The 65,257-nt window shown below is 39.8% G+C and overlaps 1 protein-coding gene across 6 annotated transcripts; it reads left to right on the top strand.

Moving 5' to 3' along the window:
* Positions 1-10,294: 10,294 nt before the first annotated feature.
* Positions 10,295-21,700, top strand: DUT (deoxyuridine triphosphatase). 6 transcript variants are annotated; one of them, XM_061180343.1, is made up of 8 exons: positions 10,295-10,491; positions 11,438-11,576; positions 12,090-12,149; positions 13,509-13,600; positions 15,262-15,306; positions 20,360-20,434; positions 20,598-20,668; positions 21,590-21,700. In XM_061180343.1, the coding sequence occupies exons 1-8, from the start codon at positions 10,413-10,415 to the stop codon at positions 21,644-21,646; spliced, it is 618 nt and encodes a 205-aa protein (XP_061036326.1). In that variant the 5' UTR covers positions 10,295-10,412; the 3' UTR covers positions 21,647-21,700. The 6 variants fall into 6 exon arrangements, with proteins under 6 accessions (XP_061036326.1, XP_061036327.1, XP_061036325.1 ...); XM_061180342.1 differs by lacking the exon at positions 10,295-10,491 and adding an exon at positions 10,502-10,948; XM_061180341.1 differs by lacking the exon at positions 10,295-10,491 and adding an exon at positions 10,502-10,963.
* The last annotated feature ends 43,557 nt before the right edge of the window (positions 21,701-65,257 follow it).

The following is a 65,257-nucleotide window of genomic DNA, read 5'->3' as shown; positions in this document are numbered from 1 at the left end:
GATCTTTGTGTTCTTCCCAAGATCATGGTAGGAACATTCTTGTGGGTTTCACAAGCTATATGCTAGTTTAGTGTTTTAAAATTGGGCTATAGATACTCCTGGGGGAAAAAGAGACATCCTAGGAGGTATCTTGATGGCATTCTGGACCAAACAATTTTAAAAGAATGAACTTCTAGATAGTGATACATATGTACTTTTTACTGAAATTGATCTGCCTATATACTAGTTCTTTCCCATCTCCTTTATTATAATTGCCCTTTTACAAAAGCTAGGCATATGACTCACCAACTTCAGGCTAACTGGTGCTTTTCCTTGGTGTAAAAAACTCTGGGCTTGAAACAAAGGAGAACTTCTAAATTTTTGGTACCAGAACCCAAAGTATGGCTTCTGTCATTTTTGGGTATGCACATATTTCTAGCCAAGATCAAGTGTGGCATGATAAATGATCTATTTTTGCCCATGTTGGGATGTTCTAAATTCAGCTACAGGATTGTGCAGTTATGGGGAATTATGATATTTTCCCATTAATATTCTCACTGCTTCCATTCCTGAATGATTGTCAAAGAATGAACTACCCCTGAAGAAGAGTTCAAGAGTTTTGTTTAAACCAGCGGTCCCCAACCTTTTAGGCAAAAGGGACTGGTTTCGTGGAAGACAATTTTTCCACAGACTGGGATGGGGGGAGGGATTGTTTTGGGATGATTCAAGTGCATTACATTTATTGTGCACTTTATGTGTATTATTAGTACATTGTAATATATAATGAAATAATTATACAACTCACCATAATGCAGAATCAGTGGGAGCCCTGAACTTGTTTTCACTTGCCACTCACTGATAGGGTTTTGCTGTGAGTCTGCAAGCAATTGATTTATTATGGTCTCTGTGCAGTCAAACCTCTCTGCTAATGATAATCTGTATTTGCAGCTGCTCCCCAGAGCTAGCATCACCACCTCAGCGCCACCTCAGATCATCAGGCATTAGACTCTCATAAGGAGCGTGCAACCTAGATCCCTTGCATGCATAGTTCACAGTAGGGTTCATGCTCCTATGAGAATCTAATGCCACCGCTGATCTGACAGGACGCAGAGCTCAGGCGGTAATGCAAGCAATGGGGAGCGGCTGTAAATACAGATGAAGCTTCGCTCAATCGTCCAACGCTCACCTCCTGCTGTGTGGCCCAGTTCCTAACAGGACACAGACAGATAACGGTCTGTGGTCTGGGGGTTGGGGACCCCTGGTTTAAACTGACAAAAACTGAGAAAGTTCACCTACTGGAGAACCTCTCCATAGGAAGGCTGAGCAAAAGGACAGTAATCTGAGATGGAGGTTTGAGGTGCAGAAAGAAAAACAAAGAAAATGATAAAAGTCTGGGTAAACATTTTTTTAAATGACTGTAAAAATCAGTAATAATAATGCTTATTGGGATTCAAGAAAAGATATGTTTAAAATACCAGGAGGAGGAACCAAGATGGCAGAGTAGAAGGACGTGCTCTCACTCCCTCTCACAAGAACACCAGAATCACAACTAGCTGCTGGACAATCATCGACAGGAAGACACTGGAAATCACCAAAAAAGATACCCCACATCCAAAGACAAAGGAGAAGCCACAATGAGACGGTAGGAGGGGCACAATCACAGTAAAATCAAATCCCATAACTGGTGGGTGGGTGACTCACAGACTGGCGAACACTTATACCACAGAAGTCCACACACTGGAGTGAAGGTTCTGAGCCCCATGTCAGGCTTCCCAACCTGGGTTCCGGCAATGGGAGGAGGAATTCCTAGAGAATCAGACTTTGAAGCCTAGTGGGAATTGACTGCAGGACTTCGACAGGACTGGGGGAAACAGAGACTCCACTCTTGGAGGGCACACACAAAGTAGTGTGTGCATCGGGACCCAGGAGAAGGAGCAGTGACCGCGGGGGAGACTGAACCAGACCTACCTGCTAGTTTTGGAGGGTCTCCTGCAGAGGCAGGGGGTGGCTCTGTTTCACTGTGGGGACAAGGACACTGGCAGCAGAAGTTCTGGGAAGTACTCCTTGGCGTGACCCCTCCCAGAGTCTGTCATTAGCCCCACCAAAGAGCCCAGGTAGGCTTCAGTGTTGGGTTGCCTCAGGCCAAACAACCAACAGGGAGGGAACCCAGCCCCACCCATCAACAGTCAAGTGGATTAAACTTTTACTGAGCTCTGCACACCACAGCAACAGTCAGCTCTACCCACCACCAGTCCCTCCCATCAAGCCTCTTAGATAGCCTCATCCACCAGAGGGCAGACAGCAGAAGCAAGAAGAACTACAATCCTGCAGCCTGTGGAACAAAAACCACATTCACAGAAAGATAGACAAGATGGAAAGGCAGAGGGCTATATACCAGATGAAGGAACAAGATAAAACCCCAGAAAAACAACTAAATGAAGTGGACATAGGCAACTTTCCAGAAAAAGAATTCAGAATAATGATAGTGAAGATGATCCAGGACCTCGGAAAAAGAATGACGGCAAAGATCGAGAAGATGCAAGAAATGTTTAACAAAGACCTAGAAGAATTAAAGAACAAACAAACAGAGATGAACAATACAATAACTGAAATGAAAACTACACTAGAAGGAATCAAGAGCAGAATAACTGAGGCAGAAGAACGGATAAGTGACCTGGAAGACAGAATGGTGGAATTCACTGCTGCGGAACAGACTAAAGAAAAAAGAATGAAAAGAAATGAAGACAGCCTAAGAGACCTCTGGGACAACATTAAACGCAACAACATTCGCATTATAGGGGTCCCAGAAGGAGAAGAGAGAGACAAAGCACCTGAGAAAATATTTGAAGAGATCATAGTCGAAAACTTCCCTAACATGGGAAAGGAAATAGCAACCCAAGTCTAGGAAGCGCAGCGAATCCCATACAGGATAAACCCAAGGAGAAACATGCCAAGACACATAGTAATCAAATTGGGAAAAATTAAAGACCAAGAAAAATTATTGAAAGCAGCAAGGGAAAAACGACAAATAACATACAAGGGAACTCCCATAAGGTTAACAGCTGATTTCTCAGCAGAAACTCTACAAGCCAGAAGGGAGTGGCATGATATACTTAAAGTGATGAAAGGGAAGAACCTACAACCAAGATTACTCTACCCAGCAAGGATCTCATTCAGATTCGATGGAGAAATCAAAAGCTTTACAGACAAGCAAAAGCTAAGAGAATTCAGCACCACCAAACCAGCTCTACAACAAATGCTAAAGGAACTTCTCTAAGTGGGAAACACAAGAGAAGAAAAGGACCTACAAAAACAAACCCAAAACAATTAAGAAAATGGTCATAGGAACATACATATCGATAATTCCCTTAAACGTGAACGGATTAAATGCTCCAACTAAAAGACACAGGCTTGCTGAATGGATATAAAAACAAGACCCATATATATGCTGTCTACAAGAGACCCACTTCAGACCTAGGGACACATACAGACTGAAAGTGAGGGGATGGAAAAAGATATTCCATGCAAATGGAAATCAAAAGAAAGCTGGAGTAGCTATACTCATATCAGATAAAATAGACTTTAAAATAAAGAATATTACAAGAGACAAGGAAGGACACTACATAATGATCAAGGGATCAATCCAAGAAGAAGATATAACAATTTTAAATATATATGCACCCAACATAGGAGCACCTTAATACATAAGGCAACTGCTAACAGCTATAAAAGAGGAAATCAACAGTAACACAATAATAGTGGGGGACTTTAACACCTCACTTACACCAATGGACAGATCATCCAAAATGAAAATAAATAAGGAAACAGAAGCTTTAAATGACACAATAAACCAGATAGATTTAATTGATATTTATAGGACATTCCATCCAAAAACAGCAGATTACACTTTCTTCTCAAGTGCGCATGGAACATTCTCCAGGATAGATCACATCATGGGTCACAAATCAAGCTTCAGTAAATTTAAGAAAACTGAAATTATATCAAACATCTTTTCTGACCACAACGCTATGAGATTAGAAATGAATTACAAGGAAAAAAACGTAAAAAACACAAACACATGGAGGCTAAACAATACGTTACTAAATAACCAAGAGCTCACTGAAGAAATCAAAGAGGAAATAAAAAAATACCTAGAAACAAATGACAATGAAAACAAGACGACCCAAAACCTATGGGATGCAGCAAAAGTAGTTCTAAGAGGGAAGTTTATAGCTATACAAGCCTACCTCAAGAAACAAGAAAAATCTCAAGTAAACAATCTAACCTTACACCTAAAGGAACTAGAGAAAGAAGAACAAAAAACCCCCAGAGTTAGCAGAAGGAAAGAAATCATAACGATCAGAGCAAAAATAAATGAAATAGAAACAAAGAAAACAATAGCAAAGATCAATAAAACTAAAAGCTGGTTCTTGGAGAAGATAAACAAAATTGATAAGCCATTAGCCAGACTCATCAAGAAAAAGAGGGAGAGGACTCAAATCAATAAAATTAGAAGTGAAAGAGGAGAAGTTACAACAGACACCGCAGAAATACAAAGCATCCTAAGAGACTACTAAAAGCAACTTTATGCCAATAAAATGGACAACCTGGAAGAAATGGACAAATTCTTAGAAAGGTATAACCTTCCACGACTGAACCAGGAAGAAATAGAAAATATGAACAGACCAATCACAAGTAATGAAATTGAAATTGTGATTAAAAATCTTCCAATAAACAAAATTCCTGGACCAGATGGCTTCACAGGTGAATTCTATCAAACATTTAGAGAAGAGCTAACACCCATCCTTCTCAAACTCTTCCAAAAAATTGCAGAGCAAGGAAGTCATTCTATGAGGCCCAAAACTCATTCTAAACTCATTCTATGAGGCCACCATCACCCTGATACCAAAACAAGACAAAGACACTACAAAAAAAGAAAATTACAGACCTATATCACTGATGAATATAGATGCAAAAATCTTCAACAAAATACTAGCAAACAGAATCCAACAACACATTAAAAGGATCATACACCACGATCAAGTGGGATTTATCCCAGGGATGCAAGGATTCTTCAATATATGCAAATCAATCAATGTGATACACCATATTAACAAATAAAGAATAAAAGCCATATGATCATCTCAACAGATGCAGAAAAAGCTTTTGACAAAATTCAATACCCATTATGATAAAAACTCTCCAGAAAGTGGGCATAGAGGGAACCTACCTCAACATAATAAAGGCCATATACGACAAACCCACAGCAAACATCATTCTCAATGGTGAAAAACTGAAAGCATTTTCTCTAAGATCAGGAATGAGACAAGGATGTCCACTCTCACCACTATTATTCAACATAGTTTGGAAGTCCTAGCCACGGCAATCAGAGAAGAAAAAGAAATAAAAGGAATACAAATTGGAAAAGAAGAAGTAAAACTGTCACTGTTTGCAGATGACATGATACTATACATAGAGAATCCTAAAAATGCCACCAGAAAACTGCTAGAGCTAATCAATGAATTTGGTAAAGTTGCAGGATACAAAATTAATGCACAGAAATCTCCTGCATTCCTATACACTAATGATGAAAAATCTGAAGGAGAAATTATGGAAACACTCCCATTTACCATTGCAAGAAAAAGAATAAAATACCTAGGAATAAACCTACCTAGGGAGACAAAAGACCTGTATGCAGAAAACTATAAGACACTGATGGAAGAAATTAAAGATGATACCAACAGATGGAGAGATATACCATGTTCTTGGATTGGAAGAATCAATATTGTGAAAATGACTATACTACCCAAAGCAATCTACAGATTCAATGCAATCCCTATCAAATTACCAATGGCATGTTTTATGGAACTAGAACAAATCAATCTTAAAATTTGTATGCAGACACAAAAGACCCCAAATAGCCAAAGCGGTCTTGAGGGAAAAAAACGGAGCTGGAGGAATCAGACTCCCTGACTTCAGACTATACTACAAAGCTACAGTAATCAAGACAATATGGTACTGGCACAAAAACAGAAATATAGATCAATGGAACAGGATAGAAAGCCCAGAGATAAACCCACGCACCTATGGTCAACTAATCTATGACAAAGGAGGCAAAGATATACAATGGAGAAAAGACAGTCTCTTCAATAAGTGGTCCTGGGAAAACTGGACAGCTACATGTAAAAGAATGAAAATAGAACACTCCCTAACACCATACACAAAAATAAACTCAAAATGGATTGGAGACCTAAATGTAAGACTGGACACTATAAAACTCTTAGAGGAAAACATAGGAAGAACACTCTTTGACATAAATCACAGCAAGATCTTTTTTGATCCACCTCCTAGAGTAATAGAAATAAAAACAAAAATAAACAAATGGGACCTAATGAAACTTCAAAGCTTTTGCACAGCAAAGGAAACCATAAACAAGACGAAAAGACAACCCTCAGAATGGGAGAAAATATTTGCAAACGAATCAACGGACAAAGGATTAATCTCCAAAATATACAAACAGCTCATGCAGCTCAATATTAAAGAAACAAACAACCCAATCCAAAAATGGGCAGAACACCTAAATAGACATTTCTCCAAAGAAGACATACAGATGGCAAAGAAGCACATGAAAAGCTGCTCAACATCACTAATTATTAGAGAAATGCAAATCAAAACCACAATGAGGTATCACCTCACACCAGTTAGAATGGGCATCATCAGAAAATCTACAAACAACAAATGCTGGAGAGGGTGCGGAGAAAAGGGAACCCTCTTGCACTGTTGGTGGGAATGTAAATTGATACAGCCACTATGGAGAACAGTATGGAGGCTCCTTAAAAAACTAAAAATAGAACTACCATACAACCCAGCAATCCCACTACTGGGCATATACCCAGAGAAAACCATATTTCAAAAAGATACATGCACCCCAATGTTCATTGCAGCACTATTTACAATAGCTAGGTCAATGGAAGCAACCTAAATGCCCATCGAGAGACGAATGGATAAAGAAGTTGAGGTACACATATACAATGGAATATTACTCAACCATAAAAAAGGAACGAAATTTAGTCATTTGTTGAGACGTGGATGGATCTAGAGACTGTCATACAGCGTGAAGTAAGTCAGAAAGAGAAAAACAAATATCGTATATTAACGCATGTATGTGGAACTAGAAAAACGGTACAGATGAACTGGTTTGCAGGGCAGAAGTTGAGACACAGATGTAGAGAACAAACGTATGGACACCAAGGGGGGAAAACCGCGGTGGGGTGGGGATGGTGGTGGGCTGAATTGGGCGATTGGGATTGACATGTATACACTGATGTGTATAAAATTGATGACTGATAAGAACCTGCAGTATAAAACAAACAAACAAACAAAAAAAACAACTAATACTAAACTTTCTTTGGGTTATTTGTACGGAAATATGTTAATATAAATGTTTCAGACATTACATGAAATTTCTAAAAATCTTATATGTTCTGGTATAATGTTATAAGTCATAATTCTAGTTATTACTTTAAAATGTGTATCTCAGAAATAACTTAAAAAAAAAAAAGATATGTTTAAAATACCAGACAGTAATAGTATATATGCCAAAAGAAAAATTAATGGAGTTAAAGCATTCTAAGGTCCTTATGTTATCTAGGAGAAAGATAATAATTTAGTATTAGATCTTTGAAACTCATGAATTAAGCATGCATGTTTTAATTTATCTGAAACAACAGAATCAGAGAGTAAAACTTCTAAATAGAGGGAAAAGTGAAACAATAAAATAATTAATTTAAATAAAATTAATAATAAAATAATAAAATTTAAAAGAAGGCAAAAGGGGTAAAAAGAAACAGAGAACATCTGAAAGGAGCCCAAATTAGGATAGATTTAAATCCATTATGGAGTTTACATGCTAGTGGAAGAAACATACAAGTGAAATGAATAAATATGTACATAATTTCATGTAGTATTGTGCTATGAAGAAAAATCAAATAGGGTAAAGCATTAGGTGGTGCTTAGAAGAAGACTATTTTTAGATAAGGGAAGATCTGAGAGAAAAGGGGAGGAAGCAAGATTCTAAGGCTTTTTATCTTGAGCAAGAGAAAAGGTTGAAAAGAGAAGAGGAGACAGAAAAGAGACTGAGAAGAGACAGCAGGTGAAGTGGGAGGAAAACCAGAGTGTGGCCCGGTGAAGAAATGTTTCAACAAGGAGGGCACGGTCAACTGTGAAACGAAGAATGTCTGATTAATTTTCTACACACGTCTTTCCCAGACCTGGAGAACAAGGGCCAGGCTCAGTATTAAGAAGAGTTGTCATAGTCTCATTAGGCATATATAAACCCAGAGAGTGGCTAAGTGCAAGGACTCTGAAGCCAGACTACCTGAAGTTGAATCTTGGCTCCATCTCTTTCTGGTTGTGAGCTGTGTGGTCTTAGGCAAATTATTTGACCTCTCTGTGCTTTGGTTTCCCCATCTGTATAATGGGGATAGTAATAGCACTTGTTTTCTCTGTTTGTTGTGATTAAATGAGTTAATATTTATAAAGCACTTAGAATATACCTGGAATATAAAGTAATCACCATGTATGTCCTTGTTAAAAAGAGAAAAGTCCCTAAAATGGCAAAGATAGGAAGGACAACTTTGCTTGTAAAGTACAGACTTGCATTCTCAGTAGGTTCACACTGGCACAAGATTTAAGTAATTAAATTATCAGCATGACTGATAGGATAATTATATTCTGATCAATATACAGCACGAAATAAACATGTCTGGTTCTTCTTTACTGTAGTATCTTGAATTTAAGGTGTATTTTCATATAAAATTATATTTCAGTGTCATAAGGAATATTCTTTAAACGCTTAGTGGTTCAGACCCCTAAGCTGTTACTCTTTTCCAGCTGGATTATTCCCTTTTCTCTTTTCAATCTAAAATAAACTCAGATGAAAAGTGACAACAATATAATTTTCAGTCTCCACATTAATAGAAGAAATAGCTTAATACTTTCTTGGTGTTAGCTATTATAAGGAGCCAAACAAAACATTTCCAGTGTAAAATACTGAAGTAGGTGCTTTGAAGCATTCATAAAAGTTTATGACTCTTACTAATGTGAAAGATAAATGCATGTACTTGAGATGATTACACCACGGGAGTATATAGCTAATGAATGATATGGTAAGTGTTATAAAAGATAAGGCAGATCTCACTACTGGTTCTAAGGAAGTTTCACGAATGAAGTGAGATTTTTGTGTGGGTCTGGGTAAAGGAAGTCATTACAGTCACTACATTTTAGGATATGCAAGGACTCTATCTTTAATGCAAACTTCCTTAGGAAATTACTAGAGAAAGCACTTCAGCAAAATGAGGAAGTAAACTAAAAGGAAGATACTAGAGCCATAAAACCAGGGCTCCAACATAAGATAGGGGCAAAGGGAAGTCCCAGGATAACAGTTATTCAGCAGGACTAGAGGATCACTTGCACAGACCAGAGCAAAAGAATAGAGAAGTGAGGGAGGGAAAATCTGAACTGATAGGGGATTTAAGTTTCAGTGTTTCATTTGATGTGATAGATGTTTAAAGTATAGGATCCCTGGAACATTTGGAAAAAACAAGCAATGGGTGAATCAAAAACACCATCACCAACAAAGACAAATAGGAAAATAAGGCAGTTATAAACTTGAGGGGGACAGCAACAGGGGTGAGCCAGAAGGCTCTAGAGAAGGTTGAAGAAGAGGGCCCAGATCACCTTGCTATAGGTATAAATTTGGGGAGTCCTCAGAGTACAGATATTTAAAGCCATGGGTGAAGAGTATAAATAGAGCATTCCTCGCCCAGAGGAATTCCAGCATTTAAGAGGAAGAGCCAGTGAAGAAGACCGAAAATGTGGGGTCTGTAAGGAAAGGCACAGCCAGGAAGTCTGAAAACTTCCCCAACAATTCCCTAACATTTTTGTTTGTCATTTTCCTAACACTGCCCTATAGTTTGTATTTCTTTTGACAAAATGCATTACCATTTAGTTTTGAGATTTTAGCGTCAGTTCCAGAGGTAAGTGGAGATACTTGTATCCTAGAAAAATCAATTTACAATTACCTGAAAAGTTATTTACTCATCCCCACTGTAAATTATACCAGTGTGGCCCGGAAGCTTTGTTCGAATCACAGCCACAGGGGTCCTCCTCTGTGCTCTTGTGGGGTCATCCGAAAGAGTGCTAGGATTTCAAGCGAGATGTCCCCGTGGTTATCCTCAAGACTGTGTCCCCCGCCCCCTCTGAGAATAAACAACACTCCACAACACTCCAGCTTGCACTCTTCAGTGTTGGAAGGAAACCGAACTCGCTGCCTTGCCCACCGCCTAGGGCGCAGCACTGAGCGGTGACCGTCACGGGCATCGTGATGCGGTCCCGTCGCTTTTGGGGCCCCTGAGATTAGAAGCCAGCGAGTCATGGCCGCGGGCTGCACCGCCCCAGGTAAATCGGCAGAGCGCTGGGCCCGGACCTCGGAAAACGAGCGCCAGATTAAAGGTTAGAGTCGACAGAGGGAGGCAGAGGCAGCCGGAGGCAGCAGCGAGATTCAGGACGCCGAGTGCACAGCTTTCCGGGAGGACCCGGGCCTACGCCCGCCCGAGGGCTGTTGATGCGCCGCCTCCGTGCGCCCCTCGTCAGACGCCGGCGGTTACTGCTTCCGAGGTCATCTGACTGGGACGCGTCTTTCGGTGCAGACTTGGCGCGCGCCTGCAGGAGGGGCGCCAACGTGCGCTCAAACCCGGGCAAATGATTTCCCTCTGCCCTCGCCCAGTGCTCGGCTACCATTTCCTTCCGTCTTTGCTCCGCTCTGTGTTTAACGGCGCGCGCCAGGCAAGACCGGGGACGGAGGCCGCAGGGCTCTCCTGGCCAGGCTCGCCCCTGGATCCCACCCCGCGGGGGGCCGTGCAGCTCCCGGCGCTCCGGCCGCTGACCAGCGCCCGCAGTCTGAGCCGAGGTTGCCGCAGCGCCAGTAATGTCGGGGCCCAGGCTGGAAGAACACGGCGTGGGGAGGCTGGGAGCCAGCAGGCCAACAGTCAGGACCCGAAGAAGCCCTTGGGCTTTGGGCGTTGGGGGGGGGAGTGGGAGGGACCGCAGCCCCAGCAGCGCGGGAGCGAGTTCATTCGCGTCTCCTCATGGGGAAGGGGAATGGTTTTCTATTTTGGGGTGAGGGCAAGGCCAGAGAAACTGCCACTAACTTTGGATCCATGCATTGAGTTTGGAAAGCTTTAAAAGGCTCAGTACTTTCTGTTCCCAGATCTCTTCCGAGGAGGATTTCCAGCCCCAAATTTCAGACCCATCTCCCCTCTCAGCCAGAACCGTGGGCTCGTCCGAGGGGGTGGGGGCGGGGCGGGGAGTTGTTGGCGGGAAGTTTAGAACCGGTGCGCTGCGCTCATCCTGCTCTCTCTTGTGCTCACGTTCTGCCCTGCCATGCCCTGCTCTCAAGAGGCACAAGTCATCTCCCCCAGCAAACGGGCCCGGCCTGCGGGGGAGGGCGGCATGCGGCTCCGCTTTGTCCGGCTTTCGGAGCACGCCACCGCTCCGACCAGGGGGTCCGAGCGCGCCGCGGGCTATGACCTATACAGGTGAGTGGGCGCCCTGTCCGCCCGCGTCCCCGAGGAAGGCCGGCCCGGGCGAAGAGGCTGAGAGGGCCGCCTTCTGTCCCGTCGTCCTTACCTCTCGCGGAGAAGTCCCAGTTCCCGAGGTATAGCGCTCTCAGCTTAGCTTACATTCCAGCCCGCTGCTGCCAAAGCTTGAAACAGCCGCTTAAAAGTACAGAAACAAACGCATTTTGCATTATATAGGGTTTCTGCCTTTTTTTAATGTTGAAAATTTTAGCTTTCCTCTTTAGCATAAATTAAATACGGATTTGGGCAGAGTGTGGAGTGGTAAATACCAATGAATGTAAGTGGAAAGTAGAGATGAAGAAGGCCCGCTTTGGCCTTCAAGGAGTGGCCTGAGAGTGATGCTGTGCTCAGTAGAAAGAAAAGCCACGGTAGGAGCCTAGGTTCTTAGGTAATAAGGTAGCTAAGAAAGATTAATGAAAGTTGCTTCTGCCTTTAAGGGTTAGTAACATTTCTCTATATGTCCATATTTAGGTTCATTCCAAGGACTGGAAATTTCCAAAAGGGTCCAAATATGAAAAAGCAGGGATGTTGGTAATACTACCATCTTCTCTCTTGTACAGCACTTTTTACCTGTACTAAAAACTGGCACATGTGCTATTGTATTTAATACTCAACAACAATCCTGAAGTAGATGAGTGGTACTTTTTACAGATGTGGGAGTTTGTGAAGAGATGAATTGATTGCCCAAGGGCTTGAATATAATAGAATTTTTGACCCTGAATTCAGTGTTTTTTTTCCCACTTGACTACTGTCCCCAGTTCTTAGAACCATTAAGGTAGGTGAAAAGTGATATTGGGGAGGAGGGGGTGTTGATTACATGACTAAATCCCAAGCCTTAGGATTTATTTTAAAGCATCCCAGATAATTCTAATGTGAGAACCACTGGTCTAAGTCATAAGTACCGCAGAAGGGAAGAAAGGAGTATGTGATGATAGTGGGAGAAAAGAAGGAAAAAGAAAAGTGAGGTATAGACTATTGTAGCTGAAATGGATATAGTTCAGCCCCTTATTTTCATGAATAAAAGTAGAGTGATGTACATTGACTACACCATATCTGGGCGCTGTTGTCTTAGGAGAGACTTCGATTTAAGATACTTTGTAAGCATCCTCCTAACACAGGTGACTTTCTGTATACTGAAATAGACATGGAAATATCTCTTCGATAAATTAGAGTTTTAACTATTTCAAGAGAGGAAATTCCAATGAAAGAAGTAAAAATATAGCACCACTTTACCAGTCTTAATTAAGGGCTCAAAAGTAACTTCCAGTTCTGCTTATTGTAAAATCTCTTAAATTTCTATCAAGGAGAGGGCTACAGTAATAACAAAGTAGCAGTATTTGGTGGGTGGACCTTAGAGAATCAGTTCCTCAGTAGTGTCCATCTCCAGGGCCTGTTCACAGTGGTCAGCTCTCTCCCTCAGCCAGTGAAGTTCATGGCCACTGCTTGGTAAGCTTGGTATACTACCAAGACCAGAACAGATGCAACACAGCTGAACCTACCCCCCCGCCCACCACCACCATTTATGTTGGCCATCTATTTTCTCCTACATGTTTTCCCTAACGATTAGAGGATTGTTGTGAGAATAAAATGAGTTATACAAAGCAATTAGAACTGTGCCTGGCACACAGTAAGGGCTTAATAAATGTTAGCTATTATTTGCTATTATCTATCCTTCTTTCTTGGTTCTTTATTTTCCTCTTTTCATACCATGTTAGTGAAGCATATACCTTTTAAAGTCTGCCTTTCAGCCCCCTCCTGCTAAATAATTACCTCAATTTGCCAACAAAATTTTGTTCAGGGGAGAATACATTTACATGTCACCTCTTTCACCAAAAAATGCACAGAGAATTACTATATCTAAATACCAGTTATCTTTCATTATTTTCCTAGTGCCTATGATTACACAGTACCACCTATGGAGAAAGCCCTTGTGAAAACAGACATTCAGATAGCTCTTCCTTCTGGGTGCTATGGGAGAGTAGGTAAGTGATTTGAGACACAGGTAACTCCTTGTCAGGCTCTTCCTTTGTGATATATTCTTTCATCTTAGTTTCATTTGGGGTATAAATGAGGGAAGGGGTATTGCTCGGCCTGTGTCCTAAAATAAAGACGTGCCACCTGTGATGGCAATTGCAGTCATTTGAAAACTTTCCTTTACATATCTACTTTTGCCTCTATCGCTTTGCTTTTTTTTTTTATTCTTTCAATTCCTTTACTTAAGCTTTTAGGACACTCACATTGGCCCAGGAGGTTGTTTTCACAACTACTCACTGTGAGAAAAACTGAAAGTATAGGTGATTTTTAACTGGTGCTTTTTCCAATCTTACCACCAACTACCCCTTCAAGGATCAGATTGCATATGAAGTCAGATTTCTTTGTGAAGGTGGTATTTGTTTTATAAGAAAAAAGAGGCAGGCTCAGGATAATGGCACATGGCATCTTATGAGAGTAAAGTTTCTAACCCCTGAAAACATCAGGCCCCTTAGCCTTTCCCCCTTTGGGTATCCTCTCATGGGGTGTGCTAGGTAAGGGATGCGCTTCAGTGCACTAGAGGGAAATGCCTCACAGTGGGAGGAGAGAGGACAAAATGCAGGGCAAGTCAACAGGTTTGACTTTTCTGCCCCGAGTCAGTTGTCACTATAGAAAGAGTTTAAAACTTCTTTTCAAGAGCATAATTACTTGCTAACTTCAGAGTAAACATAAAGGAGCAAATGGAACTGTGATCCCCGGGGGAATCTTGTTAGCCATGAGTCAGAGAACTGCTAATACTTCAGCCTTTAAAAGAAAAATGAGATGAGCTCTCTCTTCATCTCTTTTTGGCAGCACTGACTGCATTTTTAGTGTATTTTTGGGGGGGGCAGTTAGGAGATGGGGTGAAATAACAGTGAAGGCAGGAAGGTGTGGCATTTATTGACAAAGTGCCTGATTTAGGTTATTCTGGAATAAAATACTACAAGTTAGGGTAATTAATGGTAGGTCTGATGCTCAAGTCAGCAAGAATAAGGTGTAAACTTAGCTTCTTAACTCTGGTTCATTTGTTTCATACAAACATGTCTTTTGGCATCTGAATTATGAGTAGAAGTTCCAAGTTCTAGGCTAAGCTCTGCTACTCTGTGGTTGCGTTTATGCCTCTCTCTCTCTCTCTCTCTCTGCCTTCTTCCCAGTATGATGTTCCCATCCTGCATGTTCCCATGTATGTCTGTTCCCATACTGCAACATGCTCTGATTTCCTACCTTAAAATAAAAGTCCTCTTCCTTTGCCCCATGTCCCTGCCAGCTACCATCCTCCCTTTGTGACCAGACGTCTGGACAGAGTTGTCTACAGTTTTCCCCACTTGTTCACCTCCCAGTTCATTCCAGCAGTCCACAGCTTCACCACCATAGATCCTCAGTTGCCTAAAGACATGCTGGCGTGGTTTAACTTGGTTTTGAATTAAACCTTGTCAGCATTTTTTAAACTGTTGTTTTCTACTTTGGTAATACAATGTGATAAATACATTTTTAATTCAGAGCCATCTGCTACGGTTAAGATTAAGATACGGATGTTATAGGAGATGAGAGTGACATGCTTAAATTGTGTCAATTATATTCAGTATTGCCCTTCCCTCTTAAGACAGTCAATTTCTCCTTTTTTGTTTTGTAGCTCCACGTTCTGGCTTGGCTGCAAAACACTTCATAGATGTAGGAGGTAATATATTTACATTTTTATTCTGTAAATAATTTGCAAGTGCTTACTTTGTCTTTGCTTAAGAGGCAGTAATCAAATGACAAATTTTATTTTTATCATCAAGAAAAGAAAATGATTTTTGTTGTGTCTTGCCTTTTAGAAATTTCTATCTCTGAAGTTACAACTATGATATAGTTTTAAATGCTATTTGAGTATGTCTAATTTTTTAATGACCATTATATGAAATGCATGTTATTTTCCTAATAAGCTAGACACTATCTGACAGATAGGATTTTGCCTTGGTTTAGTGATAATCTGCATTTAGTCCAAAAATGACTCTATTCATAGAAGGAAGTTTGTTATTATAAGGAAAGGAAAAGCTTTTATATCATTATTTAAGCAACTGTAGTGAGTGCTTCTCTAACAAGACATCCTGGCCTTCGGATAAGTGCATATGCTAAATTCTCCACCTCTTGCCGTTTTTACAAAGCTACTTTTTAACAGACCAGGAAACTGGCTCAGAAATGAGCCCAAGTTGGGACTTCCCTGGTGGCACAGTGGTTAAGAATCCGCCTGCCAATGCAGGAGATATGGGTTCGAGCCCTGGTCCGGGAAGATCCCACATGCCGTGAGCAACTAAGCCCGTGCGCCACAACTACTGAGCCTGCACTCTAGAGCCCGCGAGCCACAACTACTGAGCCCACACGCCACAACTACTGAAGCCCATGCGCTCTAAGGCCCATGCTCTGCAACGAGAAGCCACCACAATGAGAAGCCCGCACACCGCAATGAAGAGTAACCCCCACTCACCGCAACTAGAGAAAAGCCTACACGCACCAACGATGACCCATCACAGCCAAAAATAAATAAATGAATAAATTTATTTAAAAAAAAAAGAAATGAGCCCAAGTTGACACGTTAAAAACTGGAATCCATCCATATTATTCCAATCCCCTTGTTCTTTCCACTGCAGTTAAATACTGTGAATCACCCTGCCCCTTCCCTCCACCAGCGGAGCCCTGCCCTGAATTAGCTCACTGTTACCTGCACTTCAGGGGTTAACATGTGGCTGAGGCCTGTCCCTGGGCTGTCTCCCCATGGTGTCACTAGATGGTGCTGTGGGGCAAGTCGGGAGCCTAAAAGTAGGTCTTAGGGACTGAAGAGGAGCAGAGTTTGACTGAGATGGACAGACCTCGGGGGCTGAGGATTGCCTGGGTTCAGTTATGCTTAACTTTCAAAAATACTTTTACAAGGTCAGTATGGTCACTTAGGCCTATAACTTAAGGATGTAAAAGACTGTATATATTTTTAAATAAATTTCAAAGGGTTGTGAAAGGAACATGAGCTTTGGAATAACAACAGGATTTGGGCCCCAGCTTTGTCACTAACAAGCTAGTTATTACTTAACTTTTCTGAGCCTCAGTTTCCTCATCTGTAACAATGAAAATTAGTGTGCTTGTCCCTGAAGGATGGGAAGATTGAATGATAATGTATCTAATATTTCCTGTCCCTTAGGGACTTACCAGATCTTTTTTTTTTTTTAAATGGAAACTTTTTTTCCGACTTTGTTACTAATTTTTGCTCTGTTTAAAACAATCCTCTGAAAAAAATTCATGTAAAAGCAGTGGAAAGTTAGTTTGCCTGGTGGTTGGTGTGGTATTATTCACACAATCACATTGTGGTGTGTTCTTGGATGCATAGTATCTTAGAAATGTCTCTTAGGCACAAGTTTATCATAGTTGGCCACAGTTTTTATTTCAGAAGAGGGATGTTGTTAGAAATCCCAGGCTGTAAATAAGGGTCAAAGGGAAAAGTTGAGTATGCAGGATTCTGTTCAGAATTCACATCTGGTAGGTGTGGATAGTTTTCACTAAAGAGGGTTTCCAACAAATGACATGCCAAAGTCTTGACACAGTAAAACTTTTGCCTGAAGTCAGTTAATCACTCTGCCAGTTCCAATGCATGATTTTTCCAGTGATAACTTCAAAATACTTTCTGCTTTCTCATGAAGAGAAATATCCCTGATGTTTATGTCCCTTATGTAGAAAAGGAATAAGTCTTGTGTTTTTGTTGAAGGTCAGTTTGCCTTTGAGTAATAAGTAATAAATGAACTTAGAACTATTAGATTTTTTTTTTTATACTATTGGCATTCATACTTAAAAAAAAAGAAGGGCCTTTTTTTTGTTATACATTTTAATTGACTTCAAATGACTTCATTTCTTTTAGTTAAGGACTTTTCAAACTTCTGTGTGCCAAGCATAAAACCTAGGTAGATAATCTGGCTTCGCAGAATTCAAGACACCCAAACATATAAGTGTGATAGGACTACTTTACAGATACATAGCAAAGGCCTTTACAAAAAGGAGTGTTTTTGTATTGTAGAAGATACCATAAAGTAAACAAATAAATACTTGCAAGTCATATGAAAAAGAGTTAAATACCCAAACAGATAAGAAAAAAACAAAACTGATCATAAAATGTACAAGAGGACGAGCAAATGTGCAATGACCATAAGGAGGAAAAAAGCCGAGCCTCACTAGTCATCAGGGAAATGTAAACAAAGCCATGAGATACCATTTTTTACTCATCAGGTTGGCCAGAATTTAAAAGATTGCTACTATCTGGTACTGTCAGGGAGTTTGGAAATGGGCATTCTTAAATGTCACTGATAGAAATTTGAATTGCTGTACCTTTTTTGCAAAGTTATCTAGCGATATCCATTAAAATTTTAAATATACACACCCTTCAACCCAGGAAAGTGCTTTTTTGAAACTATTTGATGAGAATAAAAAACACTAATACTCAAGAACGTATGTAAAGGACTGCCTTGATTATTATGAGAAAAATGTGAAAACGACCTGAATGTCTGATGTTACATAAGAGAATAGTTACATAGAAATAACGGTGCTGTATTTCCATATCTTGGATCTAAAAGAATGACTTTTAGATATATTACTCCCCAAGGATATCAATAATATTTTAGGTGGAAAAAAATGTGTAAAATATATTATTGTAACATTGGCTACCTGAGGGAGGGTCGGGGAACATTATTGGCCTTTACTTCATATGTATTTGTACTATTTGGGTAATGAAACAAGAGTTCAGAAGTCAGCCCACATTGCCTTCATCTAATGCATTCTAGGTGAATGAGTGCTAGCCTGTACTTCAGCACTCCCACATGGAGATGCCAAGGCCTCGTGTGGTCATTTGTTCTGGCATGGGAGGCATGGAATGACCTGCTGCTTAGGGGTTCCTTCATTAACTCTGATCTAAACTGTTCCTGCAGCTGAAACTTTCTACATCTAGATAATATAGAAAACAGCTGGTCTCATTTTTATATCCATTCTTTCAATAAATATCAAGGACTAATTTAATGATCAACTGGCAGTGGGGAAAGATGCCAGGCTTCAGTATTTTTTGAATTGGTCAAAGTTTTATTGCTGTAGAACCAGAAAAGAATACTGTTTCCTTCAGTCTAGACATGATATGAACCACTTTCAGCCACTTTTATACTCCCCTTCTCACTGTTAAAAATGTGTTTATCTTTAATTCAAACTCTTAAAAGTGTTGTATCAGGAACCTTTTAAGAAGTGCTTAAGTTCAGTTTCACTTATCCCTAGTAATTCATGCGTAAACCACAGGGGTTCATTTAAACTTCTACTCTAATCCACTGGAAAAATCTAAAATGTTGGTTTTCTGAATATTTTTCCCCATGGTGGAACTTTTTTAAACTTTGCTTTCTTTTTTTACCCCTACATGAGAAAATTGAAAGGGGATGCTTACCCTTGTTCTAAAAAAGAAAAAAAAATTTTTTTTCAGTTGACCTTCAAATAATTATGAGTCTGACCAACCAGCATTAGTACCCATTGAGCTAAATTCCTGATTCTTTTTATTTTCTCTTCTCTTCTTTGATAAGAGTTTTGTTTTGTTTTGTTTTTTAAAGAAGTGAGGTGTTAGTAAGAAGCTGTAAGATGTGACATGGAGCTACGTTTAATTAATTCACATGAATCCTATCCAGCATTTTACAAACTGGGGGGAAAGAATTAACATGTATAAAAGGAGACAGGCACTGAGGGGGATGAAGGGGGTAGGAGAGTGACTGCTAACAGTAGGGGGTTTCTTTTTGCGGTAATAAAAATGTTCTAAAATTGACTGTGGTCGTGTTTGCACAACTTTGATTATGCTAAGAACCGTTGAATTGTGAATTATGTCTCAATATTAAAAAAGGAAGTGAGAAGGCCTGGTGCACCTATATTATCTGTGCTTGTGTTTATGGAAATGTTTTGGATTCTTGGACCAAAGATAAATGCTAGCAAGTCTGGTAAGTGTACTTCTCTGGGCCAAGGCAGGGCCCTGGCTCAAGTTTCTCTCCTGCAAAGATTTGCTGCCTTTGTGTTTATAATCTCAAACAGGTACTAATTACACACGGTTCTGTGTAAAAGTGTACTCATTATTAAGCTTATGTGCTAATGTCTTCTGAGAGATCATGCTCTGAGAAAGGCTGGTAGCTTAAAAGGAGAAGAAGAATGTGAACTGAATGATTCAGCTCCATTTTCATTATAAAAATGGAATGTTCTGATATTTGCTAGACTGCTGCTTAACATTGACTTACTCTACTGCAGATCTTTAGGCTTTTTGACATTTTTATTTATGACTCAATCATATTTCAATCTGGATGTTAGTGGGAAGTTGCTACCAGGAGAAGCCTTTAAAACCCAAATCATAATTTTCTCCTAGTCTTTTGGGCAGGTGTGCCACAAATGGACAGTAGGATTGGAGAGAGCAATTCAGGATGACTTGTCTGAGATGCTAAGTGCCTACTCCCAATTTAGAGTAGGTAGTGGTCACCATTTGTAAGGATGACAGGTTGGAAAATTAGGACCACTTTCTTAATTCTTATTTGCATTTTAGTAATTTCTTAGTTTTGAGGCTTTACATAGTACCAGAGCAAGATTCACATATTCGTTGTAAGGATAAAACTCTCAGAGCTACTTAGGAATGATTTTGAGGTAATCATATACCCTTAGTCTTTCGGTACCATAAACCAAGCTAATATTATTTTTCTTTTTTCTAGCTGGTGTCATAGATGAAGATTATAGAGGAAATGTTGGTGTTGTACTGTTTAATTTTGGCAAAGAAAAGTTCGAAGGTATGTCAAATACATGCATTCACATAAGTGCAGTGAGTTTTCCAAGTTATGTATGTCTAAGTAACACATACTAACTCCTCTAATTCTCATTGTACTGTACAAGGCAGGATACAGAGAATGCATCAATATCAGTAATAAATTGTTTTGTTTTTTTCCTTTGAAGTCAAAAAGGGTGATCGAATTGCACAGCTCATTTGTGAACGGATATTTTACCCAGAAATAGAGGAAGTTCAAGTAAGTATCATAAAAGCTGAATAGGGAATAAATGATGTAACATCTTCAGTGAAGGAAAAATAAAATTTTGAGGATTTAATATGCTATTTGTAACTAAATACAGCTCTTCCTCGACTTAACAATGGGATTACATCCCAATAAATCCATCGTAAGTTGAAAATATCTTAAGTTGAAAATGCACTTAATACACCTAACCTACCGAACACCATAGCTTAGCCTAGCCTAACTTAAACGTGCTCAGAATGCTTACATTAACCTACAGTTGGACAAAAGCATCTAACACAAAGCCTGTTTTATAAGAAAGTGTTGAATCTCTCATGTAATTTATTGACTACCATGCTGAAAGTGAAAAATAGAATGGTTGTATGAGTAAAGAACAGCTGTGTTATCAGTGGTTCACCCTTGTGATGGCATGGCTGACTGGTGGCTGTAGCTTGCTGCCATTGCCCAGCATCACAAGAGTATCACACCGTATATCACTAGTCCAGGAAAAGGTCAGAATTCAATATTTGGGGCACAGTTTTTACCGAATGCAAATCACTTTCGCACCATCATAAAGTCAAAAAATCATAAGTCAAACCATCCTAAGTTGGGGACCATCTGTAGTAGAATATGTGACTAGTCCTATTTTAGGCAAAATTAAAATCTTAGAATTTCTTGAAATGTTTTCCATAGCTATTATACAGCATTACTTTGGATAATAAACCACTTAAATAGCCTGTGAAATTCTACTGTTCCCTTAGCTTTTTTGGAACTTATTCAATATTTTAATTCCTGAAACTTAAAATATTTAATTTTCTGTAATCTCCTTTTTGAAACAATGGTATAGCAAGAATAAAAGTCTTACAAATTTGGAGCTGGAGAGAACTGAAAGAGGATCTGAAATTAACTACATGGCTTACTACCTTTATGTCTTTTCAGGTTTTAGATGACACTGAAAGGGGTTCAGGAGGTTTTGGTTCCACTGGAAATAATTAAAATTTATGCCAAGAACAGAAAATGAGAAAATATACTTTTTCCTTGAAAATAAAGACTTTGCTTAAAGTGTTTTGGTGTTTTGCACTTCTGTAAACTTAATAGTTTTAGCTTCTAGAAATACTTGGTTCTGTTATGATCAAAGAAAGGATACCTCTGTTGGGATCACATAGAAACTTACTTTCTTGTGTTTTTCTGCATTTGACTGTTATATAAATCTGTGTGGTGACCTCATGCAGTTTCTTTTAAATTAAATGCACATCAGTTACCCCAAAACCTGTATTATTTAATTCGCTATATATTACCCCTTCAGTAACTTATTTTTTAATTGCTTTATATATCATAAGCAATGCCTTTCATTCAATAAATTTGAATTCTTTCACAGATATAAATTACTGTATAAACTGAACTGAAGGACAATAAAAAGAAGTTAAAATTATTCCTAATTCTTCCCTTCTCTTCAGTGATCTAAAAAATGTCTTTTTAAACTTAAGATTCTTTGTGAGGGTGGGAAGAAGAGAATCCTCAGTTTATTATTTTTATTTTTAGGTTTTTCCTTTCTTTTTAACCTCCCTTTTTTGTAGACCCCAGGTTAACTGGGTAGAGGTGTGTTTGTGAAAGGAAATGTAGCTTGGGAATTTCCAGTTGGTTGGTTCTTCTGAATTTCATTCTATCAAGTAAACTGTAGTTATGTGAGTTTCCCTCACTGAAGTAGCAGTAATAGGCTGCATCCAAGAAAATATACAATTTAATAGGGATAAATAGATGTAAAAGAGGTATGCTTAGGCCACTGGGTTTGTCCAAACCAAGCACCTTTGAGTAAGTCTCGGCAGCATGAATTAGCTTGAGTAACATCTATTGCAGCCTTCTTCTTGGTGTGCTTTCCTTTTCTGCATTTCCCAAACCCCTTTACACCAGGACTTTTTCAATCAGATGCACTAGTGTGAGACTCAAAAGGCATCATTTTGCAGGTGTGGGTCATACAGATGGAATGCTTCTGGAGCTGGCAGCTCTTGGCCACCCAGTTCCTGGAAACACAGGTTAAGAGTTTTTTTTCTGTCCTAGTGATTCTCTAGGCCATTTAATACCCTGCAGTGTAGTGTTTTCCATTACTTTGGAAATGTAACTATGGGTCACGATTCATTAGTGAGTCATGAAATCAACTCAGTGGGTCATAACTAGCATTAAAAAAAAAAAAATTGAATAGGAAAACAGCAGAGGACAACATGTCAGATGGTAAATATTGTGAGGATTATTTGAATTATATATTTATGTGTGCATGTGTGTACTGGGTCATGGTATAAATTATTTCTGAAGTCAGTAAAATTTAAATAAATTCTTTTCTGCTATATTAGCCAGTCAGGTTCTCTGAACCCTGACCAATACATAGTAACAGTTGAGTAAGAAAAAAGAGGATGATGTGACTACCAAGAGATATGGTCTTAGCTTACACTGTTAACATTAAGTCCACTATATTAAGCACTTACGAACTGCTCATTTCTTTCTCATAACATGCCTGTGGGAGAACAGATAAAACACTTTTTTTATAGATAACAAAAATCGGCTCAGAGACATTTCAGCCAATGATGACCACTATTAAAATTCAGGTCCTATGGCTTCAAAGCTCATGTTCTTTGCAGTATCTTCAGTCTTTCAAGTGGTAAAGAGAACACAGAATGGAAGAGATGGTTAATGAAAATATTCCTCTAGTTTTTTCATACCTGGAATATGTTTCCATCTTGGTACCATACTTAAAGGAAGATGCTCAGATCTGAAGCTACTCTAAAGTTAGAGACCAGAATGGTATCCACGGGGGATAGATGAGAGACCTGGTGTGGAGTTTTTTTTTGTCTTAAGTTTTGGTTTTTGTCTGGAGAAGTGTATTTGTTGGGATGGGAGGAATGGGGTGGGGGGTGGCAGAAGGTCCCAGGGATATAATAGATGTTCTTATAGTCTAAAGACTCAGGGAATTAGGCTTGTCATATGTGACCTGAGAGACTGAAGCTAGGATCAGTGAATTTAATCTATAGAAGAGAGTGGCTGTGAGATAATAGAAAATAGATATTGGTCTCTGACCCCCTGGTGATAAGACCACTGGGAGCATCTCTTGTTCTGTATTGGTCTTTGACCTCTGTTCCTGACACGGATGGCTCCTGAATGAGGGCTGGTCACTGGAAAGATGGACCGAGACATGATCAGAAGCTTAGAATTTTCAGTGCCCACCCCGTGCCCCCCCCCGCCCCATTCTCTTGTGAAGGGAGAAGGGCTGAAATTGGAAGTAATCATGGATCGTTCCTACATGATGAAGCCTCCATAAAATCCCCAAAAGAATAGGGCTCAGAGAGCCCACAGGTTGCGCTGGGAGAGTGGTGCGCCTGGACAGGTTATGGAAGCTCCGTGCACCTTCCCACGTATCTTGCCCTCTGCACCTCTCCCATCTGTATTTTCACCTGTATCTTTTATCATATCCTTTTATAATAAACTAGTAAACATAAGTGTTTTCCTGAGTTCTGTGAACTGCTCTAGCAAATTAATCGACCCCAAGGAGAGGAGGTCTTTGGAACTTCTGTAGTTGGTCAGAAGCACAGGTGAAAACCTGAGCTTGCAGCTGGTGTCTGAAGTGGTGGTGGGAGGGATGGCTGGGGGAGAGTGGTCAGTCTTATGGGACTGAGCCCTTAACCTGCGGTATCTGAGGCTATCTCCAAGTACACAGTGTCAGAATTGAGAAATTGTAGAACACGTAGCTGGTGTCACAGAGAATTGCTTGGTGTGGGAAAAAGCTTGCACACGTTTGGTGCCCAGAAGTGAAGTGTTTTCTGTGAGTAGTAAAGGAGACTCACAGGGAGGAAAGACATGTTAGGAAAGAACTAGGTTTTTCCCTACACAGGAAGGAAAAAAGCTGTTTTTCCTTAACAGTGGCATAGGGCAGACTCATGGAACTTGCCTAAAGCAGTGAAAAAAGCAAAGAAAGTGCAAATGCCATATGGAAAAAGAAAAGGAAATGCCATGTGAAAGAGTACAATACAGTCTGTTGGGTTGGGATTATTGGAGACATCTTCTCTGTTATGTATGTAAAATTCAAATATTTTATAATATTTTTACTTTGTTTTATTTATGAAGTACAACGTTTAGAAAAGAGTATGAAACAAAAGTGGATGGAATAGTGAATAACTGCAGAATAGGAACACCTAAATAGTGGTCTGGGCCAGTTTTCTAGGAAGTGAAACCCTACGTTAATAAGGCTTGGTTCCTGAGCTCATTTCAGCTTTGCCTTATTTCAATCAGCTAGATTCAGTTGGTAGCAAAGGAAAACCAGGAAGCAGCACTTTATTAGGGCAAGTCTTCCTTTCTGCTACAAAGGAAACCAGTTTTTTACTGATGACCAAAGAGAAGCATCATTTTCACATGTAGGGCTGCACTTTGATTATCAATTAACTACAAATTGAATAGCAATTACCATTCAGTTTCTTCCCAGGCAGAAACTAGGCAGTTTTCCTGTCCCTTGACAGTTCTGCCTCACTCACTAATGATGCCCACTATCCACTCCTGTCCTTGGTGCTGTATACATCAGAAGAGAAATAATCAGGCAGACTCCTACAAATTAATCTGATGCTCCTTCAGTTAATTTCCCTTGGTGGCTATCTGTAGAGGAAGCTACATACTAGTATTTAAACAGGCAGCCTAAATGAATGGGGGGATGGAGGTGGGGGAAGGCCCAAGATTTGGATTTCAGAGCACCTTCCCTACACAGTACAGTAAGTCCCCTACGTACGAACCTTCAAGTTGCAAGCTTTCAAAGATGTGAACATGCATTTGCATGTCCAGTCATGTAAGTTAGTTCATGTGTCTGGCGTACATTGTCACGTATGTGCATCCTCTACAAGTGGTTTGCTTTTGTGTACTTTACAGTACTGTATAGAGTACAGTAGTACAGTATCTTTATTTCAAGCCCAGGATGTCCGGAAGCAAGCATAAAAGCAGCGGTGATGTAGCTGGTACTGCTAAGAAGTGCCAGGTATTGGAGGCCCAGAGAAAGGATGAAGAGAGACAAGAGGAAGAAGAAGTAACTGAAGAACCGAAGAGATTCATGACGCAGGAAATGGCAAGGGGATTTTCTTTATTTGAGGAGGCACTGTTAGTTTTTGAGGCACAGGACCTGAACACAGAACGGTACACAAAGGTTGCAGCAGCCATTCAGAATGCAATCCAGTGCTACTGTGTCATCTACGATGAGAAAAAAAGAGCTACTACCCAGACACCACTGGATCGTTTTTTCAAGAGGGTAGATAGAATTGAATCCAGCAAGGAACCAGAACCTGTGCCATCAACGTCAGGCGTGAGTGAAATTGCATCTTGCCCTCCGTCTCCTATTGCTGACGATCCTTCAGCTCTACCATCTCCCACCTCCTCTCCCTCCTCCAATCAGTAACTCTTCTTGCCTGTTCACTCGATGCCAGCCCCTGTATGCCAGCTGTTGTGCTATACTACTGTATTTTTCAAGGTACTGTACTGTAAGATTAAAAATGTTTTATTTTTTGTGTTTGTTTTTTATGTATTATTTGTGTGAAAAGTATTATAAACCTATTACAATCCTCTGCTGTATAGCTGATTGTTAGTTAGTTAGTTGGGTATCTAGGCTAACTTTGTTGGACGTAGGAACAAATTGGACTTATGAACGCGCTCTCAGAACGGAACTCGTGCGTATGTAGGGAACGTACTGTATTTCTTGCCACGTGACCATCTCCATCCCACCTGGCAGGAGACGTCAAATGATTATTTCCTCAAATTCATTTTCCATCTTATTAGTGAAAGAATGGTAGAAGACTAGAGGGCTGAGATATGTAGGTACTTGGAGTTTTGTGTTTGGAGATGTCAAATGATTATTTCCTCAAATTCATTTTCCATCTTATCAGTGAAAGAATGGTAGAAGACTAGAGGGCTGAGATATGTAGGTACTTGGAGTTTTGTGTTTGGGGTTAATGGACCTTGGACATATTAACATAATTACATGAGTACTGAGTCCAAGTTGTCATACAGACCATTCTCAGCAGGGCTCCTACCTACCCCGATCCTCTTGCTTTGACCATCCCCAAATCACACTTGATCCAACTTCTCATTTGCTCTTCTTTCCCCACTTCAACTCCAGCAGTGGTCCTTGTTAGGAGAGCACCAACACACCAACACACACACCCCCCGACCCCCACCCCTCACAACTTTCTTTTCCTACTGCTAACCTCTACTGCATATACCCTTAAGGTAATGGTGATAGATTGACAGTTACAAGAATTGATGATTACAGAGAACAGAAATCATCTGGGCCAAAATTCAACGATAATTTTTGTAGTAATATTTATAGATTCAGAGAGCATCCTGGATGTAGAGAAAGCTTTACATGCAAAATCCATGCTAAGAGGCATGTAATCACTCAAGTAAAGGTAATACTGTGATCTTTGATTAGGCATTTGGAGCCATTTTATCTTCTGCTCATTAGTGTAAAATATACTATTTTTGTAAATGACCTGATCCTTTTAGCTGAGAAATACCCTCTAGTATTGTATCATCATCCTGAGAAGAGAGGTGAGGTGGGGAGGAACAATTTCTCAAAAGTGAAAGTAAAATGCCTTTTGCTGAAAAGACATCTCCATTTGGATGGATTGTGTACACAGTGTTTTGACATTGCTCTTTTTTTTAAAACATTTATTTATGTTTGGCTGTGTTGGGTCTTCATTGCTGCACACAGGGTTTCCCTAGTTGCGGTGAGCAGGGGCTACTCTTTGTTGCGGTGCACGGGCTTCTCATTGCAGTGGCTTCACTTTTTGCGGGGCACTGGCTCTAAGCATGTGGGCTTCAGTAGTTGCAGCACACGGGCTCATAGTTGTGGCTCACAGGCTCTAGAGCACAGGCTCAGTAGTTGTAGCACACGGGGCTTAGTTGCTCAGCGGCATGTGGGATCTTCCCAGACCAGGGAGGAAACCCGTGTCCCCTGCATTTGCAGGAGGATTCTCAACTACTGCACCACCAGGGAAGCCCTGACATTGCTCTTTTACTTACTGAAAAGAGAATGAGAAAAGGGAAAAATATAAATGAAACTGAAATTTTCACTGAGGGAATCTTCTCAGGAAGTATATGAAGAAAAATATATTAAAAATGGTCGGACCTTCAAGATGGTGGAAGAGTAAGACGTGGAGACCACCTTGCTCCCCACAAATACATCAAAAATACATCTACATGTGGAACAACTACAGAACACCTACTGAACGCTGGCAGAAGACCTGACTTCCCAAAAGGCAAGAAACTCCCCACATACCTAGGTAGGGCAAAAGAAAAAAGAAAAAAAAAAGACAAAATAATAGGGACAGGACCTGCACCTCTGGGAGGGAGCTGTGAAGGAGGAAAAGTTTCCACACACTAGGAAGCCCCTTCACTGGAGGAGACAGTGGGTAGCGGGGGGAAGCTTCGGAGCCATGGAGGAGAGCACGGCAACAGGGGTGCAGAGGGCAAAGCAGAGAGACTCACACACAGAGGATTGGTGCTGACCAGCACTCACCAGCCCGAGAGGCTTATCTGCTCACCCACCGGCTGAGATGGGTGGGGGCTGGGAGCTGAGGCTCGGGCTTCGAAGGTCAGTTCCCAGGGAGAGGACTGGGGTTGGCTGCGTGAACACAGCCTGAAGGGGGCTAGTGCGCCACAGCTAGCTGGGAGGGAATCTGGGAAAAACTCTGGAACTGCCTAAGAGGCAAGAGACCACTGTTTTGGGGTGGGCGAGGAGAGGGAATTCAGAGCACTGCCTAAACGAGCTCCAGAGACGAGTGCGAGCCATGGCTATCAGTGCGGACACCAGAGACGGGCATGAAACGTTAAGGCTGCTGCTGCAGCCACCAAGAAGCCTGTGTGCAAGCACAGGTCACTATCCACACCTCCCGTCCCGGGAGCCTGTGCAGCCTGCCACTGCCAGGGTCCCGTGATCCAGGGACAACTTCCCTGGGAGAACACACGGCACGCCTCAGGCTGCTGCAACGTCATAATGGCCTCTGCCGCCGCAGGCTCACCCCGCATTCCATGCCCCTCACTCCCCGCGGCCTGAGTGAGCCAGAGCCCCCTAATCAGCTGCTACTTTAACCCCATCCTGTCTGGGTGAAGAACAGGTGCCCGCAGGTGACCTATATGCAGAGGCGGGGCCAAATCCAAAGCTGAACCCCGGGAGCTATGCAAACAAAGAAGAGAAAGGGAAATCTCTCCCAGCAGCCTCAGGAGCAGCAGATTAAATCTCCACAATCAACTTGATGTACCTGCATCTGTGGAATACCTGAGTAGACAACGAACCATCCCAAAATTGAGGTGGTGGACTTGGGGAGCAATGATATATATATATTTTTCCTTTTTCTCTTTTTGTGAGTGTTCTTACAACACGATAAATGAAATTAAAAATTCTCTACAAGGAATCAATAGCAAAATGACTGAGGCAGAAGAACGGATAAGTGACCTGGAAGAAAAAATACTGGAAATAACTACTGCAGAGCAGAATAAGGAAAAAGAATGGAAGAGTTGAGGACAGTCTCAGAGACCTCTGGGACAACATTAAACACACCAACATTTGAATTATAGGGGTCCCAGAAGAAGAAGAGGAAAAGAAAGGGACTGAGAAAATATTTGAAGAGATTATAGTTGAAAACTTCCCTAATGTGGGAAAGGAGATGGTTAATCAAGTCCAGGAAGCACAGAAAGTCCCATACAGGATAATTCCAAAGAGAAACACACAAAGACACATATTAACCAAACTATCAAAAATTAAATACAAAGAAAAAATATTAAAAGCAGAAAGGGAAAAACAACAAATAACATACAAGGGAATCCCCATAAGGTTAACAGCTGATCTTTCAGCAGAAACTCTGCAAGCCAGAAGGGAGTGGCAGGACATATTTAAAGTGATGAAAGGGAAAATCCTACAACCAAGATTACTCGACCCAGCAAGGATCTCATTCAGATTCAACAGAGAAATTAAAATCTTTACAGACAAGCAAAAGCTAAGAGAATTCAGCACCACCAAACCAGCTTTACAACAAATGCTAAAGGAACTTCTCTAGGGAGGACACACAAGAGAAGGAAAAGACCTACAATAACAAACCCAAAACAATTAAGAAAATGGTAATAGGAACATACATATCGATAACTACCTTAAATGTAAACGGATTAAATGCTCCCACCAAAAGACATAAACTGGCTGAATGGATAAAAAAAAAGACCCATATATATGCTGTCTACAAGGGACACACTTCAGACCTAGGGACACATACAGACTGAAAGTGAGGGGATGGAAAAAGATACTCCATGCAAATGGAAATCAAAACAAAGCTGGAGTAGCAATTCTCATATCAGACAAAATGGACTTTAAAATAAAGACTATTACAAGAGACAAAGAAAGACACTACATAATGATCAAGGGATCAATCCAAGAAGATATAACAATTGTAAATAAGTATGCACCCAACATAGGAGCACCTCAATACATACAGCAAATGCTAACAGCCATAAAAGGGGAAATCGACAGTAACACAATCATAGTAGGGGACTTTAACACCCCACTTTCACCAATGGACAGATCATCCAAAATAAAAATAAGTAAGGAAACACAAGCTTTAAATGATACATTAAACAAGATGGACTTAATTGATATTTAGAGGACATTCCATCCAAAAACAACAGAATATACTTTCTTCTCAAGTGCTCATGGAATATTCTCCAGGATAGATCATATCTTGGGTCACAAATCAAGCCTTGGTAAATTTAAGAAAATTGAAATCATATCAAGTATCTTTTCCAACCACAATGCTATGAGACTAGATATCAATTATAAGAAAAAGTCTGTAAAAAATACAAATACATGGAGGCTAAACAATACATTACTTAATAACCAAGAGATCACTGAAGAAATCAAAGAGGAAATCAAAAAATACCTAGAAACAAATGACAAAGAAAACACGACGACCCAAAACCGATGGGATGCAGCAAAAGCAGTTCTAAGAGGGAGGTTTATAGCAATAAAATCCTACCTCAAGAAACAAGAAACATCTCAAATAAACAACCTAACCTTACACCTAAAGCAATTAGAGAAAGGAGAACAAAAAAACCCCCAAAGTTAGCAGAAGGAAAGAAATCATAAAGATCAGATCAGAAATAAATGAAAAAGAAATGAAGGAAACGATAGCAAAGATCAATAAAATGAAAAGCTGGTTCTTTAGGAAGGTAAACAAAATTGATAAACCATTAGCCAGACTCATCAAGAGAAAAAGGGAGAAGACTCAAATCAATAGAATTAGAAATGAAAAAGAAGTAACAACTGACACTGAAGAAATACAAAGGATCATGAGAGATTACTAGAAGCAACTATATGCCAGTAAAATGGACAACCTGGAAGAAATGGACAAATTCTTAGAAAAGCACAACCTTCCAAGACTGAACCAAGAAGAAATAGAAAATATAAACAGACCAATCACAAGCACTGAAATTGAAACTGTGATTAAAAATCTTCCAACAAACAAAGCCCAGGACCAGACGGCTTCACAGGCGAATTCTATCAAACGTTCAGAGAAGAGCTAACACCTATCCTCCTTAAAATCTTCCAAAATATAGCACAGGGAGGAACACTCCCAAACTCATCCTACGAGGCCACCATCACCCTGGTACCAAAACCAGACAAAGATGTCACAAAGAAAGAAAACTACAGGCCAATATCACTGATGAACATAGATGCAAAACTCCTCAACAAAATACTAGCAAACAGAACCCAAAAGCACATTAAAAGGATCATACACCATGATCAAGTGGGGTTTATCCCAGGAATGCAAGGATTCTTCAATATATGGAAATCAATCAATGTGATACACCATATTAACAAATTGAAGGATAAAAACCATATGATCATGTCAATAGATGCAGAAAAGCTTTCAACATAATAAAGGCCATATATGACAAACCCACCGCCAACATCGTTCTCAATGGTGAAAAACTGAAACCATTTCCTCAAAGATCAGGAACAAGACAAGGTTGTCCACTCTCACTACTATTATTCAACATAGTTTTGGAAGTTTTAGCCACAGCAATCTGAGAAGAAAAAGAAATAAAAGGAATCCAAATCGGAAAAGAAGAAATAAAGCTGTCACTGTTTGCAGATGACAGGATACTATACATAGAGGATCCTAAAGATGTTACCAGAAAACTACTAGAGCTAATCAATGAATTTGGTAAAGTAGCAGGACACAAAATTAATGCACAGAAATCCCTTGCATTTCTATACACTAATGATGAAAAATCTGAAAGAGAAATTAAGGAAACACTCCCATTTACCATTGCAACAAAAAGAATAAAATACCTAGGAATAAACCTACCTAAGGAGACAAAAGACCTGTATGCAGAAAACTATAAGACACTGATGAAAGAAATTAAAGATGATACAAACAGATGGAGAGATATACCATGTTCTTGGGTTGGAAGAATCAATATTGTGAAAATGACTATACTACCCAAAGCAATCTACAGATTCAATGCAATCCCTATCAAACTACCAATGGCATTCTTCACAGAACTAGATCAAAAAATTTCACAATTTGTCTGGAAACACAAAAGACCCCGAATAGCCAAAGCAGTCTTGAGAAAGAAAAACGGACCTGGAGGAATCAGGCTCCCTGACTTCAGACAATACTACAAAGCTACAGTAATCAAGACAATATGGTACTGGCACAAAAACAGAAATATATTTAAATGGAACAAGATAGAAAGCCTTGAGATAAACCCACACACATATGGTCACCTAATCTTTGATAAAGGAGGCAGGAATACACAAGGGAGAAAAGACAGCCTCTTCAATAAGTGGTGCTGGGAAAACTGGATAGCTACATGGAAAAGAATGAAATTAGAACAGTCCCTAACACCATACACAAAAATAAACTCAAAATGGATTAAATACCTAAATGTAAGGCCAGACACTATTAAACTCTTAGGAAGAGGAAAACATAGGCAGAACACTCTATGACATACATCACAGCAAGATCCTTTTTGACACACCTCCCAGAGAAATGGAAATAAAAACAAAAATAAACAAATGGGACCTAATGAAACTTAGAAGCTTTTGCGCAGCAAAGGAAACCATAATCAAGACGAAAAGACAACCCTCAGAATGGGAGAAAATATTTGCAAACGAATCAACTGACAAAGGATTAATCTCCAAAATATACAAGCAGCTCATGCAGCTCAATATCAAAAAAACAAACAACCGAATCCAAAAATGGGCAGAAGACCTAAATAGACATTTCTCCAAAGAAGATATACAGATTGCCAACAAACACATGAAAGGATGCTCAACATCACTAATCATTAGAGAAATGCAAGTCAAAACTACAATGAGGTATCACCTCACACCAGTCAGAATGGCCATCATCAAAATATCTACAAACAATAAATGCTGGAGAGGGTGTGGAGAAAAGGGAACCCTCCTACACTGTTGGTGGGAATGTAAATTGATACAGCCACTATGGAGAACAGTATGGAGGTTCCTTAAAAAACTAAAAATAGAACTACCATATGACCCAGCAATCCCACTACTGGCCATATACCCTGAGCAATCCATAATTCAAAAAGAGTCATATACCACAATGTTCATTGCAGCTTTATTTACAATAGCCAGGACATGGAAGCAACCTAAGTGTCCATCAACAGATGAATGGATAAAGAAGATGTGGCACATATATACAATGGAATATTGCCCAGCCATAACAAGAAACGAAATTGAGTTATTTGTAGTGAGGTGGATGGACCTAGAGTCTGTCATACAGAGTGAAGTTAAGTCAGAAAGAGAAAAACAAATACCGTATGCTAACACATATATATGGAATCTAAAGAAAAAAAATAATGGTTCTGAAGAACCTAGGGGCAGGACAAGAATAAAGACGCAGACGTAGAGAATGGACTTGAGGACATGGGGAGGGGGAAGGGTAAGCTGGGACGAAGTGAGAGAGTGGCATGGACATATATACACTACCAAATGGAAAATAGATAGCTAGTGGGAAGCAGCCGCATAGCACAGGGAGATCAGCTGGGTGTTTTGTGGCCACCTAGAGTGGTGGGATAGGGAGGGTGGGATGGAGACGCAAGAAGGAGGAGATATGTGGATATATGTATACGTAAAGCTGATTCACTTTGTTATAAAGCAGAAACTAACACACCATTGTAAAGCAGTTATACTCCAATAAAGATGTTAAATAAATAAATAAAAATAAATTTTAAAATGGTCTCCCTTTACTAGCAACTAAACGTGGTTAATTTGGGAGAATTTTTAAGATCCAGGAGGTCTCCTAAAGATAATGTCAATTAACTATTTATGAAAGTAAGATTATAGAGAGAAATTATAGTTAACAAATTACTAAATTATGTCTTGGTTTGATCCTAATTTTAAAAAATGGGTTTTACAGATGAGTAAAGAATCCTCTGGGAGAATATATTCCAAAATAATGATTATCTCTGCCTGTTGGAATTGCTGGTATTTTTCCTTTTTGCATTATCTATATCTTAACATCTTTTAACATGAAAACTATATTACTTGGTTAAGGGAAACACTTAAAACTTTATGATAAAATATATTTGTTTAATTTTGATTACATTTACTATTTTACTGAATATTTTAATACTCAGTGGGAAAATTATTACTATAAATTATAAGTTTTGAAGAAAAAATATACAAGTTGGTCTAATGGTAAAACACTGGATTTGGGGATTTTAGACCTAAGTTTAAGTTCCGCTCTTTCACTAACTAGAAGATGTTGAGTAAATAAAATAACTTTACGGATTCTCAATTTTCTTAGCATAAAATAGGGCAAACGCGTCAGATAATCTCCAGGGTCCCTTCCAGCTCTCTTATTCCATTTAGTGAATCTTGCGACCAGACTGTATGGCTGTGGTGAACTACTGCCACCTGGTGGCAATTATCTAAAGTTAGGGGGGCTAATTTAAGGTATAAAATCCCGTCATTCATTCATTTATTCACACTTGTAATTGCCTAGCATCTGTGTGCTGAACAAGTGCCAGCATCATCATTCATTCAATTTAGTGTTTTTCTAGATGATATACGTGAAACAACTAAGACATGAGCTGTCACATGCTAGCTACATGATCTTGAGGACATCATCTAACCACTATCTTCCCATCTGAAAAATCAAGATAGTAATATCCACCTTACATTATTAGAAAATCTAGAGTTGATGGATGTAAAGTATCTCACACAGTCCATAGCAAAGAATATTTGGTCAATAAATGGTCACAATTATCTTCAGGAATGTTACCATCTAGCAGGGGAAGTAAGATAAATATAGAAATCTCTGCAGTAGGCGATATACCTTGAAAATAGAAAGAAGACACAAGACATATTCATAAAATGGCAAAAGGAAAGTTCAAATAGACTGGAGTGTAAAGGACATATAGAAAATCGCTGGTAAGTATCCTGGAATTGTAGGTTGCAGGTTCACTCTGGTGGGTCCTAAACACCAGGGAAGCAATGGCCAGCCATGAAAGAGTCTGGGGCAAAGAGTAACATCACCAGAGCTGAGCTTCAGGAATTGATATTAATCTGATGTCTGTGACAATGAGGTTAAGAAGCCATCACCAAAATAGCCAGCTAATGAGCACAGAGGATGGCAAAGGAAAGATGGATGGAAATGACAGTGAGAAACTGTAAGAACAAAACAGGGACTGCATCTTTCAAGCTGACCTAAGACATTGTTAGATAACAAATGAATTGCCTGAGCCTAAAGGAGGCTACGTGTTTGGGGTCATGAAACCAACCAAACCACAGCAGTTGTAGGGCTAGTTTCCAGGTTCCTGATTAAGGGTCTCATACCCCTTCTCCACTCAGGAAAGATGTTAACCCAACTTTCCACTCAGGTATGAACACTGAACCAAATATGAGGTTGGCCCTGTCATCACACATTGTACAAGTAGATAAAAAAGAAGTAAACTTTTTGTGACTATTTTCTGATGTGCCAGGGGCTAGAGGGGAAATATGACAAAAATACTCTTCTTCAAGTCCAATCACTTTGACTATTAGAAAGTGCATTATACTTAAAGAAAAATAAAATCCCAAGGGTGGCCCCATTTAGAAACCTCTGTGGGATTTATAATGACTTAATTTTTAGTTGACATGAAATATTTTTTTTCTGGCATCTTAGGGAAGCAGGCAATTTCAGAGGTGATGTTTTGACAAACAGTAGCATAGATCAGGACAAATGACAGAAAGCTCTCATAAAAGAGACCTTGACTAGAGCAAAGGCAAATAATGATATGATCCCTGCAGCTATATGTTTGGAATGTAAACATTGTATTGTTGGGCATGACAGGGAAAATAACATTAGAAAGAGACTAATGCTGTATGGGGGTCCTGTCAGATGGGGAGTGTAGGATAATTCCATGATATGTGCAATAATACGGTTCAGAAAAAAGAAGGTGCCCGTTGACTGAGACTGTGTTTGATTATCATAGAAGAGATGAAACGTTTTTTCATAGTCAGAAAAATCAATATACAGCCAAAGAAGAGAAGCCGTTTGATGATAAGGCAATAAAAACTTCAAAGGGTAACTTGAAAATGTTTCCTAATTCATGTCAGCCTAAACTTATCCCCGTGCTGTCTCACGCTGTCTGCCAGCTCTTTCATTGGAATATGTTACCCAGTCTCCTTGGAGTCATTACCGGGTCTCCTCGGAATGGAAACTGTGTCAGACTCCAGGGGTGAGGAGGAGGGAAAATGGTGCTGGCAGAAGAAGAGGAAGTGTTTTTTCAATTTAGAGCCAGAAGTGAGTGCTGACATTGTCTCGCATGTGTTTGGGGACAATGGCACATGCCAATGGTAACACGTCCACTTTTTTGAGTCCCCTGCTCAGAGGACTTTGGCAAGTGGCTCCCTCCCCGTCCCCAAATCTCTGAATCCCTTTCCTTCCTCTTGGGAATATTAAAAGGGGACAACAGGCACAGTTTCTACCTTTGCATTATTAGCATAATCATCCAGAGTGAATTCTCTTATTCTTCCTGTATATGTATTTTGTGAAAAGTGTGAAAAGTCTTTTTCCTTACATGACCTCATTTCCTCTTTTTGTAAGCACACATTTTTGGGGGGTTTGAACGTTAATCTCAGCTGAGTTCAGACCTGCACTAAGCAAAGCTTTCATTTTCTAGGCCAAAGTAGACAAAGGGAAAGGAGCGGTTGCTAATCGATGCTAAGATAGGAGAGAGACTGGGTTAATCACCATCAGGAGCCGGGAGCCAGTGGTGCACCTCCCTCTCCCCCTCACCAAGTTCATGGCTGGGGGCAGGGTTCAGACTCCTCAGGCCTCCCATGCACCTCTGGTGAGCCTACTGTGATAGTTGCCTAGCACTTGGCTACTGCAGTATAATTGAGTAGCAAAAAAAAAAAAAAAAAAATTATTTTTAAAGATAGTTTTATTTATGTATGACACAACGTCTACATTGAACATCTTTTGTTAAAAGGCAAAAATAATTACCCTTTTGCCACAGTTTACTTGTTATTTCTCCCCAAGGCTTGTTTGTAGGTATAGAATATCATCTTTTAGCTGCTTTGTCCTGATACACTATCTATATTAACTTCTGTTAGAATCAATTGTCAGGACTTCAATTAAAATACAATAGTAAGAGGAAGAGAACTAACTTTTTAAAAAATTCTATACACTCCAGGTGTTATGCTAGTTTTACCTGATGTTATTCTGTAAAGCTAGGGCAAAATTCCTCTTAGGGTGAAAACTGGTTTCTTGAATTTTTAGGGAGTCAGCAAACCATTCTGCTGGGCTCCCCCAGTATTAGAGTGTGTCCCAGAGCTCAAGGCTTGTTTGGGCAGCCTGAGAAGGAGGAGAGGCAGTGAGACTCAGAAGTTCTGGGAGGGGGTCCCAAAATGTGATAGGAGGCTAATTGGAGAAGGGGCTGGAAGCCAGAGAAATTTCCTGCATCAGGGATGATCAAGGAACTTACTCTCTCAAATAGCTATTATACAAATTTCAATCATGTACAAAAGTAGAATTAGTAGTATGAGGAATCCCATGTACTCGTCACTCAACTTCAACAATTATCAGCTCTTAGCTGATTTTGTTTCTTCTGTGTCTCCACCTATTCCCCCATCCCCAACCCCGATGAATTATTTTGAAACAAAGCCCAGACATAGTATCACTGCATAGATTACATTTTAATCTGTTTACTGAGCCGTCTGTGCTTTAGCTTCCCTCCTATTACCCAAACTTCAACAAAGTTGACTACACACATTGCTTAAGTGTCACTTTGGAGCAGGGGCAAAAAGCAAAAAAAAGTTTGCATTTGGGCTGAAGTGGATAAAGAATAAGACAGTAGTATTAAGCTTGATGCAGAGCTGAGATTAAGAATAAGCAGAGCTCCCAAGAATTCTTGAAATTATTGGGGGAATGCAGGGGGGAAAGGGATGATAAATTTTCTGCAGGAAGTCAGAGAAGGGCTTCACGCAGGGCTGTGTGTGTGTGTGTGTGTGTGTGTGTGTTTTATTATTAAAATGAAGAGCAACTCTAAAAGACTGGAAGACTTGGGGACAACCAGACAGCTGGCATTTGGGTTACAGTTGCATATTCCAAGTTTCCTTTCCTTGAAAGGAAAGAAAATACTAAATTTAAACACCATCTTTCAATTTCTCAGTCAATAATTTCCCTTTCTGTCTCTTTTACAAATGCAGTCTCTAGACATCAGTGCAAGGGATTTATTCTCCATGAAGCCTTTCAGACACATGAAATCTCTGGAGAGGAACTGTTCAGCAATCCCAATCAATTAAGTTTTCAACAGCTTTGTGTGTGACTCTGATTAAGTCACTGTTTTCAGTAACTTGTGGTGAACCAGCAAAAATTACCAAAGGTTATGGAAAGTGGACCTAAATACTTGCATAATTCTCCCACAGCATTCTCAAGGAAAATAGGGACAATATTTGGACTAAATATAGATTTGCTAGATTAATAGTGTTCTTTAAGATTATAGATAAAAAGAGGAATTTGAGACTCGAAGTGCCATCTTCTCTTAAGAACCATCCACACAGTTGATAATTGCTCAAAAATGTCCAATGTTGGATATACTGTAACCTTTTTTTCACACTTACAGCATGAGTTACAGATGAGTTATTTCCAGGGTGCTTTATCCTGAGAATTATTATTCACATACTAATGGAAAGAGAAATTTTCTTTGAGAAAAGAAAATGGCAACTTTTCTATCTGATAACTTGTCTTTCTGTCTTAGGAAAAGGCAGAGGCTCTAGCTGAGAAACATAAATTATAAGCAATATTAAGATAATATATTGTTGAGAATATTGCTATTCAGAGGCCTTAGAAAATGATATTCAAACATCCACTAGATGTCACTTGATGTTTGCTTTTTGTAAAGGTAGCATGTTTCTTTTTTAAAAAAAGGTTTATCTGCAATTATGAATCAACGACTCCCAGTGGGTCCAAACTGGCAGAAAACAAGATGCAGCAATATTTGAGTGAAAGCAGGCGAAAGTCATTAAATGAGAACAATGATTATAACTTTAAATAAGATTTGGGTGGTTGTGGGGTTTGCATAATCCCTCCTGGCATTTGCAAGGATGAAGAGAAGCCAGCAGCTTTGCCCTCCTGCTGTGTTTAAACAAAAAATGGAAAATTGTAATGAACAGCTAGATTTTTCCTATCTTCCATTTTCTTTTTTCTTTCTCTTCCCTCCCCATTTTTAGGAGAACGCAACTTTTAAAATGATTGCCCTTTAATGAAGTTATTTTGCAGCATGTTAAGATCAATTTTTCTTTGTTCAGATTTCTACCCACAAATTAAAACTACTTTAATCCACATTGTCTCAGTGAAGCACATGTGACAAAAGCAAATGGGGAAGATGTCTAGAAATTTTGTGAGGGTTCTCTGGGGTTATCCACTTCCTGTATTTTCTACAAATCTAATAATCAGTTCCAGTAGAGACCACGTATCCCGGGGTTTTGTTTTGTGTAACAGCTATTTGTTTATTTTTTTTAAACTGTCATTGTATTTTGGCTTCACGATGGTTAAATAAGACTCGGTATTAAGTAAACGTCTCTGACCCTGCCTATTTCCTGTCTTGTCAAACCTTTCCTTGTAAGAATAACAGTGTTCTTTTATTTGGTAGTGTGCAGCATGATATTTTTGGCATGCTCAACATTTTTGACTTGCAAAAATTTGTGACCTCAAGTGTGAGAGAAGTGAATGCTTGCTTTAGTACCTCATAGGGTCCCAATCTTAAAAACGGTCCTGCTGCTACATGTCAGAGTTGAAAAAGAATTATCAGCATATTTATTCCCCAAATTTCAAAAGTAATAATTAAGAAAAGATTTTTTACTAAATTACTAAAATTATTAAACCAGTGAATACTTGGTGAACGTTTTGCTGCTACTAAACTTACACAGTTCCTCAAATTGACCTAGATATACAAATACGTAGTGCTTTTATTTACTGTGTTCTGTCTAAATAATTCATACTTTTAAAAACATTTTTTCAAACCAACATACATTAAATGGCAGAGGAGGTATTGCTATTCCAAGTAATAAAAGAGAAGGAATATCTTAGTTGCCTAATCTTTATATATCCAGATCTAAATGGCTGTCAAATGGATTCTATAACATAAGAACCACCAAAATGAAAAGTCTCAACCAAAGGTCTCCCCCACCTTTTTTTTAAGGGTGGCTATTTGATAGCATTTTCTCTGTCTTTTAGTTTATCTTTTTCAATAATGTACATATTATGAGAATAAAAACCATGGTGAACATCTCCTAGTTTTAAAGACTGACAACTGCTAAATATTTGTCTTGAAACGTTGAGAAGTAATTGGAACATGAAGATAGTAGATTGGGTTGATTTGAAAATGTCATAGAATAAGTTTTTATAATCATATGGCAGTAATTCTGGTTATTTTCTGAAAGTCTTAGCTAAAAAAACTTTCCTAAATATCTGAAGTAGATGGAATTTGATAAAAATACTGCCATCAAGCAGTTCTGTTTTTCATCTTTAGTATAGAAATGTTGTTCTAATAAAGAGCCTGAGGTAGACAGTCACAAAGAAAAAACTGAGTACTGAAAAGTCACATGCATCATCCTGATCTGGAATACTTTTTCTCTAAAGGTCTGAGACACAGAGCTATAAACTCAATTTAAGATTGTCTTAAACTTGTCATCAAACTTCCCTCTATTGTTCATTGTCATGAGGCATTCCTTTTTTTCCAGAGCTGAATCTAAAGAGATTTAAAGAGTATTATCAAGATTTATTGCACTTATACCACACACATATGCTTTCCTATACTGTAGTCCAAAACACTATTTTATTGTCTTCCTTTTATAGAAATAAAAAAGAAGTACAGTACTAGAAATTGATTTATCATCTTTTCCACTTTTTAATGTAAAGCTTTAATATGACATAAAATGAAAAGCATTTAAAAAATTAAAAACCAGCATGTTTTAAAGAAACATCCTTCAAGTAAAAAAGATGAAAATCTAGAATAAACCCATAAGTTCTCAGCAGTCTTAGCTCTACTGTAAAGTATTTGTGGCTATGGGCTTTGAAACCAAACTGCGTGGGTTCAAACCTTAGCTCCATCACTTACTAGCTGTGGATTTGGGCAAGTTAATTAGCCTCTCGGTGCTTCAGTATCCTCTTCTGGTAAAATGGGGGAAATTATACCTCCTATGTTACTTTTTTGTGGAAGAGTAAATAAACCCTATTGGCAAAATGCTTAGATAGGACCTAGTCCCTAGTAAGTGTTTAATAGGATCTACTATCATAATCATTATTATGAAGCCAGACAATTTTGTCTTTACAAACTTTGGCCATTTTTATATCATCTGTCATATTTGTCTGGTGAGAACTTTGCAAAGAATTGACTGTTCAGGGTCAAATTTGCTATGCCGCTGAAAATACATCTTGAATTTGGTTTCCAATTAGTTCTATCACTTTAAATACAAACACAAAAGTCAATGAACTTGGGGGAGACACTCAAGATGGCGGAAGAGTAAGACGTGGAGATCACCTTCCTCCCCACAAATACATTAGAAGTACATCTACATGTGGAACAATTCTTACAGAACACCTGCTGAACGCTGGCAGAAGACCTCAGACTTCCCAAAAGGCAAGACACTCCCCACATACCTGGGTAGGGCAAAAGAAAAAAAAACAACAGAGACAAAAGAATAGGGACGGGACCTGCACCAGTGGGAGGGAGCTGTGAAGGAGGAAATGTTTCCGCACACTAGGAAGCCCCTTCACTGGCAGAGACGGGGGGTGGGGGGAAAGCTTCGGAGCCACGGAGGAGAGCACAGCAACAGGGGTGCAGAGAGCAAAGCGGAGAGATTCCGGCACAGAGGATTGGTGCCGACCAGCACTCACCAGCCCGAGAGGCTTTTCTTGTCTGCTCACCCGCCGGGGCGGTCGGGGGCTGGGAGCTGAGGTTCGGGCTTCGGTCGCATCCCAGGGAGAGGACTAGGGTTGGCTGTATGAACACAGGCTGAAGGGGGCTAGTGGACCACAGCTAGCTGGGAAACAGTCAGGGAGAAAGTTTGGAACTGCCTAAGAGGCAAGAGACCATTGTTTCGGGGTGCACGAGGAGAGGGGATTCAGAGCACCGCCTAAACGAGCTCCAGAGACGGGCGCGAGCCGCAACTATCAGCGCAGACACCAGAAATGGGCATGAAACGCTAAGGCTGCTGCTGCAGCCACCAAGAAGCCTGTGTGCAAGCACAGGTCACTATCCACACCTCCTCTCCCAGGAGCCTGTGCAGCCCGCCACTGCCAGGGTCCCATGATCCAGGGACAACACACTCTCTCTTCCCCGGGAGAACACACAGCGCGCCTCAGGCTGGTGCAACGTCACTCTGGCCTCTGCTGCTGCAGGCTTGCCTTGCATTCTGTACCCCTCCCTCCCTGCAGCCTGAGTGAGCCAGAGCCCCCTAATCAGCTGCTACTTTAACCCCATCCTGTCTGGGTGAAGAACAGATGCCCTCAGGTGACCTACACACAGAGGCAGGGCCAAATCCAAAGCTGAACCCCGGGAGCTGTGAGAACAAAGAAGAGAAAGGGAAATCTCTCCCAGCAGCCTCAGAAGCAATGGATTAAATCTCCACAATGAACTTGATGTACCCTGCATCTGTGGAATACCTGAATAGAAAATGAATCATCCCAAAATTGAGGCAGTGGACTTTGGGAGCAATGATATATATATTTTTTCCTTTTTCTCTTTTTGTGAGTGTGTATGTGTATGCTTCATTGTGTGATTTTGTCTGTATAGATGTGCTTTTAACATTTGTCCTAGGGTTCTGTCTGTCCGTTTTGGTTGTTTTTTAGTATATTTAGTGCTTGTTATCATTGGTAGATTTGTTTTTTGCTTTGGTTGCTCTCTTTTTTCTTTCTTTTTTTTAAATTACTTTTTAATTTTTTTAGTTTTTAATAATTATTTTTTATTTTAATAACTTTATTTTATTTATTTTTTCTTTTTTTCTCCCTTTTCTTCTGAGCCGTGTGGCTGACAGGGTCTTGGTGCTCCGACTGGGTGTCAGGCCTGTGCCTCTGAGGTGGGAGAGCCAAGTTCAGGACATTGGTCCACCAGAGACCTCCTGACTCCACATAATATCAAATGGCAAAAGCTCTCCCAGAGATCTCCATCTCAACGCTAGACCCAGCTCCTCTCAACGACCAGCAAGATGCAGTGCTGGACACCCTATGCCAAACAACTAGCAAGACAGGAACACAACCCCATCCATTAGCAGAGAGGCTGCCTAAAATCATAATAAGGTCACAGACACCCCAAAACACACCACCAGACTCAGTCCTATCCACCAGAGAGAAAAGATCCAGCCTGATCCAACAGAACACAGCACCAGTCCCCTCCACCAGGAAGCCTACACAACCCACTGAACCAGCCTTAGCCACTGGGGGCAGACACCAAAACAACGGGAACTATGAACCTGCAGCCTGCGAAAACACAGTAAGTTAAGCAAAATGAGAAGACAGACAAACACAGCACATGAAGGAGCAAGGTAAAAACCCACCAGACCAAACAAATGAAGAGGAAATAGGCAGTCTACCTGAAAAAGAATTCAGAGTAATGATAGTACAGATGATCCAAAATCTTGGAAATAGAATGGAGAAAATACAAGAAACATTTAACAAGGACCTAGAAGAACTAAAGAGCAAACAAACAATGATGAACAACACAATAAATGAAATTAAAAATTCTCTAGAAGGAATCAATAGCAGATAACTGAGGCAGAAGAACTGATAAGTGACCTGGAAGATAAAATAGTGGAAATAACTACTGCACAGCAGAATAAAGAAAAAAGAATGAAAAGAATTGAGGATAGTCTCAGAGACCTCTGGGACATTAAACGCACCAACATTTGAATTATAGGGGTCCCAGAAGAAAAACAGAAAAAGAAAGGGACTGAGAAAATATTTGAAGAGATTATAGTTGAAAACTTCCCTAATGTGGGAAAGGAAATAGTGAATCAAGTCCAGGAAGTGCAGAGTCCCATACAGGATTAATCCAAGGAGAAACATGCCAAGACACATATTTATCAAACTATCAAAACTTAAATACAAACAAAAAATATTAAAAGCAGCAAGGGGAAAACAAAAAATAACATACAAGGGAATCCCCATAAAGTTAACAGCCAATCTTTCAGCAGAAATTCTGCAAGCCAGAAGGGAGTGGCAGGACATATTTAAAGTGATGAAAGGGAAAAACCTACAACCAAGATTACTCTACCCAGCAAGGATTTCATTCAGATTCGACAGAGAAATTAAAACATTTACAGACAAGCAAAAGCCAAGAGAATTCAGCACCACCAAACCAGCTTTCCAAGAAACACTAAAGGAACTTCTCTAGGCAGGAAACACAAGAGAAGGAAAAAACCTACAATAACAAACCCAAAACAATTAAGAAAATGGTAAATAGGAATATACATATTGATAACTACCTAAAATGTAAATGGATTAAATGCTCCCACCAAAAGACATAGACTGGCTGAATGGATACAAAAACAAGACCCATATATATGCTGTCTACAAGAGACCCACTTCAGACCTAGGGACACATACAGACTGAAAGTGAGGGGATGAAAAAAGATATTCCATGCAAATGAAAATCAAAACAAAGCTGGAGTAGCAATTCTCATATCAGAAAAAATAGACTTTAAAATAAAGACTATTACAACAGACAAAAAAGGACACTACATAATGATCAAGGGATCAATCCAAGAAGAAAATATAACAATTGTACATATTTATGCACCCAACATAGGAGCACCTCAATACATAAGGCAAATGCTAACAGCCATAAAAGGGGAAATCAACAGTAACACAATCATAGTAGGGGACTTTAACACCCCACTTTCACCAATGGACAGATCATCCAAAATGAAAATAAATAAGGAAACACAAGCTTTAAATGATACATTAAACAAGATGGACTTAATTGATATTTATAGGACATTCCATCCAAAAACAACAGAATACACTTTCTTCTCAAGTGCTCATGGAACATTCTCCAGGATAGATCATATCTTGGATCACAAATCAAGCCTTGGTAAATTTAAAAAAATTGAAATCATATCAAGTATCTTTTCTGACCACAATGCTCTGAGACTAGATATCAATTACAGGAAAAAAATCTGTAAAAAATACAAACACATAGAGGCTAAACAATACAGTACTTAATAACCAAGAGATGACTGAAGAAATCAAAGAGGAAATCAAAAAATACCTAGAAACAAATGACAATGAAAACTTGACGACCCAAATCCTATGGGATGCAGGAAAAGCAGGTCTAAGAGGGAAGTTTATAGCAATACAATCCTACGTCAAGAAACAAGAAAAATCTCAAATAAACAACCTCACCTTACACCTAAAGCAATTAGAGAAAGAATAACAAAAAAACCCAAAGTTAACAGAAGGGAAGAAATCATAAAGATCAGATCAGAAATAAATGAAAAAGAAATGAAGGAAATGATAGCAAAGATCAATAAACCTAAAAGCTTGTTCTTCGAGAAGATAAACAAAATTGATAAACCATTAGCCAGACTCATCAAGAAAAAAAGGGAGAAGACTCAAATCAATAGAATTAGAAATGAAAAGGGAGAAGTAACAACTGACACTGCAGAAATACAAAGGATCATAAGAGATTACTACAAGCAACTCTATGCCAATAAAATGGACAACTTGGAAGGAATGGACAAATTCTTAGAAAAGCACAACCTTCCGAGACTGAACCAGGAAGAAATAGAAAATATAAACAGACCAATCACAAGCACTGATATTGAGACTGTGATTAAAAATCTTCCAACAAACAAAAGCCCAGGACCAGATGGCTTCACAGGAGAATTCTATCAAACATTTAGAGAAGAGCTAATACCTATCCTTCTCAAACTCTTCCAAAATATGGCAGAGGGAGGAACACCTCCAAACTCATTCTATGAGGCCACCATCACCCTGATACCAAAACCAGACAAAGATGTCACAAAGAAAGAAACTACAGGCTAATATCACTGATGAACATAGATGCAAAAATCCTCAACAAAATACTAGCAAACAGAATCCAACAGCATATTAAAAGTATCATACACCATGATCAAGTGAGGTTTATCCCAGGAATGCAAGGATTCTTCAATATATGCAAATCAATCAATGTGATACACCATATTAACAAATTGAAGGATAAAAACCATATGATCATCTCAGTAGATGCAGAAAAAGCTTTCAACAAAATTCAACACCCATTTATGATAAAAACCCTCCAGAAAGTAGGCATAGAGGGAACTTACCTCAACATAATAAAGGCCATATATGACAAACCCACCGCCAACATCGTTCTCAATGGTGAAAAACTGAAACCATTTCCTCTAAGATCAGGAACAAGACAAGGTTGTCCACTCTCACCACTATTATTCAACAGAGTTTTCGAAGTTTTAGCCACAGCAATCAGCGAAGAAAAAGAAATAAAAGGAATCCAAATCGGAAAAGAAGAAATAAAGCTGTAACTGTTTGCAGATGACAGGATACTATACATAGAGAATCCTAAAGACGCTACCAGAAAACTACTAGAGCTAATCAATGAATTTGGTAAAGTAGCAGGATACAAAATTAATGCACAGAAATCTCTTGCATTCCTATACACTAATGATGAAAAATCTGAAAGAGAAATTAAGGAAACACTCCCATTTACCATTGCAACAAAAAGAATAAAATACCTAGGAATAAACCTACCTAAGGAGAAAAAAGACGTGTATGCAGAAAACAATAAGACACTGATGAAAGAAATTAAAGATGGTACAAACAGATGGAGAGATATACCATGTTCTTGGGTTGGAAGAACAAACATTGTGAAAATGACTATACTACCCAAAGCAATCTACAGATTCAATTCAATCCCTATCAAACTACCAATGACATTTTTCACAGAGCTAGAACAAAAAATTTCACAATTTGTATGGAAACACATAAGACCCTGAATAGCCAAAGCCACCTTGAGAAAGAAAAACGGAGCTGGAGGAATCAGGCTCCCTGACTTTAGACTATACTACAAAGCTACAGTCATCAAGACAGTATTGTACTGGCACAAAAACAGAAATATAGATCAGTGGAACAGGATAGAAAGCCCAGAGATAAACCCTCGTACATATGGTCACCTTATCTTTGATAAAGGAGGCAACAATATACAATGGAGAAAAAGACAGCTTCTTCAATAAGTATTGGGAAAACTGGACAGCTACATGGAAAAGAATGAAATTAGAACAGTCCCTAACACCATACATAAAAATAAACTCAAAATGGATTAAGAGACCTAAGTGTAAGGCCAGAGACTATAAAACTCTTAAAGAAAAACATAGGCAGAACACTCTATGACATACATCACAGCAAGATCCTTTTTGACCCACCTCCCAGAGAAATGGAAATAAAAACAAAAATAAACAAATGGGACCTAATGAAACTTAAAAGCTTTTGCACAGCAAAGGAAACCATAAACAAGACGAAAAGACAACCCTCAGAATGGGAGAAAATATTTGCAAATGAAGCAACGGACAAAGGATTAATCTCCAAAATTTACAAGCAGCTCAGCTCAATATCAAAAAAACAAACAACCCAATCCAAAAATGGGCAGAAGACCTAAATAGACATTTCTCCAAAGAAGATATACAGATTGCCAACAAACACATGAAAGGATGCTCAACATAATTAATCATTAGATAAATGCAAATCAAAACTACAATGAGGTATCACCTCACACCAGTCAGAATGGCCATCAAAAAGTCTACAAACTATAAATGCTGGAGAGGGTGTGGAGAAAAGGGAACCCTCTTGCACTGTTGGTGGGAATGTAAATTGATACAGCCACTGTGGAGAACAGTATGGAGGTTCCTTAAAAAACTAAAAATAGAACTACCATATGACCCAGCAATCCCACTACTGGGCATATACCCTGAGAAAACCATAACTCAAAAAGAGTCATGTACCACAATGTTCATTGAAGCTCTATTTACAATAGCTAGGTCATGGAAGCAACCTAAGTGTCCATCGACAGATGAATGGATAAAGAAGATGTGGCACATATATACAATGGAATATTACTGAGCCATAAAAAGAAACGAAATTGTGTTATTTGTAGTGAGGTGGATGGATGTAGAGTCTGTCATACAGAGTGAAGTAAGTCAGAAAGAGAAAAACAAATACCGTATGCTAACACATATATATATGGAATCTAAATAAATAAATAAATAAATAATGGTTCTGAAGAACCTAGGGGCAGGACAGGAGTAAAGACGCAGACGTAGAGAATGGACTTGAGGACATGGGGAGGGGGAAGGGTAAGCTGGGACGAAGTGAGAGAGTAGCATGGACATATATACACTACCAAATGTAAAATAGATAGCTAGTGGGAAGCAGCCGCATAGCACAGGGAGATCAGCTGGGTGTTTTGTGACCACCCAGAGCGGTGGGATAGGGAGGGTGGGAGGAAGACGCAAGAGGGAGGAGATATGGGGATATATGTATATGTATAGCTTATTCATTTTTTTATAAAGCAGAAACTAACACACCATCCTAAAGCAATTATACTCCAATAAAGATGTTAAAAGAAAAAGTCAATGAACTTGCTTGTTATAAATTTTTCATCTCTCTAATAGGTAAAAAATATATATTTAAAAATTGCTTTAGGATATCTATTAATTTAAAGGCTATTTTGCAAAACAATTGTTAAATATTTGCTCATTTAAGAGAGAACACAATGAGATATTAGGCAAAATGAAATATATTCGCTTGTCATTTATTGTCTTTGTAAAAATCAGTCTAAAATAGCCCCAATATTTTATAAACATTAACTAGTGTAAATACAATCCATACTCACAGAACAGTCTTGTTCATTACTACCACGTTTGAGCTTGTTTAGTGGTCTTAATGCCAATAGGCTAAAAGATCACATGATTAATATAAATAATCTGAATAATAGTAGAGAAAATTAAGTACTATGGTTCTACTGTGGCAGCAGTCTAGCCTAAACAGCAAGAGTTCTCATCAAATATTCTGTTGCAGCATTCACAACAAACATATTGACCAAAGTAATGCGAACAGAAGAAAAGTGATGATACAGCCACTATGGAGAACAGTATGGAGGTTCCTTAAAAAACTAAAAATAGAACTACCATATGACCCAGCAATCCCACTACTGGGCATATACCCTGAGAAAACCATAATTCAGAAAGAGTCATGTACCAAAATATTCATTGCAGCTCTGTTTACAATAGCCAGGACATGGAAGCAACCTAGGTGTCCATCATCGGATGAATGGATAAAGAAGATGTGGCACATATATACAATGGAATATTACTCAGCCATAAAAAGAAATGAAATGGAGGTGTTTGTAATGAGGTGGATGGAGTTAGAGTCTGTCATACAGAGTGAAGTAAGTCAGAAAGAGAAAAACAAATACAGTATGCTAACACATATATATGGAATCTAAGGGAAAAAAAAAAAAAAAAAAAAAAAAAAAAAAAGAGGTCATGAAGAACCTAGTGGCAAGATGGGAATAAAGACACAGACCTACTAGAGAATGGACTTGAGGATATGGGGAGGGGGAGGGGTGAGATGTGACAGGGTGAGAGAGTGTCATGGACATATATACACTACCAAATGTAAAATAGATAACTAGTGGGAAGCAGCCGCATAGCACAGGGAGATCAGCTCGGTGCTTTGTGACCACCTAGAGGGGTGGGATAGGGAGGGTGGGAGGGAGGGAGATGCAAGAGGGAAGAGATATGGCAACATATGTATATGTGTAACTGATTCACTTTGTTGTAAAGCAGAAGCTAGCACACCATTGTAAAGCAATTATACTTCAATAAAGATGTTTAAAAAAAAAAAAAAAAAAGAAAAGTGATGAAATTCAGGTATCTTAAAATGATCACTCAATCTCTCTTGAACTCATATGCACACCAGAACAGTGTTTGTTTCATGTTTGTTGAAATAATGGAATCTTTCTGTGTTTTTCTGCCACTGTGTGACATTTTCCATCACCCACTGGTTTGAGATTACATGGCCAGCATTATACATGTGACTTTATTCCCTCCTGGGACTAGGGTTGCAATTCCAATGGGCCTCCAATAGATGCGATGATGCCCGTTAAAATAGCATGGCAGTGTCCCCACAGGCAGGCCTGCCTCACAAGTGATAAAAGGAGTCAAAGGCAGTGTAATTTTCCACCCAACTATACAATTTTCCATTTTAAGTGCCTCATACTTACAGCTAAGTGTAACATTTATCAGACTTCCTCTGGCTCCAACCATGACTCTCCAGCCTATTGTACAGCTGCCTTCCTAGGACTCATCATCTTCTTAGGAATTCCCTTCATCGCTGTCCTCTGGGGGATTTCCTACTGCCTGGATCCCATGCTTTCCTACTTTTGGCTTATGTCCTCATTTTGGTGAGTTATGGTCTCCAGTAGTTTAAAATTTTTTTTTAGTTGAGGAACCTATAGTAAAGTGTACTAAACTTAAATGTCCAGCCCAATAAATTTTTGTCTATATATATATATATATATATACATTCATGTAACCACCATCCAGATCAAGATATTGAATATCTCCAGTGCTTTCAGGGCTCCCTCATGCCTCTTCCCAGTGTCCACCACCATCACTCCATCCCCAACAAGGTAATCACTATTCTAACTTCTATCACCATCAGTTAGTATTACCTTTTCTTGAACTTCATGTAAAAGAATCATCAAGTGTATACTCTTTCATATCTCACTTTCTTTTACTTTTCATTATGCTTGGGAGAGTCATCCATGTTGTTGCATGTACCAGTAGTTTATTCTTTTGTTTTTTGCTATGGTATGTAGTATGTATGCACTCATTTCTTTTTGGTTTATCACCTAGGAGTGGAATTGCTGGATCATAAGGTAGCCATTAATTTCTTGAGAAATGGTTCACTTAGAAATAGAGAAAGATCTTAAATTATGAACTGAGGCTGCTTTTTCAATCTTTTACAATTATTCATATTCTCCTCAAACTGTCTCATACTTACTTCTCACACATACTTAAATATCTGTTTTAATCCTTATGACCACTATGTAAGAGGGACATTATTGTCCCTTTTTTAATAGAAATAATTCAACCTAGGAATCTCAGGAGAATCCAATCCTACATCTTTTGATCTTTTGGACAAACCCTTTTAAGTTACAGCTTGATATGCCATGGTTTTCCCCCAGGCTGGAGTCGACTTAGGGACTTTCTCAGGGTTTGCCTATTATTCTGAGATCACTTGATTTAGTCAGAAAACCTAAAGCCTTTGTTTCACCATACATTTATGTATGTTACCCTAGTCTTTATTCTAGCAGGAGAGACATGCTTTTTCCTACATATAACTTATGGAAAAGTCCCCATTTGTTCTTCCAAATAGTCTGCTCTTCTTGACTTTCTTTCTCTCTTCAAGTTTCAACAGGAATTAAAGAAAGAAGTATTTTCAGGTCCCATATATGGACTGTGTGACAATCTTAAGATGGTCCATTTGCAACTGCCAACACATTCTGAGCTTCCTTTGAACAAAAGATGTTTCTCCATCTGTCTCGACTCCTCCTCTCCCAATAGCTTTTTGCTTTCCATTTAAGTATCAATGTGGTTCTAGAGAGGTTGAACCCACTTGAAATGCTCCAGTGCATTTCATCTCCTGGCCAACAACTTGTTCAACAGTAGGCATGTGACCTAAGCCTGTCCATTGCAAACAAATTTGAGACTTTTGCTTGGCATTATCTGTCACAGATGCCAACTGTTTCCCAAAGGACTTGAACGAGGAAACATTAGTGCTGGCAAAGAGTAGCAGCAATCTTAAAACCAAAAGAGGTGCCAGCCTTAGGATAGAGCTGACACCATCGCATGTGAAGCAGAAAGCAACAGAAGGAAACTAGATATTTGGTGACATCCTTGATGTAACCTTGCCTGGTATCTCTCTACCTCTGAGCATTTTTGGATGAGTAAATTCCCCCCCCTCCCCTTTCTTTTTAATTGTTTAAGCCACTTTGAGTTTTTTGGTTACTTGCTACTCTTAGCATCTTAACTAGCACTGTACCTATTATTTTTGCCTACACTGGTGGCTCTTAAGTTGCAGGACTAGGCCCTTCTAGGTACGGATTGCCTTGTTTTAAGGGGACCATGCTCTCTTTAACAGAACCTAACTTTTTAAAAGCACATTTAAATCACACAATCAGGACTTAAAATAGTGACAAAAAATGATTACACCTAAAAATTCTGGTACAATATTATCATGCTATTAGCTATGATAGAATTGATAGCTGATAGAATTTTTTTTCCTCATGACACTGTTTTCTTTGAAGTAAGCCCCTGAGGTTGACAAGGTTTGATGTCCCAGCTTTTTTGGATCCCCCAGCGGATTACAGCATGATTTTACATCATCTCACAAACCTCCTCTACCAATGAAAATTACTAGGTACTATAAATGTGCCTTTAAAAAAAATTAATTAGATCAAAATATGCTTTGAAATGAGTTACTTTCTTTTATTTTAGATTTCTTAGAGTTTTCTGAGATGTCTTTTAATTGCTTCAGCATGGTGCGGAAATACTTTATACTGTAGCTTTAAAAGTCAATGATATAACAAGGTGTGTAATGAAAAATAGCAATCCTCTGCCTACCCTTCTCCATCTTGAGGCAAAATATTTTCAACTGTTTGTTATTTTCTTTGCTTTCAATTTGCTAAATAATATGCATGTGCAGCTAATTCCTTTTTTTTTTTTTTTCTAATTTAGGCACTCTCTTCTGGTTTTCCTCTGCACCTGATGAGAATTCAGCTTTCTTACCATAACCCTTTGCTGCATACTCCTCCCACCCTACTTTCCTTCTTTCCATCCTCCCAATGTAATTGTATAACAACATTTTGGTTCAGTTTACAGCTCAGCCATAGTTAATATGGTAACATGCTTATGTATGTAACATTTTTCATTAATAATAGCGTTTTTTGTGTTTTTGCTTAGTTTTTCATGTGTTTATCATTAATTCCTCCCCAAATTCTTTGATAGAATAGTAACATTCCCTTAACTAGAGCTGAGCACTAAGATAGTCTACAGTTTTTTTTTTTTCCTTTTTTCTAGATGCTTCTCTTTGATCCCTCTGCCTCTGGCTCCAACCGTGACTCTCCAGCCTATTTCCATCCTATGACTCGCCATCTTCTTAGGAATTCCCTTCACCTCTGTCCTCTGGGGGATTTCCTATTGCCTGGATCACATAACCAGCATCCAGATCATGATATTGAATATCTCCAGTGCTTTCAGGGCACCCTCATGCCTCTTCCCAATGTCCTCCACCATCACTCCATTCCCAACAAGGTAATCGCTATTCTGACTTCTATCACCATCTATCAGTTTTACCTGTTCCTGAACTTCACGTAAAAGAATCATCAAGTATATAAACTTTTTTTATTTTATAAATTTATTTATTTTATTTTTGGCCACGTGGGGGCTTCGTTGCTGCACATGGGCTTTTCTCTGGTTGCGGAGAGTGGGGCCACTCCTCGTTGCGGTGCGCAGGCTTCTCATTGTGGTGGCTTCTCTTGTTGCGGAGCACATGCTCTAGGCACATGGGCTTCCGTAGTTGTGGCACACAGGCTCAGTAGTTGTGGCTCGCAGGCTCTAGAGCCGAGGCTCAGTAGTTGTGGTGCACAGGCTTAGTTGCTCCACGGCATGTGGGATCTTCCTGGACCAGGGCTCGAACCCGTGTCCCCTGCATTGGCAGGCGGATTCTTAACCACTGCACCACCAGGGAAGTCCAAGTATATACTCTTTTATATCTCACTTTCTTTTACTTTTCATTATGCTTGGGAGAGTCATCCATGTTGTTTCATGTACCAGTAGTTTATTCTTTTGTTTTTTGCTATGGTATGTAGTATGTATGTACCCATTTCTTTTTGGTTTATCACCTAGCAGTGGAATTGCTGGGTTGTAGGGTAGCCATTAATTTCTTGAGATATGGTGCATTTAGAAATACTTTTGGTAGGTTGTGTGTTAGGTTAGGCTAGACTATGTTGTAGAAACAAATAAGACTCACATCTTAATGCTTTAATATATTATGTCTCTTCTGGCTTACAAAAGTCTGCTGGAGGTCAGGTAACTCTCCAGGGCAGCTGTGTTTCATGTGGTGATTCAGCGTTCCAAACTGCTTCAATCTTGTGGGTCCACCATCTCAACATGATGGAGCTCATACCTCTTTCTTCAATTCTTTGTCCAAGAAGTGGCACATGTCACTTCTGCTCACAGCCACTTAATCAGAGCACATGGCCCTGCCTAACTTGGAGAGATTTGGGAAGTATAGTTTTCTGTGTACCAGGAAGGAAAGGAGAAACAAATATAGGTGACCATAAATGTGTACCACACTTCAAATATCTGAAAATACCTCTGTTCTAATGTTATACTGAAACAAAAAGTTTGGCCAGGTGTTAAAGTCTAGGTAGAAAGTAATTATTTTCCTTGGAATCGTGAAGTCATTTCTCCATTATCTTTTAGCTTTTGGTATTACTTTTAAGAAATCCAATGCCATTGTGATACTTTATGTGGGAACTGTTTTTCTCTTTGGAAGTTTTTAGGGTTTTCTCTTTATCCCTAGTATTCAGACATTTCACAATGATACGCCTTGGTGTGAGTGTTTCACTTTCTTCTATTTCATCATTATCTTTTTCTATTACTTTCTAGAATATTTTCTCAACTTTATCTTCCAATTCTTTTATTGATTTTAAAAAATAGTTCTTTTATATTTGTAATTTTCAAGAGGTTTTTCTTGTTCACTCATTATTCCCTTTTTATTTCATCCTGTTGTTTCACAGATGTAATAACTGTTAATAAAAGTTTTTTTCTCTTGCATGCCTCTCTTTTCTCCATGGTTTATTTTTTCCCATTCATTTATAGTTGCTTTTGATTTTTAAATCTACCTTTCATATTAGAGAATTTCCTTTCATATCTGGAGATCTTTGGCTGCCTGTTTTCATTTAGGTGTTGAGGAATAAAAAGCTGATTGGAAGCCCTCTGTACAGGGGTAGGACTTACTGACTGGTGAGCTTTCCTGTAGAGTCATGAGATGGAACCCAGGCATTTTGTTGGGTAACTCCCATGTCAGTACTGGTAGTTTTTTTGGGGGGTGGGGGGTGGGGGGCTGGTCACTTTCTCCAAAGAAGGAGTTGCCAGTCACCTCAATGGGGAGTATAAGCTTGATGTCAACATTCAGGGAGTTAAGGGAAGGTTTCCAAGTCTCACCCTTCAGAATGTGGACTTCCACTTCAACCTATTTCTATCTAGCTCCCTGGTATCACTGAGACCAGAACCCTGCTGGTTCAGCATCTCCAGAGAGCAAATGTCTTGCTTTCTGCCAGGGCAAGGGCGGGTTGCTCACTTGGCTGTGGGGTGTAGAGAAGGGTCTGTAACTTATGCAGACCTTCAACAAATTCTTTGATTTTGCTCCACCCATTCCCTTCATCTTCATAAGGAACAGGGACCATCCATTCCTGACCTTTCCAAAATTCTTTAGAGTAGCTCATCTTGCTTCTTTTTGGCTTCCTCTTCTTAGTTTTTATTAGGCTTTTAGTTTTTATTAGCTTTCTCTACTCTGTTCAATCAGCTGCTCCTCTTCTTTTGGCTAACCATCATTCAAAATGCAGTTGACAATTCTTGTCTGATGTCTCCTCTACAGATCCTTGGAGTTTACACCTTTATTAATTCCTTCACCATCAGTTGTAGAGAGAGTTTATATAAATGCTTATTTTTAATTTTTCATGTTTAATTTGAATCACGATTATTTTCTAAAGCTATAATCATAGCACTCCCCTTTCTAAAATCTGTTTATAGAATTGTGACACCTACCACATTAATTCTAACCTTATGTTAGCACACAAAGTTTTTCATGATTTGACTCTTGGTAACTTTTCTAATCTTTACTCACCAATCATTCAGCATATGGGGTTATTTGCTATTTTCCAAACATGCTTGCTCTTTCTTGTTTTCAAAGCCATGCATAGACTGTTTCTGTTACTTTTCTTCTTCCCATGAAACATCTACTTATTCTTTGCTTCCCCTGTGAAGCATTCTTTGACTCCTCCAGACCAAAGTAGTTCTCTTCCTATGTGTTCACATAGCACTTAATATACCTATATAAAATCATTTCTATTTCCCCAATCCTACAATGGAGAATTTAGATGTAATATTTCTCAGTCCCACGATGGAGGACTGGTCCACATATCAGACCTCAAGGGCTAAGATTTTGTCTTCTTTGAATTTTCTAGCTCTTGGCAAAGTGACTTTCATATCTCAGACATGTATCTCAATATATATGTGACCAATGAATAAATAAGCAAGAGATAACACAAGGCTCCTTGGGTGTTATAAAACAACGGCACCAAAGTGCAAAACCTGCGCCTGGGAGTCAGAATTTCCATGTCCCAATTTTTGCCTGACTTAGCTTGCAGTATATAATCTAGCATAATTCATTCCTGTCTTTCTGCTCTTAAATGTGCTTCCTTATAGAATAGGGATATCTCACAGAATGTCATATTTTGGAGAGGGGTTAAAAAACTGCTTTGAGTTCAAAGCCTCTTGAGACAGCTATAATAAAGTCATGGGCACGTCGGTTTCAAACGCTGTAGCCGAGTTATTTTTTTAATTGTTCCAAATAAGGTCTTTACTTCCAATGCCTGGAAAGCAAGGATACCCTCAATGGTAAATGTCCTACATCTAGACACTATAAACTATCCACCACCGAGGTTGTGCTGTTCTCATTGGCAGTTTCCTCCTTCGGTAAATATCACCAAAGCTTTTTACAAGATACACCCTTTTTGCCTAATCTTGTTTGCCCAATACTGACCTCAGATGAGGCTACACACAAGTCCCACCCTACAGCTGTCTCTCTCAGTAATCATGTCTCAGGCCAGGATTTGTTTTGTAAAAGATCCAGCTGCACAGAAAATCCCAACCATTGCAAACACTTGATAGAACAGAAGCCTCAATGCTTTGCTGCTGAGACTTTCAGGTGGGAAAACCTGCTGAAGATTAGTCCCTCTCAGAGCACCTCATCTCAGCACCAGTGAGCCTTTTCTGACAGCCGCCTGATCAGAGCCTCTGGGACAAACATGTTTTTCCTTCAGATTGTTCCTTTAGAGCGTCAGCTCTAGAGCCAGCCAGACATGGAATTTTGCTCTTTTTTGCTTTCTAACTTTGGCAGGTTAACTTAACTATTTTGAGTTGTTTGTGCTCCTGTAAAATAGGGCTGGTTGTGAGAATCCAACAAGATAATGTGTAAAGCCATTAGCACGTAGTAGGTATCCCCTTCTGGCATTTCTCCTTTCAGAAAGAATGTCAGAGTTCTCTAGTTTTTTCTTTTACTGTTTGCTCTTTTTTAAAAGTTTCAGTCTTTTCCTGTTCTACTCAATGTTGTCTTCTTTCATTCTTCCTTTTTATCATGCTGTACATTTTTTTAGCTTAAATGTAACTTTAAAAGTTTAAATTGAACAAAATTTAGTTAAATTTTGGTCAGATCTCATATCTAGTTTGTGATTACTTCTTTTTTTACTTATACTTGCTTTCTTCTTTTTTGGCACTTTGTATTTCTCTTGGTTTGGTGGCTTTAAAGGAAATCCCAGAGAGAGTTTGAGAGATTTTTTTCAGGCATTCATCTTCATGGTTGGAAGGAATAAAGAGCCAGGTAAGCCCACTTGTAGAGGTGGTGGCAGTTGGGAATGGGAGTTGTTATTGGGAGTGATGGTAGGGAGTGTGATGTTTAGGAAGCCAAGAAGAGTCACAGGGATGCAAAAACAAGAAATGAAGCACCACGGGAACTCATGGGACCTGGAATGTTGCCGGGAATCAAAACCACTCTTTTTAGGGGCATTCTCTCCTCCTTTCTTTCCCCTCCCCTTCTCTTTCTCTGCATCTGTTCTATTCTCTTCTCATTTAGCATGTCCCATGATGGCCATCCCAGCCCCCAAGTCTACATGACCTTCTTACAGCTAAGTCAATATCTCAGTTTCCCAAATCCAAACATTTCAAGAAAGGACTCTAATTGGGTCAGTTCCTCTTTTCTCACCAGACCATATGTCACTGGTCTTCCTATGGTTGAGCTGTCCTTAATGGGAGTCCACTCTGGTCAAACTGGACAATGTCAGGGGGTACAGCACAACTTGGAACTTCTGTGGCTTCCTGGGCCTGCCCCTTCCAGCTGAAAGAAGTCTCTTAGGACACAGTGGGGCCACGGTTTACAACTCTAAGCATAGCAGGGCACTGGATTTGATTAAAAACATAAGTATTGGGATGCTGATCTTAAATGAGAAAATTTTTAAAATCCAACTAACATGTCATAAAAAGACAACATGCTCTGATATAAAGTGTTTTGGGGAATTTCCTCTAGTAAAATTTTAGATACCTGAGTGATTGTTCTCCTTCCTTTGGAAATTTTCCTTTATGTGAAAGCTGTGAGCAAATAATTCTGAAGTGCTATCATCCCAAACATTAAAATCTTACCTCTGGAAGCACCTAAGATATGGCATCACTTATCACACATCATATGGTTGTTTCCCTAGCTCATTTAAGAGGGAGTGCCAAAGGGCATGTGTCACAGCTGAGCTAGATTATCTGTCTATAGTGTTTGATGGGAAACAAGCCTTCAGGTATGTCACCAGCAACCATCCTACACACAGGTGCAATCATGCTTGACGAGGGAGCTCCCAAGGGAAGTAGGCCAAAAAGGGCCTTGCCCACTATGCCAGGGACCTGGCACTTACTCATTTGTGTGACCAAGCCCAATTGTTGACACAAACGTTAAACATATTGTCCAAAATCCTCTTTTCTCAGATTGCATGTCTAAGTTTCACAGCATGCCTAAAGTTCTCCTTCATATATCAGAGAGATGTGGTGAAATCTCATAAGCTTTGCTGAGTTCTTCCCCTCCTCTCCTCGTCCTCTCAGCAATCTTCTCTCTCCATCTCTCCACCCTCCTTTCCTCCTTTTCCCCGAGCTCCCACTTCCACCTGCTCATGGTAAATCCATGTTCTCCAGGTCCCCCAACATGGCTCTAGAAGGAAGCTTTAAGGATATCTGATTAGCAGAGCTAAATCCCCATAAATCATCTGAATCTTCACTCTGAGACATGGGAGTACAGCTTGTACGGCTCAAATTGACCAGTGTTGCTGCCACTGGAACGTGACATCCAATTTCCCTTTTTCTTCTCTTCCTAAGTACCTAACTCAAGTCCCTCAGGTTGAATAATTAAGATGCTCTACTTTGCTTCTTCTCCTTGTTTTCTTATTTTCTTGAAGTCAGCTTTTGTAAGGGGTGGATGACTAGGCACAGGGAATTTGGTTCTTATTATAAGTATGAAAACTGGGACTTGAACCCTCATTACTTTTCCCCACACATTTTCATTTATTAAATCTGAAATGTTACACGGACTTACCCAAAAGGACAGTATTTAAAGAAACTAGGTAATGTCAGACAGAGGAGGAAGTTATTTATTGTTTTTAGCAACTTTTTCCTTTTTGACAAGATCTTTGGAAAGAGATGGATTAACTTCACGCTGTTATTAAAAAACATCCTAAAGATGTGTTTGTGTTTTAGTCTGTTTTCTACATAAAGAGTGTTCGTGAAAGACACACCCAAACAGCACAAGACCAGAGCTTGGGAACCTCAATCTGTTCCAGAAACCAGAGTTCCCACATAACTACATAATGTGCTGCTATCAGGTTACCAGCTTGCCACAATTGCCTAATGCAACAGTGCTTTCGGGGCACTGCCTTGGGGAGGTGTAATTACCAGGGATGACTTAGGCTGAGTGGCTGCAGTACTCAGGAATTAATATGCACGACTCATGGGCAGGCCAGTGCTCCACCTTGATATTTAACCCCAGGCCAAGGATATCCAGGATTAAACTTTCCAAGGTCTTTTCCTCCTCTCCGAAGTAATATTGTATATCAGCTATTGTTTCTATGATACAAGGGGTCAAGGAAAGGATAGCATTTCATTGCACTGTTAGTCTTGTTTTCATGCCTCTGAAATGTCTTTATTTCAGAGTCCCCAAAATGATTTCTGACAAGATCCCTGATTTTTCCTTTGCAGTAAAAAAAAAAATGTTTGTTGACTTCCTATAACAGGTTCAGGATGCTGTTGCTGATGGCTTGTGATCAAGTTTCAACCTGTATCCATTCTAGCTCCTAATTCTTTACCCAGTCCTAAATCTTGACCTGAAATGAGTCAGGCTTGCTAGTAGAATTTATGGAGTTCAGCAAGTCTAGCCAGATGACAGGGTTGAATATTGATTTTACACATTTATGAAAGTGGCAGGTAAAAACAGAAGACAAGACCCAGTTCTATTTAATGTGGTTGGTGGGGTTTCCACTTGAACTTAGTGCGTCGAGGCTCTTGGGAGTGAAGCCCAACCTGGATCACCAGAAATGAGTAGAACTCTGGTGTAGGTATGAGAAAAACCTGAAATGTGATCCCCTACATCCATTTTCAGTTCCTATTAGCACCACACTTTCCCGGATGAGGCCCTGCTCAACTCAGAGTACCCACCATCATGGACTTGGTGGGCCACCTCCTCTGACCCTGGATGACCAAGTCCCTGTGGCTTCTAAATCCTATGTCTTAAGCCTGATGATTACTTCAGATCCTCGCTCCCTCTGTGTCAGTATAAGTCATGGTTTACCTCTTTTACTGGCAAATTTCTTGGCTGAAAATTATCTAGATGTCCTGGAGAACTAAATGGGCAAGAGATTAAATATTCATGATGATTTTCAAAAATTTTTCCTAAGTAGAGGAATGCTTTTTTTCTTCAAATTGAATCGTATGCAGATACCCAGTATCCAAAGCAGATGAAAGTGGCACTGCAGAGTTGTTCCACCATGCTGTCATGTTAACCCTGAGGAACCTTCACAAACTCCAAGGCTCCTTAGGACATGGATTGGAAACCACTAACATACAGGCTTCTGAAAGGGAAGGGGAAGCCAAAATGTTTGCTGCTCATTTCAACAGCTGTTTCACTTAATTATAGCTTTATTCCCATGACCTGCCTCTGAACCCAAGCTTCCTGGATCCTATTCAGAGCAAGGGGTGGGGGTGACCTATAGTGAGTGAAACTAGCTGCCCATCCCCTTACTCAATTTACTCTCCAAGTTTTTCACCAACTTCTTGCTCTTGTAAATTCTGTGGGCCTCTAGTCAAAGGATCTAGATTCCAGTTCAGTTCTGCTTCTTTCTAGCTTTGTGTGAGGACTCCCTAAGACTTGATTTCTTCCTGGGTTGATAGAGATAATTATACCCACTTTGTTGCAAGGATGAAAATATTGAGTTGGCCAAAAGGTTCGTTCCGGTTTTTCTGTAACATCTTATGGAAAAATGGAAAAACCCAAACAAACTTTTTGGCCAACCCAATAAAAATAAGCTAATTGTATAAAAGAACTGTGTAAATCATGCATCTTATATACTTTCAAAGTTATCATTAATATATACACTAGAGTGCTGGAGACAAGAAGTAATCATCATTCCTAAAACTCTGATGGCTCTGAAGGCACACATGAAAGATAAAAATTTGGGAGGAAAATGACCTGCCTTTTTTCAGCATCCTCCAAGTGCTATGGATACAGAGTTGACCTATAACCTATGGTCATGAATCTCAGTATGTGCCAGAAGGAACTTTAAGGAAGATGGACATCTCCATCAGTAATGTGCCACAGAGCAGAGGATGGTCACCAAACTCAGGTCTTGGGCAACACTGGGAAAATAGTGAATTTCTGAACAACCAGTAGAGCATGTTTGACTGAGCACCTATGTGAAGCCGAAGAAAGAGCAAGGCAAGTTTCAGCGTCTCTCCTGGGTCTGCTGTGTGAAAGTTGCCGTGGAGCCCGTGACTGCCTCAATGAATTAAAGCAGAAGCTCTTAGGATCCTGGAAAGAAGGGTGATGAGGACAGGCAGTGGCAAAAAGGGATACCTGTTAGGACAGTAATCTAAGACAGATCACTGCTGTAATCACTCATCCATTATTAGAGCATTCAAAGAAAAAGAAAACTTTAGAGATTATTTGGTGCAGAAGTCAAAAATGCATTGCACCCATCCTGCCTCTTATCTTTCTCAAGATCATGGCAGACACCACTAATCAAGTTTCTCTACAATTGTCCCTATCTATAAAATGGGACAGTAATGAGATAATTAGTTTAAATCACTTAGAACAGTGACTTTCACAGAATACTCAAAAAACTGCTATTATTTCTGCTGAGCCTTAATAGCCCTTTCCCACTTAGCCATGATACAGTCTCAGAATCCCTTTCACCACAGCATCATAGGAAAATACTTCCTAGATGCAAGAAGAAACTTATGAGCCATTTCTGATCTAGTTCAACCCTGACTCCCATCCTTACCCCACCATCATTCTGTGCTTATGACACTGGAACTGAGGGACAGGGAGACGCTGCCTGTCCCCTGAACTGTGGTGCCACTGCAGACTTGTCACAGCTGGACACAATGATGACAACATCTACTTTCCAGAGCGTTACCATATAGCATCTCACCTCCCTTTTAAATAGTCCTTTAAAGGCAGAGATACCGTCTTCTAAGATTTCGGTAAACTCCTACCCTTCGTGCTAATGTCACTGACCATTTAGTCAAATTACTAAGAGATGAGGTGAGGGGAGGCTCCAGTTCCACAGAGAGAAATGTTAAGGAAAGGAAGCCACAGGGCATTAAAAGGGAAGAAGAAAAGCATGGCTTAAGAGACTGAGTTGTCAACGACAAGATGGACTTCACAGGGCTGAAAAGTGATGGCTACAACAATAGCTGGCTCTCCCCTTAATGTTTTTTGATAACTTCTTAATGTGCTAAGCTTCTTGATGATTTCAAGTGGTTGTACAACCCAGGGGCTGTGCAGCCCGTCTCCTGTGCAGCAGCCGTGAGTCATTGCTCAGTCTCCGTGTGAGGCTGTCTGGACCCGGGCCATCCTTCCTCCTCTCCTCAACCTCTCTCTTCCTCCCAGCCTCTCCCCAGATGGACTGTAAAGTCCCTTGGCTTGGTCTACTCCCGCCCAGCCTGTCTTCTCTCCTGTGATTTCTTCAGCTTCCCCCAGGCTGCCATTATCTGTCTGGACCGCCCTTTGGGCATCTCCTCCCCTCCCCACACAGCACTTCCCTTCACAGGGCTCTCTGCTCTCACTCCCACCTCCCTTTTCCATAGCAATCCTTTGCTTTCCATTCTCCTACTCTTCATTTCCTGAGTTCCACCCTTCCATAGATATCCCAGTTCTCGTTTTATTTATTTATTTCTCCAGCCACTTTTCTCCTTTTAAATATCACAATGCTGAGGTTTAAACAAAGGAAGGTGTCTTTTTTTTTTCGTATACTGCTCTTCAGAGCAAATCTTCTCAAGGGGTTGGCATTTGTCATCATGATCCACAGTCCAACACTCAATCTCTCTTGTCCACTGATAGACTTTCTTCAATATCATGTAGCACATGGATCTAGAAAGTGTTTTACTGGATGATCTCTATCATCCCCATGAGCTCTACAGTTCTGGAGGTGCAATTTAATTCACCATTTGAACTCGTGTCTCTCCACATTATTTCGAAGAATGTACTTACTCCTTTACATATAGAAAACCTGTTTTGGAGTAGGGAGAGAGTGGTTTCCCTAATGAAAATCTTGGGCAAATTGCTATTTGCTTATTACATTAGAGGAAGTAAAGGGGTGGGGTTAAAAAGAGAAGAAATAGTATTCTCTTTCTCTTTCCTTCCCTCCCTCCCTCTTCTACCAATCTGCAAAATGAGGAGTTGGAAGCTGAAATATGAACGTCAGACCAGCTTAATCTGGTTTCCAAAGACTGAGTTGAATTGGGTTTCTTGGTGGCATACAACTTGTTATTGGGGAGGGCCCTTTAAAAATTATAAAGTGGCAGTTTGTTTTCTCTGCCTTATCAACTTGACTTCACAAATCCATAGCTGTCACCAAGCTGCAGGTACAGAGCTGAGCTAACAGTCATGACTTACACTTCAAGGGTCTGTGCCCCCTGTGCATGAGGTGGGATCTCAGCCTCCCCCAGGTTTTCCTGGGCATCTCCAGGGGGCCCTCACCTGTGCTCACACCTAGTTCTGATGGTCAGCCATCCATTCCAGCCTCCTCACTCACTGGATGGGTTAACTTGCCACATCCCTGGCCCCTGTGAGAAGCCCTCTATAGGATGTCAGTTCCCTCTCCACCGTGCTATTTCCTGGTGCTCCCAAAGCCAGAACCCTGAAGGCGTTAATGTGACGGCAGGCTCCTCTGGATCCTGGCTGCACTGGGGCATTTTCTGTTCCCTGTAGGTAGGTAGAAGGTTCTGGTACCTGTCACATCTGTCATACAGGCCCAGAAGCCTCTCTATGGAGCACAGAGAGAGAACTGAAGCCCCTCAAGATCTCAATTCCCTTGGCCTGCCCTCAGGCACCCTCGCACAGACCGGGTGGGTGTGCTCTTTTGAGTGTTCCCTTCCCCTCTCACCCACACCCTCCTTCTGAAAATCAGCACGTTTATGGCCCTGATGGTGGTCAAGGTTTCATGGGCCTATGTTTATCCCCAAACATATCAGACTGTGCACATTAAATATGTACAGCTTTTTACATGTCAATCATACTTCAATAAAGCGATTTTAAAAATATTAGCCCAATCAACTCACAGATAGGCCAAACCCTCTGCTTTTCTTTCTGAATATTGATGTGATCCTCTCTGAACAGTGATGTAAATACATTACTTAAGTCACAAAGGTAGCCGGTGGAAGAAGCAAAAGTAGTAATCTAGCTATTAAAGATCTGGAGGACAAGGGGGAGGGAAAGAAAATATTCTTTCTGCATATTTCCCCTCCTCCTCCCCTCACTTCTTCCTTCTCTCCTTTCACACCCCCAGTGCCACTGGTCCTCCTCTGACCCTCACTGGGCTCTCGGCTCCTGTTCTCTGGCTCTCCCTCTCCTCTCCCGTCCCAGTCAGAATCCTCAATTCCCAAGCGCTTGCAGTTCCTGACTGTCAAAA

This window comes from Eubalaena glacialis, chromosome 2 (genome assembly GCF_028564815.1).
Source record: "Eubalaena glacialis isolate mEubGla1 chromosome 2, mEubGla1.1.hap2.+ XY, whole genome shotgun sequence".
In the NCBI taxonomy this organism is placed as follows: domain Eukaryota; kingdom Metazoa; phylum Chordata; class Mammalia; order Artiodactyla; family Balaenidae; genus Eubalaena; species Eubalaena glacialis.
This window is presented reverse-complemented; position numbering and strand designations above follow the sequence as displayed.

Bases quoted from the DNA above. Each gene is read 5' to 3' on its own strand.
- DUT (XM_061180338.1), top strand. From the start codon at position 10,741: ATGATTTCCCTCTGCCCTCGCCCAGTGCTCGGCTACCATTTCCTTCCG. The intron at 15,307-20,359 runs GTAATATATTTA...TCTTTTTTCTAG, and splicing joins ACACTTCATAGATGTAGGAG to CTGGTGTCATAGATGAAGAT. The intron at 20,435-20,597 runs GTATGTCAAATA...TTTCCTTTGAAG, and splicing joins TGGCAAAGAAAAGTTCGAAG to TCAAAAAGGGTGATCGAATT.